General features: G+C 44.5%; 3 protein-coding genes, 1 long non-coding RNA gene, 1 other non-coding gene and 1 pseudogene across 6 annotated transcripts; 5 read left to right on the plus strand and 1 right to left on the minus strand.

The window, feature by feature from the left end:
• The first annotated feature begins 20,171 nt into the window (after positions 1–20,171).
• Positions 20,172–26,742, plus strand: LOC100825164. 2 transcript variants are annotated; one of them, XM_024456782.1, is made up of 2 exons: positions 20,172–22,194; positions 22,773–26,742. In XM_024456782.1, exon 2 carries the CDS (start codon positions 22,907–22,909, stop codon positions 26,426–26,428), a length of 3,522 nt encoding a protein of 1,173 aa, XP_024312550.1. In that variant the 5' UTR covers positions 20,172–22,194; positions 22,773–22,906; the 3' UTR covers positions 26,429–26,742. The 2 variants fall into 2 exon arrangements, with proteins under 2 accessions (XP_024312550.1, XP_003560799.1); XM_003560751.4 differs by having other exon boundaries at positions 22,776–26,742.
• A 253-nt stretch (positions 26,743–26,995) lies between these two features.
• Positions 26,996–34,360, minus strand: LOC112269751. Its single transcript, XR_002961692.1, has 2 exons — positions 32,240–34,360; positions 26,996–28,438 (listed from the first exon to the last, which is right to left on the minus strand). It is a non-coding gene; the product is annotated as an uncharacterized LOC112269751 (long non-coding RNA).
• On the plus strand, positions 34,004–34,232 carry MIR7739 (microRNA MIR7739). The gene has a single exon (NR_127025.1). It is a non-coding gene; the product is annotated as a microRNA MIR7739 (primary transcript).
• A 1,325-nt stretch (positions 34,361–35,685) lies between the features above and the next one.
• On the plus strand, positions 35,686–41,126 carry LOC100825470 (annotated as a pseudogene).
• A 13,349-nt stretch (positions 41,127–54,475) lies between these two features.
• Positions 54,476–55,603, plus strand: LOC112271873. Its single transcript, XM_024462083.1, has one exon. The coding sequence runs from the start codon at positions 54,497–54,499 to the stop codon at positions 55,571–55,573; it is 1,077 nt and encodes a 358-aa protein (XP_024317851.1). The 5' UTR covers positions 54,476–54,496; the 3' UTR covers positions 55,574–55,603.
• Positions 55,604–55,753: 150 nt separating this feature from the next.
• On the plus strand, positions 55,754–56,791 carry LOC100826400. The gene has a single exon (XM_010231566.2). The coding sequence runs from the start codon at positions 55,754–55,756 to the stop codon at positions 56,789–56,791; it is 1,038 nt and encodes a 345-aa protein (XP_010229868.2).
• The last annotated feature ends 15,298 nt before the right edge of the window (positions 56,792–72,089 follow it).

Genomic DNA, 72,089 nt, shown 5'->3' on the forward strand with positions numbered 1-72,089 from the left:
GGTTTCCCAGGAGTGCCCCAACCTGCTCCTCAGCAATATCAGCCCGAGTCATCTGGTCGTACAGCTGAGTCTCCAACTCAACCGTGTTGCTTTCCATTTGCTCAAACTAGAAAGCCACCTCGGTCGGGTTGTCTCCGAGGGCGTCAAAACCCACAGAGGCTCCTCCAATGGCTCTCCTCTCGAAATAACGGAAGAAGGAGCCATTTGGCAGCACTTCACGATAGGCCTCGCACATGTGTGGAAGGGCGCGCTGCATGGAGAACTGCAGGCCTAACGTGATGCTAGGGTAGCGTTCGGTGAAGGCGATGTCCGCCGTCACTAGCTCCACCTCACGGCCTCTGATGACCATCTCAACCTCCCACCTGGGCTGCCAACCGTGGGGGTGTGCCGGCTCGCCTCGGCCCCGAAAACGTGATGGCGCAAGGTCGAGGTAGGCGCACAACGACGCCAAGGCTGAGCTAAAAAGGTGCGCGTCACCAACAGCTGGGTAGTGGATGTGGGTGAAGGGCGGAACGTTGCCAAAAGATGGTGGGTTGTCCATCTACAAAAAAGAGTAGAGATAGAGAATGTTAATGAGATGATCAATGTGTGGATGCATAAATTGCAATTAAACATGGCATTATGGTGGAACGAAATTAATGGCATTGACTATACGTAAAATTTGCAATGCGTGGTGGCAAAATAATATAACCTCGAGTGTTTTATGCAGAATGACTTGCAAGTGTACTAAAAATAAAATAAAATAAATGACTCTGAAAAATGCAAGAATATACTGGTGGTATGGCATGCGATTGCAAAGGAAATAATAACAAGATATGCATGCAGTAATGAATATGAAATGCACATGTCCTAAGGTCTGGTCTTAGTCTTTTTCCATGCTAGGGTCATGTTCCTACAGGCAACACAATGCTCTGATACCATCTGAAGCGACCGCCCCCGTACAGGGTTCGATCTCTGTGCTTATAGTGCTAGTCCCTGGATCGACTCACTGGCACACACAGTTCAAGATGTAATATCGAGAAACAAAGGTCAAGTAATTTATTACATCGTCTTTATCTAGAACTTTAACGTACTTACAACTTTGCATAACCACTCGGGTTAGCATTGAAAAATAACTTAAATTTCAGAAGCGGAAAATGAAGGGAAAACTTGAGCCATTTCAACGCCACAGAGAGCGCATGTTGGAATGCAGGCTCGTGACCCAACACAACGTAACCTTACTCATCGTCAGAATTCTCTGCAACAATTTAAAGGTTGCAACCACTAAGGTCAATACATTAAATGTATTGGCAAGTTCACTGGGGATTATAACAGATCCTATCAAATATATGCAAATATTGGCTATGTGGAGTTTACGCTTTTTGGCGTTGAAGCAATTAACATAACTTTATTCTACTACAATTGAATATTTCAGTAAGATAAATCTATTGGAAATCGGGTAGACACACTGATGCTCCTATTAAAACTAAGGACATTGACTAGACACATCAATGCTCCTAACCCAAATTTAAACCATTCATTTTATTCAGAAATTTGAATGAGTGAGACCTTACTTAGTTTCCATATTTAGCTGCTCATAATTCGTCCATAACCGGGGACACGGCTAAGTACTTAGTTTTTGACACTCTCGAGAGGTTGTACACATTCCCCACAAGAAACCGACGGGTTAATCCCTTGCTATCCTCAGGGTAGAGTAGCAACGGCGTCGATTACGAGATTTTCAGAAGTAATTACCTAGACCACGAGAGAATCACGCTCCACCTACACTGCTACATCATTACAATTCTTCGGGTCTAGGTTCATACAACATACTCTATTCTCGCCAGGGTCCATATAGCATGTGGTTGTACTGGAAGCAATTGAATAGGAACCCAATTCAGCCTCTGGTTACCCCGGGTGGCATTCCACATTTGCGACGCAGGCGCTCCCCGAATCCACGGAACAGACGACCATGGACGCTCCCGAATCCACGGAGAGACGACTCAGCGGGCCCCATAGAAATGGACCTGACGTCGCATACAACCATAACACTCAAAGCCGCCCACCCAAGATGGTTCATTAGTAGTTGATTTTAGCCATACTTCAAAAATAACATTTTACATCAACAATATTTCTAGAATGAATGTGGTTCCCTCCCACGCATATTGACATAGCACGGCTAAGCGTAACTACTAACGATGGCTATTGGTGGGGATATGATGGCGAGGAAAATCTATTCCACTAGGACAACATAGCTAGCATAAAATACGATAATTTAATCCTAATGCATTTCTACAAACAACACTAATGCATAGAGGATTAAAATAAGTGCGATAGCAGGTAATTCATGATCAAGGTGAAACTTGCCTGTTTAGTGTCTTTGTCTCTCTTCTTCTTTTTCGATACTCATCGTTATCACACTCCGTATAATCTATCGTAGAGAATAAATAACCAAATATAAATGCACACTTCACACAATTCGAATAACTCCAAATATAAGTCCAAATGAACACCAAACACAAGACATTCAAGGAAATATGCCATGATGCTATGCACATGATGCACTCCTAATTTGATTTCCGTCTCATGTAACTAGTCCAGTGATTGAAACCATGTGATGAAATTTTTAGAGCGTGTTCACGATGTAAATAAGGAAAAACATAAAACAAAGCCAGATTAGTCCATTTTTAAGCATAGATTGAGCTAACTTTGGTGATACATCTATTTTTATGCAGAAACATTTTCTCGGGTTCCACTGGATAGAGGGTGCATCTAGGAAATTTTAAGAGTGGATAAATCGTCCAAAATAGTTTTAAAACAATTTTTAAGTGATAACGTTCATAGTTATGAATTCTGTCACTTGGTCATGTTTCTGTTGTCCAAAACTGAAAACAAATTGTGCCAAAAGATTATATATGCCATGAGGATTCCAAAAAGGTGCAGTTCGTCAAATTTGGCCAAACGGTTCAAAAGTTATGAGCGTTTGAAGTTCCAAGGGTTCTTCTGCAATTTTACCATTTATTTCGTCCGGGAACAATTTTTACACTTTTATTTACATGACACGTGGCGTCCTGTGATTCGCCCATACCGGTTCGGGTAAAATTGATACACAATCGTTGGATTTCATTTAAGGGGTGATGAACGGACGAGATCGAAGGATACCCCTTCGATTTAAAGGTTCTAATCTCGGCCGTCGGCCGAGATGCAACGGCCGGGAGGCGTCGGGCTCACCTCCTGTGGCCTCTAGGTCTCCGGCGAGAAGCTCCGGCGGCGGCGGCCTCACGGCTGAGCGGTGCGCGGGCGTTTCAGTGTCCTCCGGGCGTGGGGAAGACGTCGTCGAGGGGCGGCGCGGCGGGACGAAGACGGTGACGGGGACGGCGTTCCTCAGGAGCGACGGAGACGGCGCCTAGCTCCTCGGGAACGTGGCGACGGCGCCGGCGACCTCGGGTGGACAGTGATGGGGAGCTACAGTGCACCAAAAGAAGAACTGTTCGCGTCAAAATTTGTGCAAGGACGAGAGAGAGAGGAAAAAGTCGGGTTCCGGGTCTATTGCTCACCGGTGTGACGACGGCGACCTCAAGACCGGCGGGGGCAGGGGCAAGTCCGGCGAGAAATTCCGTCGGCGTGAGCGCGAGGTGGAGTGAGAGTGAGCAGGGAAAATGGAGAGAGGGCTAGCGGCTTTATTGTGGCGTGCGGGGGAGTTAAGATGGGGCTTCATGGCACCCTAAATCGCGTCTTGAAAGCTCGGGCATTAAGGCTAGATTCTGCTCTTATCTCTTTGGGGAAGAAGAGCTTACAGGTGGGCCCCGCCTGTCAGTTGCTCAGCTCGGGTGCGCGGGGCGCTAGCGGGCTGGCTGGCTAGCTGGGGCGGTTCGCGAGGCTAGGCCGACATGCGCGCGCGCGTGCGGGGGAGTTAAGATGGGGCTTCATGGCACCCTAAATCGCGTCTTGAAAGCTCGGGCATTAAGGCTAGATTCTGCTCTTATCTCTTTGGGGAAGAAGAGCTTACAGGTGGGCCCCACCTGTCAGTTGCTCAGCTCGGGTGCGTGGGGCGCTAGCGGGCGGGCTGGCGAGCTGGGGCGGTTCGCGAGGCTGGGCCGACATGCGCGCGCGCGTGCGGCGGGCTGGGCCATTTCGGCCCATTCGGCCGGGCCGGTCCGTTTCCCTTTTTTTTGTTCTTTTCTTTTCTCCTTTTCTTTTTCTGTTTTTCCTTTATAACTTTTGAGTTTGAACTCCAAATGAACTCAAATAAATTCCAGAAAATTTGCAAAATCATATCCTCACATGCTATAGCATCTGGGACTTGATTTCCTCCAAAAGTAAATTATTCAAAATAGTTTGGCTTAGATAATTGCCTCTAGTGCAATATCATTTATAATATAAAATAGTTTCTCAAGTCCAAATTAAATACCAAGAATTATGAGGTAGCTTATCTTATTGCAATAAACCTCTTTCTATTGTCAAAAACCCCATGGGTTGGAAAATTCAGAAAAGATGCAAAGTAAGATTAAAAGGTAAAAGGATTAATAAAAGGTTTTAAAGTTTAAATCTTTGGTTTAAAGGTGTTGAAGCGACCGCCCCCGTACAGGGTTTGATCTCTGTGCTTACCGTGCTAGTCCCTAGATCGACTCACTAGCACACACAGTTTCAAGATGAAATATCGACATACAAAGGTCAAAGTACTTGCTTACAATGCATTCATCCAGAATTTAATAGTACTTACAACCTTGCATAACCCCTTGGGTCAGCATAACAAATAGAGTTTCAAGATAACAAAATATTGTTTCACAAACGGCAGCGGAAAGGTACAACATAAGGGCCACAACTACTCCAAGGTGAGAGCATGTTGGAAATGTAAGCACATGACCCACACAACAACGACGAACCTCACTCATTGTCTGATCTACCTGCATTGTTAATTGCAGCCACTACGTGGTCAATACATTGAATGTATTGGCAAGTTCACCAAAGGTTATAAAAGGACCTACCAAGTACATGCATAATTTGGTTAGGTGGGGTTTGGCTATTTGCATAAAAGCATCAATGTTTCATCCTATCATTTTTAAACAAATAATTTTATCTCTATTGGACACGGGGTAGACACACCCATGCTCCTATTAACCTAGAGCACATTGAGTAGACACATCAATGCTCCTACCCAGTTCAAACCATTCATTTTATTAGGAAATTGGACACGGCTAAGTACTTAGTTTGACACTCTCGAGAGGTTGTACACATTCCCCACAAGAAATCGACGTGTTAATCCCTTGCTGTCCTCTGGGTAGAGTAGCAACGACATCGACTACAGGAATTTTCAGAACATAATCCCCCAGACCACCTGAGGGACGCGCCCCCACCTACACTGCTACATACCGATGTCACCTCGGATCCGGGTTCATATTTCTTACATCCGTCCTGGCAGAGCCCATATTACCATGTGGTTGTACTGGAAGCTACTAAATAGGAAACTAGTCCAATCTCTGGTTACCCCGGGTGGCATTCCACATTTGCGACGCAGGCGCTCCCATAGACATGGCAAGACGACTCATAGAAATGGACCCACAGAAATGGACCCATAGAAATGGACCTGACGTCGCACACATCTCAAATACTCAAAGTAGCCCACCCAGGACGGTTCATTGAATTACTTGTTTTGCCATACACTAGGAAAATCATACTTTGCTTCATAATGACAAGAATATCACATTGTAATAATACCACCCTCGTATACTATAATAGCATAGCATTTGACTACTACGTTGGCAATTGGTGGTAAGGACATGGCAAGGGTATCCTATACTACTAGGACAATCATAACTAGCATAAGTACAATAATAATCCTAACAATGCAACTAATAAATTCTAGTACATAGTAAAATAATAGGATGATGGTCAAACTGAACTTGCCTTGATAGCAGTTGGTATTCAAGCACTCTTCGCAATCACACAGTTCGCTCTCGGAGTAAACTAAACGAACAAACAATGCATACATAAACATACAATACAAGCAAAAGAGTATATGCCATGATGCAATCCAGAACATGTGGCATAATTTGGTTGATTTTATTTGGATAAATAACCATGTTATATTTCTGGACCAAAGTATTAGCAATTAAGATTTATTATACTAGGTTAATTGCAAGATACAAAAACAAACGATTAAAACCCTAAAACAAGGTTTTATTGGCATCAGCCAATTAATTTAAATCAAAAAGTTTATTTCTTGGTCCCAATTAATAGAGAACAATAAAACAAATTTTTGGGCACTAGTTTCACATGAAAAGGATTTTTAAAACAAAAGATATGAATTATAAGGCATTAAAAGCCTTTCTTTAAATTGACTGTGTTAAAGTTATTCAAATTTAAATTTAAACTACGCCAAAAGATTCTACAGGTCGAGAGCTTTCTAGAAAGGTAAAATTTATCAAATTTGGCCAAATGGTTTAAAAGATATGAGCATTTGAAGTTCTAGGGGCTTTCTTGCAAAATTGCCATTTAATCTAACCGGGAATTAAGTTTTTACTTAAAAACCGTGACACGTGGCGCGTTCCTATTGGCTGATACCGGTTCGGGATTAAGAATGATCCGCGACCGTCGGATCTAATTAAAAACACAAGGACGGCCCAGATCGAAGGATACCCCTTCGATCGGGTTGATCTAATCTCGGCCGTTGGCCGAGATCCAACGGTCAAGGGTGCTTCGGGCTCACCTCCGGCCGGTTAGGTTTCCGGCGATCAGCGGTGACGATTCGGGGGTGGAGGGGTTGGCGTTCCGGGGGCGTTCGGGTGTCGGGGAAGGGCACGGGAGATGCGGCTCTTCTCGGCGAAGAGAATGGCGGCGTCGGCGCAGCTCGGGGGCGATGATGGCGTTGCCTAGGACGACGGAAGCGCGGCGGCGGCGGCGGAGGTTCGGGTCATCGGCGTCGGGGTGGTTGCGGTGCACAAAATAGGCGAATGAAACGCGTCAGGAGGTGCGCGAGGGTGAGGGGAAGCGAATAGGAGAGGAGGGGAGGACGATGCCGTACCGGTTCGTCGGCGGTGACCAAAAACGGGCGGCGGCGGCGAGCTCTCTCTGGCTAGCGATTCCGGCAGCGTGGGCGCGAGAAGTGCGAAATTGGGAGAAGGGAACGGTAGACGGAGGTGCTGGCTTTATAGCGACGCGCGGGGAAGGTCGCGGGGAGCACAAAGGAGACGGCGGGCGGTGATGGCAGCGGCGACGGCGCGCGGGGGTCACGCCGTGACGCGCGAGCGCTTTCCCTGCGGGGAAGACAACCCCGACAGGTGGGGCCCACCTGTCGGTGGCTCCTCGCGGGCGTGCGCCGGCGTTGGGCCAACTCGGGAGCGGGTGCGCGCGGGACAGGGCCGGTTCGGCCCAAGTGGCCGGGCCGGTCCGGTTTTCTTTTTTTTCCTTTTCTTTTTCTGATTTCTTTGATATCTTTTGATTTTGAACTCCAAATTGATTCAAATAAATTCCAGAAAATTTGTAAAATCATATTATAATATGATTCAACTTTTGGGACTAATTTCCCCTCAAAATAAAATATATAAAAATACATTTGCCCTATAAATGCCTTTGGAGCTTTATAACTATTTAAATAAAATAGTTTTTCAACTCCAAATTAAATACTAAAAATTATGGGGTAGCTCATTTATGCAATAAACCCTCTTTTTATAGATAAACCCTATTGGTTTAAAATGCAAAGCTCAAATGGTGAAGGTCTAAGGTTTAAAAGGAAATAAAACCCTTTTCAAGCCTTTTTGGAATTCAAATCTTGATTCAAAAATGCAAATGTGGCATGATGCTCATGAATGCAATGCATATGAAAGAGTCTGAAATTTTGGGATGTTACAGCTGTCCAATATGCATAAATGGCATGATGATCATGAGTGCAAATGCATTATGCAAAGTTTGGATAATTGGGATGTTACAGACCCTTGTTGCTAATGCTAAGGCCCTGCTTGGAAGACTGGTTTTGGGTCCAAAACCGTGTAAATTCCGGAGCCCAAAAATTATACCTCCGAAATTTAAAATTCTGATTAGTTCGTCGTTCTCGTTTCGTTTTCCGCCTGGTTTGGTACAATATGACGGTGTTGCACCAGTGGCACCCGGGGTAACACCGCTGCGCGACACGTGGGCCCCATTCTCGAGTTCCCGGGAAGATTTCATCCCGGGCAACTTCTATGCGCAGCCCAACAAACTACCAGCCTGGAAGGGGCTAGCGGGGCTTCGGGGAACATTCTCGCTTGGGCACCTCCCGGGAAGCTGCTTCCCGGGGGAGCTTGCCAGGTGCGTTCGGCCCGAGTGCCTCCCGGGGTCGACTTGCCGGGACAGGGGGTTCCCGGGCACCAGCCCCCGCCTCAGGCGCGGGGCCCAGTGGCCAGATCAACAGCGCCACGCGAGGCCGCGTGGCGGGCGTGGGATGCACGGTCCCACCAGAGCAAGGAGTAAGGCGCACGGCTCAGTAAACGAGCGACCAACGGGTCGTTACCCGTCCGATCAAAGGAACAGTGGCTGTCCAATCCTACCCTAGGGTTTTAGACCCCTAGAAGCGGAGGTGGCATCCATGCACGCCAGCAGCTCACCGGGGGGAGTTGTATGCCTCCCCGCTGGACACTTGTAGCTCATGCACCATGGAACCTGTGGCATCCCCTTGAGTATAAAAGGAGGACCCATGCCAGCGTTCGGTTCGGTTCGGTTCAGTTCGGTTCTGCGTGAGTTGAGTTCGAAGGTTCAGAAGGTTAGTGTTTGGGTTCCGTGCGAGTTGAGTTAGCTTGGAGCACTAGCAAAGAATAGTAAGGAAAGCCCGGGAACCTGCCCGGCAACTTGTAAACGCTTGATCCTCAATCAATATCAGCCCAGACAAGCAGGACGTAGGGTTTTACACCTCCGGGTGGCCCGAACCTGGGTAAAAAATGTGCGTGTGTTTGTTCTTGGATTAGCGCGCACTTTCTAGTACCTCGCTCCGCCGGTCCCGCCGGGCCTCATCGACCGTGCCGGCGATCGCCGGGGCTCTGCCCCGATACCCCTACCGAACCTAAAAGGGGGCCGTGACCGCACACCCCCGGTGTCGGAGCACCGTGCGACGACAGACGGAAATTGTTACGGACGTGCGGAGGCCTGGAAATTTTACTCCGAGAGATCGGGGCAGAACGGAGGGAGAGGGTCGACCGCGGGTTGGAGGAGAAACCCGCCGCCAGCGCGAGGCGAGCCAGTGAGGGGCAACTGGAGGGGGATCCAGTGAGGCAGCGGCTCGAGGCATCGGCGAGGCGGCTGCTCGGCGGCGGCGTGAGTCTTTGGCAAGGCAGATTCCGCCCCCGGCTCTGCCAGCTTCTCCCTCAGCCGCTGTTTCAGCGATGACGGGAACCGGCTCCGGGACCGCGCCGCCACTCGAACTTGCTACCGTCTCCGCTGCCTGTACTCAACACCGCCGAATCTACGAACCGGCCTCATACAGATCTCTCCCCTCCCATCACCCCTCTTGCTTGATGTTGCTACCGCCTGCCGTTGCTACTTTGCTGAGTAGGACGATCCAACAACACCTCGATGATTCTACAGGTAGCTCTGTAGGTGTTCGATGATTCTGTTCTGACTTCTGCTAGAGTTCCATGCATCTCGATTGGTAAATAACATGTTCATAGAAGACAGTCATCATCGATCCTAATTATAGTAAGATCCGCCATCATGGATGTATTCTTAGTTAATTTCCATTTCGATTCTGATGCTGCTTTGCTACTCCTTCCCCGCCCTCTCACTTGCTCAGTTGCCTGGTGATCTCTCTTCTCTTCTCACTTCTCTTCTAGCTGTGTTCTGCACCTAGAATCTGCACGTACAGGCTACAGAGAAATACCAGGCTACCCAAACAGCGATTTACAACCTGAAAGAAATGCCCCTATATTGCAGGGTATTTTGGGGGCCTAGTAAAATACCCTCATAATGAGTTACAAGCGAGTGTATTTCCCGTGCTCCCAAGAAGGGCCTAAAGGACCCATTCAAAGATGGGTACCAAAAACCAAAGCTTTAAATTGTAGGGGGTTGCTTCTGGTGGATCTTCATGGATTTCCAGCACTAATCATATGACCGGGAGCAAAGAATTGCTTGTGGACACCAAAATGAGTACATCAAGGTCCAAGCAAGTTAAATTTGGAGATTCTTCACAATCAACGGTATTGGGACTAGGCAAGGTTGTCATTTCTCCAGATACATCCATTGAGAATGTCATGCTTGTTGAGTCTCTTTCATACAATTTACTTTCGGTACTTCAACTTGCACATATGGGTTTTTATTCCTTCTTTGGCACAACTAGTGTGACACTTTTGTGGAGCAAGACTCTTAAAGTAGCCTTTGTTGGATATGTGGAAAATGGTCTCTATGTGGTACATTTTGGTAAGAAACCCACTAGAGAAGAAACATGTCTAATGGCTAAAGTTGATGTGGGTTGGCTATGGTATCGCCATCTAGACCATGTCAATATGAGATCTTTGCAAAGTCTCCTCAAAGGTGAGCATGTGCTAGGACTAACCAATGTTTCATTTAATAAAGACCGTGTGTGTAGTGCTTGTATTGAAGGAAAGTTACATGAGAAGGCACATCACCACAAGACAATTATCACTTCAACGAGGCCTTTGGAGCTCCTTCATTTGAATCTCTTCGGTCCTCCTACATATGATATTCTTGCTGGTAAGAAATATTGTTTGGTTATTGTTGATGACTATTGTAGGTACACTTAGGTATATTTCTTCAAGCACAAAAGTGAGACCCAACAAACCGTCATCGACTTTGCCAATGAAGCCCAACGCCAATACAATGCAAATATTATGGCTATCAGGAGTGATGATGGCTCCGAGTTCAAGAATTACACCTTGATTGAGTTTTTGAGTGATGAGGGGATCAAAAGATAATATTCCGCTGCGTATACCCCTCAACAAAATGGTGTAGCGGAGAGGAAGAATAGAACTCTCATGGATGCGGCAAGGACAATGTTGGCGGAGTATAAGTCTTCGTACAACTTTTGGGCCGAAGCAATCAACACTGCATGCCATGCTACTAATCGCCTCTATCTCCGCAAGATATTGAACAAGACACCTTATGAGATTCTCACGGGACGCAAGCCGAACCTCAAGTACTTTCAGTTATTCGGTTGTAAGTGTTTCATGCTTAAGAAAGGTGTCCGTTTATCTAAATTTGAGTCTAAAACTTATAAGGGCATATTTGTTGGCTATGCATCTAACTCCCACGCTTATAAAGTCTACAATAAATCCACCGGATGTGTTGAAAAATCTTGTAATGTGGAGTTTGATGAGAATAATGCCTCCCATGTGGGGCAAGTTGATGTTGTGAATGTAGATGATGAAATTTCTCCCCAAGCCATACGAAGAATGGGCATACGTCAAATTATGCCCGTTGAGGATCCCCGTATGGAAGAAGGAGAAGGACAATGCTCTACTGAAGTGGAGCCCTCATCTTCACAAGATGCACAGGCTAGCCAAGAACAAGAACTAGTCCCTCATGTGGATGAACAAGTTGATCAAGGATAAGATCAAGCAAATGTTGATGTTGGTGATCCTTCACCAAATGATGTCCAAGATCAAGATCTTCAGATGTTCAAGCTTACATTGAGCCTCAAGATTCATCTCAAGAAGCTATGGAACGTCATGCCATGAAGATTGCCTCACAACGTCAACGTCAACGTCAAGAACATACCTTGGACAATGTCCTAGGAAGTGTGAGGAAAGGGGTAACAACTCGTAGACAATTAGCTAACTTTTGTGAACATCATACTTTTGTTTCTTGTGTTGATCCCCAAAAGGTACAAGAAGCATTCAAGAATGCGGATTGGCTTAATGCCATGCATGAAGAATTGAATAACTTCGAGCGCAATAGAGTATGGTCATTGCTGGAAAGACCAAACGATTGCAAGAATGTCATTGGGACCAAATGGATCTTCAAGAACAAGCAAGATGCCCTTGGAAAAGTGACAAGGAACAAGGCAAGATTGGTGGCTCAAGATTTCTCCCAAGTCGAGGGTTTTGACTACGGTGAAACTTTCGCTCCTGTTGCTCGCCTTGAATTTATTCGTATCTTGCTTGCATATGCATCGCATCATAACATTACTTTGCAACAAATGGATGTGAAAAGTGCATTTCTAAATGGTCCACTAAATGAGTTGGTATATGTCAAACAACCACCGGGGTTTGAGAACTCTCAATTTCCTAGCCACGTGTACAAACTTGATAAAGCCCTTTATGGTCTCAAACAAGCACCTCGAGCTTGGTATGAGCACCTAAAGGAGCTACTAGTGGATCATGGCTTTGAAATTGGGGTAATTGACCCCACTTTTTTTTACTAAGATGTTTGGTGGTGATTTGTTTATATGCCAACTATATGTTGATGACATCATTTTTGGGTCTACTAATGGTGTGTTCAATGATCAATTTGCTAAGCTAATGACCGAAAAGTTTGAGATGTCTATGATGGGTAAATTGGAGTTCTTCCTTGGATTTGAAATCAAGCAATTGAGAGGAGGAATCTTTATTAATCAAGCCAAATACACCCAAGACATGCTAAAGAGATTCAAGATGGATGATGCGAAGAGTGCCAAGACCCCAATGACTACATCAAGTTCTCTTGATCTCGATCCCAATGTTAAAGATGTGGATCAAAAGGTATATCGTTCTATATTTGGTTCTTTGCTTTACCTCTGTGCATCTAGACCGGATATTATGTTCAGTGTGGGTATTTGTGAAAGATATCAATCCAGACCAAAAGAATGCCACTTAGTGGCGGTCAAAAGAATCTTTAGATATTTGGTTCATACCCCAAACTTTGGTTTATGGTATCCTAAAGGATCAAGTTTCAAGCTCATGGGATATTCGGATTCGGATTGGGCGGGAGACAAAGTGGATAGGAAGTCAACTTCCGGGACTTGCCAATTTCTTGGTAGGTCTTTGGTGAGTTGGTCTTCTAAGAAAAAAAATTATGTGTCTCTGTCCACGACGGAAGCCGAGTATATAGCCGCCGCAAGTTGTTGTGCACAATTGTTATGGATGAGGCAAACATTATTGGACTATGGAATCACTTGTGAAAGTGTGCCTCTTTTATGTGACAACGAGAGTGCAATCAAGATAGCCCACAACCCCGTGCAACATAGCAAGACGAAGCATATTGAGATTCGTCATCATTTCATTTGAGAGCATGTGGCCCGTGGTGATATTGATCTCTCTTATGTTGCCACCGGTAAGCAACTAGCGGATATCTTCATGAAGCCACTTGATGAAGCAAGATTTCAGTAGTTAAGGCATGAGCTAAATATCCTATATTCTAGTGTTGTGATTTGATAAAGTTGCACCCGTACCCACTGTTAACATTTGTCTAGTTTGGATGTGCCCATGGATGTAGGGGGAGCATAGCTCAATTCATGGGCAAATGCTACTCTTACTATGCTAACATTAATTTTATACATTGAGCTTCAATGTGAGTTTTGAGTCTTGAGCACAAGAATCTATATTCGCGGTGTCAACGTCATACATACTCAAATATGGTGGTCTAAGCCACCGCCCTCACTCTTGTGAGGTTGGTTTCTTCTAATTCCTTGCAAATCCTTTTATATGGTCAATTATAACATTATATGCTTATTATTGGAAAGCACTCAGCTCTTGTTATTTCAATGTGGATCTTGCAAGAGTGAGTGTATATATCCATATGTATCACCCTTTGTGTGTTGATCCATCCCAGGCAAATCTTATCTATACCAATTTCATTCTCTTATGCTCAAAATTCCTATCCTTTGACACATTGGAATTATTCAGGGAATGGCGGAACTTCCGGCCTACCTCCGTAGCACCTCCATGATGCTACTGGTATCATGGTGCGTTTTGCAAAGGTTGGGCTGGAAGGGTGGCGGATGTTCCGGGTGCCCAGAAGTTCCGGCCTTCGGCGGAACTTCTAGCCCTGGAGCGAACCGTTCAGTTAGGGAGGCCGACCTGAGTTGGGGATCTTCTTCCCCACTCGGCCCCGACCCTCTCTTTCTTGCTCTCCACTGTTCCCGGTGAGTTCTCCACCAAGCTCTGCTTGGATCCATCAGAACCTCCGGGCTCCTCCAATTCTTCTCCGAGGATCGTGTTCCCCTCGCTTTCCTCCATGGGCAGATCAGGTACTAGTCTTCCCTTCTCTCTCTAGGGTTTTTTCAAGCCCTTAAGTGATTTGGTGAGATTTAGTCCAAAATTTGTCGAGGATTCACTTGTCTAGGTGGAATGTTAGGCATATGTTGCATAGATTCGACGTTGTTTGGGTTGATTGGTTGAGATTCGGAAGTTAGGGTTTCTTGCCCGTGCGGAGTAACCATCAGAACTTCCGCCCGAGGCCGGAACTTCCGGCCTGGCCGAACTTCTGCTGTTTACAGGAATTTCGGGACCTGGGTTAATCTATCTGAACAACTTTGCATCTATGTGATTGATTTCTAAGTTTCCACTTTCCTGAGCACTTATCTCTTGTCCATCGTATCTATATTCTTGTCACAGGATAAGCTAGTTCTAGCAAGAAGGGAAAAGGCAAGCTTAAGGTTCCTTCACCGCCTCCAAGGCTTTCCAATAAGCACAAGGCGGAGATCATCCATGCTGAGTGGGAGCGCCCAATGCCCAAAGTGCCGAGGTCAAAGGCAGCCGCCCGTCAAGGAAAGCAAGGAAAGCCTATGCCTATCAAGAAATGGCCTCAACGAGTGTTTACGGATCAGAGGCGTAGGAATCCTTACACCATTCCTCAAGAAGAAAACATTCAAGATGACAACTTCCACAACACATTTCAGATTCGTCTCTTTGAGGAAGTTTACATGAATCCAGTCAACAAGTTTGTGCCTCAATGCACCATCAATGTGAAGGCTATGGAAGAGGACATGAATTATTTTGGAGATGCACTTGCCATTTGCAACACTCTGAAGCTTCTTCCCATCATGCAAGTGAATCAACAGTTCAATGAGTATCTCGTGACTCAATTCTATGCCACGGTGCACCTAGAGGAGAATGATGAAGACAATGTGAGAAGGATGACATGGATGACTCTTAATCGCCAAGTTAGTGCCACATGGGCTGAGTTTGCTGCTATCCTTGGTTCTCCCGATGCTGGACATGGCACACCGTCAGGCTTTCGCATTCATGATGTTCCCAAACCGTCTGACAAGAAGGTTTTTAAGCCTCTCTATCTTGAGGGAAGGGCCATTCCAAGGGCAACCAAGTATTTGAAGTCTACCTATAATATCTTGCAACGGATTTACCGAGAGACCATTGCTTGCAAGACAGGGAATTCCGATGAGATTCATGGATATGGGGTGGATCTCATGCTCCAAACCCATTTGAGAAGGCATGGTGAAGAACCATTGGATGTGATGGATTACATTTGGCATGAGTTGAACTTTGCCATTGTCTCTAGGAGAGTGCCTCCATATGCCCCATTCATCATGAAGCTAATCCTAGCCAAGGCTCACAAGCTCGCCGATATGACTTATGAGCCTCACCACATCAAGAAGTTGAAGAAGAAGAAGCACCTTGTACCGCGGTTTGGCGACACGGTTGACACCAATGATGAGGAGGAAGACCCCATGGATTTTGATTATGCTTCCTCCTCTAGCACCTCTCGCCCACGCAAGAAGGAAGGATGGATCGCTAAGATTCGCAAAGTCTTTTGTATGTATAAATCCATGGAGCAGAAGGTGTACAAGAACTACAAGGACAACCACCGCATTCTTCGCAAGAAAAATGCCATCTTGAAGACCCTTGGAGCTGAGGATGTCTCCTCCGTGTCGGAGGATGAGGACGTTGTGGCATGGAACTCATCCCATGGAAATTGGGAACGAGATGATGGCCACATTCCTTCTCTAGTCGAAGATGAGTTACCCGCTGCTAGCGGTGATGAGGATGATGAAGCATCCGAAGAAGAAGAAGAAGCAATAGAAAAAGAAGAAGAAAAAGAAGAAGAAGAAGAAGAAGAAGAAGAAGAAGAAGAAGAAGAAGAAGAAGAAGAAGAAGAAGAAGAAGAAGAAGAAGAAGAAGAAGACTCCGAGTGATTTGTTTGCTTTTCTCTCTTGGGACGTTACTCCCTTTTTGGTGTCTTGATGCCAAAGGGGGAGAGTCTTAGGAGAGTTGGATTTGCATGGGAAGTGTTTGAAGTCACAAGCTTGTTTCGTTATTGTCGTCTTTGGTCTTATGCGCTTGTGAACTTAATTAGTTTATGTGGTTGGAACTATGTGCTACTTTATCGTGGTTTGAGTAAGCCTTGATAAATATTTGGAGTGATGTGATGTAATAGCTATTCTTATGGATTTGTGCTTCATGCCTATTTGCACCTTGACTTGGTATGGTAGTTTGCTTATTTGATATACATCTTGTCTTACTAATCATGTGTGGAGAAGTTTGTGTTTGTGCCTTTATAGCATATGCTCCATCACGTGATCTCATTGCAAAAGGTATAATTTCAATTGTTTTGACTTATCTAACCCATTATGCTTCTTGGAAGCATTGCTGGATATCTTGTTGGATAAGTCGTTGTAGGTTTCATTCAATGTTGATATGTCTTGTGAGGTATTGCTCTAATCTTTGAATGAATGAATCTTCTTACTCTTGAGAGAGCTTATAGTTGTATCTTTAATCCTTTGCAATAGGGTATATGCACTTTGTATATCAAGCAAAATTATTTGGTGCATACACCTAGGTGAAGCCCGTCTATATTTTGTATTCCTTTTGCATCTAGTTTAATTGCTTATCTTGATGCAAATCTTTGTGTTGTCATCAATCACCAAAAAGGGGGAGATTGGAAGGGCATTTCTCTCCTAAGTGTTTTGGTGGTGATGACAACGCGTTGTGTGGACTAATCGTGCGTTAAGTTTTTCAGATTTGATATCAAATGGCACAAAACGATTCGATGCCCTCAAGATTGGAAAAGAAGCGTAATGGAGTTTAGAGGCTTTTTCATTTATTGAGTCGTAGGAACTCCGTACTATTAAGAGGGAGTCCACATGGGAAGGTAATGGGTGAATCACTTTTCACGTACACAAACATACATCTTGCACCCACATAAAGCTTACCAAAAGTGAGAGAATAATTTTCTTAATCTAACGATGGTGCCTGTGTTTGCCCAAGTCCGGAAGTTCCGGTGGAGTTCCAGGCGACCGGAACTTCCACCCTACCTCCGGACCAGCTCCGTGATGCTACTGGAATCCTATATGGATTTCCGGAGGTTGAGCCAGAACTTCCGGTGTCGAGCGTAAGTTCCGCCCCTGGAACTCGCAGTGCATAACGGTTAGATTTTGGGAAGTCCATATAAATAACCCTTCGTCCCCAACGGGTATTCTGCCCGAGCACGTAGCCAAGAACAGCCCACTCTCACCCAAGAACACCAAAAGCTTCAATCTACTAGATCTCCCTCCATAGAGCTTCCCCCTTATTGATTCTTTGAGGATTGGAGGAGAAGAGCTACATCTAGGGTTTCACCAAGTCACAAAGTTGATTCCTCTTGTTTCTCTTGTGGATTTCGTTTCTCTTGGGTTTTTGGGAGCCCTAGACGGAAGCGGTTGCCTTGAGCTCTCCCTTGGTGTGAAAAGCTCGGGGATTGGATTGGGAGCTTCCAATTGGTTTGTGGAGCTAGTCCCGGTCAAGTTTGTAAAGGTTTGGACTTCGCCCCCAAGGAAGCCACTAGTGGAACTCACCTCACCTTTGTGGTGTTGTGAGAGCTCATCCCACCTTTGTGGTGTGGTGAGTTGGAGAATAGAGTGAGCCTTTGTGGCGTCTCTACCTTTGTCGTAGAGCACTCCTCTAATCGGAGACGTACACCGACCCCAATAGGTGGAACTCCGGTGAAATCTTCTTCTCCGCGTGTGGTATCATTTTGCCCTTTACATTCTTGCTATCTATTGTTGCTTCGACTATTGCTTCGGCTATTGCATTTCATACTAGGATTGCATTCACTTTAGAGAATCTAGTAAACCCTAGGATTAAGTGCTTTGTATCTTTCAAGAAAAGAAAAACAAAAAGTAAAATTTGTTAGTCGCCTATTCACCCCCCCCCCCATCTAGTTGACGATACCGATTTTTCAAAACTGACTCTAAATGATTTGTTAGCATTAAATGCAATGTTGTGTAACGGTTAAAATGTCGACTCTTAGTTGACTCTTTCTGATTCTTGCCCTAGAAGTATGACTCTTCACGAAGAGTCAGTTCTTTTCTCTCTCTTGTTTCTCTTTTCTCCACACAATCAAATTTTAAAGAAGAGTCGGTTAAGAGTCAGCCTTTGGGGATGCCCTTATGGTTCTTCTTCTCTTGCTCAAAGGTTTCCTCATTTGTTTGATCCTTGTATGATGCAAGACCGTCCTGTCCACGAGTGCCATAAATAAAAATTCAAGCTACCTTTTCATAAGAGAATTTCTCTAGAGAGTTGAGGGATCGACGGGATGGGATTTGTGAGGAGTGAGCCTAGCTTAGCTCAGGCGGTTTGGTTTCTTGTGGTGGAACCAGCCCACACAGGTTCAAGTCTTAGACTTGACATGGGTACTCACATTTCCTTGACTTATTCCAGGATTTAACCGGCACTAATATGTTGCCGGGTTTGTGGATAAAGATACTTTGTATGTCCATCGGCACAATCTACTTGTTGGATAATGAAGAGCGATGGGCTGCCTTTTGTCTTTCCTGTTTGAGGGGAAAACGTTATACCTGGCGGTTCGTGTATGAGAATAAACCACACATCCCATGTACCTATGTATCCATATAATGATTGAATCTTGTGTATATGAATTCATGTATGTGAGTAATGACTTTTGCGATGCTGTGATGAATTCATGTATATGACGATATGGACATTTTTCTTCTATGATGACAAGGGTGTGTTTCGGATAGCTTTGGATTCACGGATTTGATGGAGCAGGTCATTTGTAGTTTCACTTTTTTGGAGCGGAAGCTGTGATTAATTCAGAAATACAACATTATAAGACTACTAAACAACTCAGAAATAGCCTCACCACCGGCTCTACGAAAAAAGTGAAACTACGAGTTGTCGGCTCTACGAAAGATACAACATTATAAGCTGGAGCTGTTCTAAACATCCTAAATATGAGATCTGTTTTAGCAGGAAGTATGGTTTGTTTATAGTTATGTGATCAAATAACTTACATGGCTATTTTTATCCGCGGGTAACCATCTACCCTCATGGGTCAAGGTATGAGGAAAATTTGTACCCGATACCAAGTCTACTCATGGACAACGGGACCGGGGAAGGCTATGGGGCCGACAATCCATGTAAAAATCCGGCGGGTGCAACTTGAAGGTGGCGTTGGTCATTCCTTGCTGAGACAAACTTCGATTACCTTTTAGGGGCCCTTTGATTCACCGGATTCGGAAAAACGCAGGCATAAGAAAAATATAAGAATTAGATAGGAATGCATTTGTAAAACATAGGATTCAAAAACACAGGAATTTTGTAAACATGGGTGTTTGATTCACTAGAATAAGAAAACTGCAGGAATTCTACTAAACACATTCAAATAAAAGTCAAACCAAATATATTAGTATTACTAGAATGTTATTATACCAATGAACGCTCTTGTCTTGTTTTGTGTGTGTAGGAATTCAAAAAAAGAGGTATGAGTTGATTGTAAAATTCCTACGTTTTTCCTTTGAAACAAAGATCAGAGGAATTTTTCCTCCACTTTACCTTCACCCAATTCCTTTGAATCAAATGAGTGAATAGTGCCACCAAAAGAAAATTTCCTATCCCTACACTTTTCCTCCACATTTCCTATGAATCAAAGATGGCCTTATTTTTGTTTTTCAAAATAATTAAGATTTAGTGTTACCTTCAAACATTCCAGCTTTTTCTCCAAACGGTTTTCAGCAACTTTTCACTCTTTATTCAACAATCTCATACTCCCTCGTTTGTTTTGTTGGACGAAGAAAGTATCCAAATTTAGTCAAAACTGAGAGATGTTTTGTTGGACGGAGAAAGTACGATGTTTTTTTTTAAAAAAAAAATCTCATATGATGAATCGGTATTCCAACTTCCACGGTAGCAATTAGAGCATCTTCAGGGCCCCTAAACAGGACCCGTACTCATTTTTTAGGGACCGGAACTAAAAAAAATCTTCAGCAGGTCCCTACTCAATCCCCTAACGTAGGAAGGCCCCTGCATTTCTTCTCTTGGCCCTCATTCTTGGGAGGCCCCTCCTGCCTCTCCTCGACGATCCCCTAGCCGACCTCTGTTGCCGCCGGCCAGCCCGTCGCCTCCTCTTCCAGCCGCTGCATCTCGCCTCCCCTAGCTGACCTCCGTCGCCGCCGGCCAGCCCGCCGCCCCCAACTCCAGCGCCCGGCCGCCCACATCTCTAGCGCTCAGCCGCCCCCCAACTCCAGCACCGTCGGCCGCGCCGCGTCCCTTGCCTTGCCGCGCTCCAGCTTGCCCCGCGCCGCTCCTCCTTTCCTCGATCCGCCGTGCTCCGTGCCGCTCCGCCGCGCCGCGCCTCGCTTTGCCCGCCACTACTCCACGCCTCCACCTGGCCTCGCAGCCCGTCTCCCGCCTCGTTCCTTCTGCCGCCGTCGCCACTCCGTCTTGCCCCGCGCCGCCCTCCGTGGCCACGGCCGTGGCCCGCCACCGGCCTCGGTCGCGCTACCTCTACCGCCCAAGGCCGGGACGGGGGAGAGTCTGCTTGATGTGGCCATGGCGCTGCCACAGTGGGGAAGAAGGTGATGCCACTGGATGAGGAAGAAAATGAGATTTAGGGGCATGACCCACTGGCAAGTGGGTCCCATCTGTCAGTGTAAGAGCAAAATAAAAATATGGGCTGAGATTTAAGGGCTCCTGTTGAAGCTCGAGATAAAATAGAGACAAAAAATTAGAAAGAAATCCCTAAACAACAAGCAAGAGCCATGTTTTAGGTGCCACTGCCGAAGATGCTTTTGACGAAACTGCAGTGTCACAGCTTCGCACCCAAAAATCCGCCTGTAATCAGACTCTTTTTCTTGAATCCGATTTTGAGGCCCGAGAGCTCGTAAAAAATACACAAAATCGGCTTGCTGCTGGTCTTAAATTCACCGGTCCCGGAGATGTCGGGTGAGGGTGGAGGAGAACAGCCCTGTGGCCGTGTCCATGTCCACACACCCCAGCGCCCACACCGCGTCTAGCTTTGATCAATCGCCGCAGGCAGGCTGCAGTGGATGGACGGGGCCTGGCCCCGACTTCGACGGGGGAGGACAGGCAGGGGCGGGGCAATGCCAGTACGCTCTGGACAAAATGCCAAAGCCGGCCAGCTCTGCTCTGCTTCCGAAGCCATGCTTGTCAGGTGTTCAAACAAATGCCTGCAAGCAAGCGCCAGGCGCGGAGTTGGTCCCGCGCTAGCAAGCGCAGCAGCAGTGCTACGGGCTAGCGAGGCCAGTGCTCAGGGGGTGGGTGGGACCCTATGCCGATTGGCATACCGTCGAGGAGGAGGAGCGGCGGCGAGCGGCATAGTCCACTGAACGGTGCTTGGTTTCTACGGTGTGAACCCATGGTGTTGAATTGAAGGTCGTTTCTCAGTATAACCTAACACTTCGCTTGTCACAGTCTACAGATTCCAATTCGCTCGTCTAGTTACCCTGCTCTGCCCCAGTACCACTTACCAGGTATTCTTCTACAGACTTACTTCGGCTAACCAATTATTAGCAGCTATGAAACCAAGAATAAAGGAATGGTGGGTCAGCTCGATATGATATTAAACAATTGGGAACCGTGTGTAAGTTGTACCTTGCGATTCCGTATATACGTTCCATTATTTTCGGTATGCTATGTTCTAGTAACTCCAAAGTGGTCCTATGATCATATCCATATTTAAGCAAAATCTGGAAGCCGACTGTACAGTGTGTGTCTGGACTTGGTCCAACAGTCAACTCAATGAGCTATCAGATGATTAGCCTGATATATTGGATGTTTATTGCTGTGGGGTCTTGCTGTGGTTTCTGTCATGTGGGAAATTGACTCGATGAAGTCTCCTCCCTTCCCCACCCCCCTTGCTCCAGTGTTCACACCATTGTTGAAGACCTGAGCTATCTATGAATCCTACTAGGGTTCTCGCTGCTCTCCGCAGAGAATATTTGTGCATCTCTCTGCATACAAGCTAAAAAATGAAGCTCGGCTAGGGATGCTAATGGGGGCAGCGAGCCGTCTTACCGTTTGACTATGTCAGAAATAATGCAATGCTCTCCCATCCCAGGTATGCTTCTTACTTTCTCTTCTTGTGTTCTGCTCTTAGACCTGAATGCACGAAACGTACCATTGTATGCGTGTTTTGTGGTTATAGCAATTGATTGGGTCTAGGTATTCAGAGAAAAGAAAGGAGAATAGGTTAGCGCTGAAATTCAACCATGTATATATTATACTTCCTCCAATCCTAAATTCTTGTCTCAAATTTGCCCAAATATGGATGTATCTATTCTTAAAAAGTGTGTAGATACATGTAATATTTCGACAACAATTTAGGATCGGAGGGAGTAGCTTTTATTGTTGTATGACAAGCACAACTTATTTCCATTCATAATGAAAAGGACTCAATTCTGTATTTTTAATAACTAGCCATGAAAACTGCACATGATATATACCTAAAAAACATTGCACATGATATTTACCTCAAAAAACCTGCACATGATATTTTTCTAGTTATCGCTTAAAATACGATCCATATTGTCGTTATCATTCTGGGTCAAGCAGGCAAATTAGCCTTTAATGCGCCTTCTGTTTGTTTTGGTTTGGGAGTTGGGACATAAAGCTTCACCAAGTCTCTCTTCTTCTTAGCAGGCTTCTTTGCTCTTATTGTTCAGAACCATCCTTCACATATCTCTTAGCCACTGCTTCGGATGCAAGGATATATAGGGGGCAACTGAGAGCTTGAGACTTGCCTTCTTGGTCAGAGAGCAAGAACAACCCACATGTCAAATGGCATGCATTCTGTGGTCGTCATCGATCCGATCAACACCACACCTACCCAAGAACTGGGGAATGATTGCAGTGGAGACATCAAGGATGAGTTTAGCATGGGCACTGGGAGCAACAGGCGAGATTCCATTGCTGGATCGTCCAGCAGGTCAGGCACCAGTATCACTGCTGAATTTGATCTCTTGTGGAGACTGCGGAAGTACTTAGTACTGCTTGGAGTCTTAGCAGTTAGTGTGACATACAATGCTGGATTAACACCACCAGGGGGGTTTTGGGCACTAAACAAGGATGGCCATGATGCTGGTGACCCGGTCCTCCATGTTTTCTATGCTGCTCGATTTGAGGTATTCTTTTACTGCAACGCGACAGCCTTCGCTGCTTCTCTTGTCTTAGTCATCTTGCTTCTAAGCAAGAGTGTGACAAGGCACAGGATATGGCTCCGTTCAATGCAATTGACCATGATACTAGACCTATTCAGCTTGCTGGGTGCCTACGCTGCCGGAAGCTGCAGGGCACCCAAGTCATCCATTTACATCTGGATTTTGGTCTTTGCTGTTTTTGTGTATGTTGGGATTCACATCCTGATATCCATAAGGGTTATTCCAGAAACGTTTTCAGAGAAGGTGGAGACAGTGGTGAAGGGAATTCTGTCCAAATGTGGTGTTCGTGACATGCAAGTGAGGCGAAGCCATCTAGAGAAAGATGTTTTCCCGAAAGCTCTAGAGAAAGATGTTGAGGATGCTCGTAAATTCATTTTGATGCTTGCAACTTTTGCTGCTATTATCACATACCAAGCAGGATTGAATCCACCGGGCGGCTTTTGGGCTGAAAATGAGCATGGTTCTAACAAGTTGCAGTTGGCCCTTCCTCCTTACAAGCATACTCCAGCTACTTCTGTTCTTCGCAGTAAATACCTTCATCGGTATAATATATTTGTCAGCTTCAATTCAACTTCCTTCGTGGCATCTTTGGTCATAATCATATTGCTTCTGAGCCCAGAATTGAGTTGGCAAGGAATAAGGTCGAAAGCAGTGAATGTGTGTGTAATAGCTGACCTATTGGGCCTCATTGTAGCCTATGCTGCAGGGTGTTGTAGAAGTTTACACACATCTTTCTATGTTATGCTTATTACTGTCATAGTATGGATCTGCTTTGCACTTTTAGCTGGGGCATTCGTCTGCAAACCTGGGGCAGACTGGCTAAAAAGGATTAAAGATCTGAATTGCGTGGATACATTTGGTCGGATCTTTTCACTGGACCTTGGTAGAAACAAACCAGGAAATGTAGCGCAAGATAACTCTTGCTCAATTGGTCAGCACACATCAGACCTTGAAACAAATACTCCAGAAGAAGACAATGCTTCTGAACCAGAACACGGAGTTCCAAAGATCAAAGAGGATGAGTCCCGTGAGGAGCATCACCGTGCAGACAGACAGCAAACCGAAAATATCGAGGAAGATGTGCCCAGCTCAGAGCATCATTTTGTGAAGGGCCAGCATTCTGGAAAACTAGAGGATCAGTTTACAGACCACCAATCAGTTGCAAAAGATGCAATGCCCAACACAGGACATTCATCAATCCAATGCCAACAAGCTACAAATACTGAGGATCTAGAGGATCAGTTTACAGATCACCAATCAGTTGCAAAAGATGCAATGGCCAACACAGGACATTCATCATGCCAGCAAGCTACCAATACTGAGGGTGGTGTGTCTAGCTCTGAGAATCAATCTGCAGACAAGCAGCAAGTTGCAAATAAGATGGAACAATCTTCACCGACTAATGAACCAGCAAGTTGTACTGAAGTCACCAACAACCTCGCAGTACAGAAATTACCTTCTGACGAGATCAGATCCAGTGAGATTGAGTTGGTTGAAACCAAAACCACTATTATGCCTTCTGAGAATGGTAATATTGGCAGTAATGAAGGGGATCCCAGTCAAGATATAAACAAAGAAAATGCTGATGGAGATCCAACTCCGGAGCATCTGAAGAAGACCCGCACATATATACTTCTTCTTGCCATCCTTGCAGTATCTCTAACATATCAATCAGGTTTGAATCCGCCAGGTGGCTTCTGGTCAAGAACAGAGACTAATCATACAGCTGGTGATCCCATCCTCGAGGACACACACCATCGGCGCTATATTGCATTCTTCTATCTAAATGCAGTCGCTTTTGTTGCATCCCTTGTCATGCTCATTATGCTCCTGAACAAGAGGATGAGCAACAAGGTTACAAAACGATTTGCTCTGCAGACAGCAATGATAGTGGACCTTCTTGCCCTGACGGGGGCTTATGTTATGGGGAGCAGTAGGAAGACAAGTAATTCCATTTACATCTCACTCTTGGTGTGCCTTGTACTTGCTTATGTTGCTATCCATGTTTTGATAGCAACACATGTAATCCCTAATGAGTGGAAAGAGCTGGTGGCTCAAAATATAAAGCACTTCTGGTGGCCCAAATCGCATCAGCTTGGCCAGAACCAGACTGGGGATGACGGGAAGGACTGGGAGCGGAGGCGTAATCTACTATTGACGCTTTCTGTTGTAGCTGCAACTGTCACATATCAAGCTGGTATGAACCCTCCAGGAAGTGTATGGTCTGATGACAAGGAGGTCAGTGGCACACCAGGTGATCCAATCCTTCAGCACAACCATTCAAAACGGTATGATGTGTTCTACTACTCAAATTCAGTCACGTTCGTGTCATCTGTAGTTATCACAATACTACTTGTGAACAAGGAATCCTGCGAGCATGGTATCAAGTCGTATGCACTGCGAGTATGTCTGGTGGTGGGCTTGGTTGGCCTCTTGATTGCCTATGCTGCAGGAAGCTGCAGGAAAGCAAAAGAATCTATTTATCTTATCATCATTGCTGTTGCAGTTCTGATGTCCCTTGTGATCCAAGTCCTTCTACTCTCTTCCACACATGATACAGTAGGAGGGCCATTGAGCAAAGTCGTGAAAAGCCTGCTGAAGTGGCTTTTTGGACTGAAGGAGGTCAGTCAGGAAACTGTTTCTGAGAGGCAAGGAAGTTCAGACCACCACGAGAAAAAGAAGAAGAAGAAGAGGCACAAATATCTGATGCTGCTTGCAATTTTAGCAGCCTCCATCACGTACCAAGCTGGTCTGAACCCACCTGGTGGCTTCTGGCCTGATGGTTCCAACCATGTTGCAGGCAATCCGGTCCTACATGATATTCATCCCTGGCGCTACAGAACATTCTTCTGCTTCAATAATATTTCCTTCATGGCATCTATTGTTGTGATCATGTTCCTGTTGAAAAAATCTGTCAGGAAGAAGGATGTCCTACTTGAGGTATTGCACTTAATCATGATACTAGATCTGTTGGCTCTCATGACAGCTTTTGCAGCGGGAAGCTGCCGGAAATTCAGGACTTCAGTGTATGTTTATGGGCTAGTAGTTGCTGTTCTAGTATACCTTGTGTTTGCAATTGGTGTGTCAAGCAGCATTGCAAAATGGACCAAAAGGAAGAAACAAACATTCCTTTGAAGACATCCTGAACGTGCTTGAAGGACAAGCTTACTAGTACCTGGACAGCAAACTTGAAGGCTCAGTATTTTCGGGAGTGATGTTAGGTTAAGAATCTTTTTTCCTGTATCCAAACTATTGTTTGTGTTTGGACTTCTTGGAGTTCGTATTAATTTTACAGCTGGTGCTGTTGTATGTTCTTGGTCATTACTTTAGCATAACTGTATCAAGCTTGAGTCCGTGTGCATCGGTCAATTGTAGAGGCCTGGAGGCAATAAATTTTTCTTTTATCTTACTTCCTCCTATCCATAATACAAGTAAGCGTCTTTGATTAAGTATAACTTTAGTACAAGCTGATCTGAACCTCTTACATGTGTTCAAATTTCGACTCAAGCCTGAAACTGCTTGCAGTTGGTGTGCCATAGACTGTTAGGTGTTAATGTATTTGTTATTTTTTTACATTTATGAGATTATCCAGTCTAAAATATGACTGCTAGGATTATCTGGTGCCGGAAGTATTTCTTTTTTTTTTAGAGTATCAGGAGGCCAACAGGCCACCCAGTTCCATTACGAAGAATGAAACCATAGTACAGTTCAAAGGTAAACCCATTACGAAGAATGAAACCATAGTACAGTTCAAAGGTAAACAGCGACAAAAGGAAGCTGCAACAGTACAGCATGAAAGTAAACAGTAGTTCTAAACAGGCAAAACACAGGGAGATCAGGAAGTTTCATCAGACGCCGTCAGAAGCGATGTTCTTTGAAGGGGAGTACTGGGACAGCATCGCACGGAGCTTCAGCTTAATGAGTGCACTTGGGAGTGAAGCTTGAGGGTGAGGTGACCACGACCCGGGCGAGCTGTCACCTGGGAGGGAGGAGATTCTTAGCGAGGAGCAGCCTCCTGAGATGGCGTCTGCCAGCAGGGAGCCCAGATTAGGAGTCGCTGGGGCGAAAGATGAAGTAGCTGCAAGCGCCAGGGCCTTGTTCATTTCCACAATAGCCCTACTGGCTCCTGGAGGAGACCAGAAACATGTTTGTGGAAGCGGTTCATCTCTTCCTGCAGGCGATCCTTGAGCAGCAATGACCATTTGCGAAGAGATTTCAGAACTAACCACCAGATCTGTTTAATGTCAGTCCAGGGGCGAAAATTAAAGATCATATCATTGCGAAATTTCCATATATTCCACGTGATAGCAGCATTAATAGCATTCATAGTTGATAGCCAGAGGTGGAAGAAGACACACGCACACACACTTGAGAAGAAACACAGAAAAACACACAGCTTTTTCTCTCGGCAAACACAATGAACTCACAGAGAGTTTTGGCACCGCACAACTTGTGCCTTCTTTCTCTTGTTCACTTAAACAAACTGGTTACAACTCCTTATAAAGGGAACACACACGGTCAAGCCACACACCGGCTGATCCGTATTTCACTCTGCACTAGCTGCACGCAAACATTTAGCACTAGCACAACTAACCACATGCACATGCAGCTATACACGCACACACACTTTGAGAAGAAACACAGAAACACACACAGCTCTTTCTCTCGGCAAACACAATGAACTCACAGAGAGTTTTGGCACCGCACAACTTGTGCCTTCTTTCCCTTGTTCACTTAAACAAACTGGTTACAACTCCTTATAAAAGGAACACACACGGTCAAGCCACACACCGGCTGATCCGTATTTCACTCTGCACTAGCTGCACGCACACATTTAGCACTAGCACAACTAACCACATGCACATGCAGCTATTCTCATGGATCAACTCACTTCACGTATATGCCTCAACTAACTCAGCTCACATAGAGCTAGTCTCTCGGCTCTCCAACGTGTAGATCCTCTCCAATTCTCAGCTGCATGGACGGATGACAACGGACTCAAACTAAGTCTAGGACTGGTACATGCATGTCACACAACTACTGGCTTCACTTGACTGCCGATCCACTCGCTACCACTGCCGATCGACCCGTCCTCTTTACCATGATGCCATGCATGGATTGTACTAGACGCAGACTCACCAAGGACTAAACCAAATAAAACTTGATGAAGTACCAACCAACAAGGTTAACTCCAACAATAGTTGAGTGGTTCTTGTTAGCAATGCAGAAGCTAGCAATAGATTCATAAGACTGACCAAGTGGTTTATCAAAGTATTGAGCTACAGTATTCCAAAGAGCCTGGCTAACCACACATTCAAAGAACAAGTGATGAATTGATTCTTTTTCAGAACAGTAAGCACATCCTTCAGGTTTTTTGATATGCCTCTTCTTTAAATTGTCCCTGGTCATGATCCTATTTTGGGAAACTAGCCAAAGAAAAATGTGCAGTCTGGGGGAACATTTAGAGACCAGACAGCAGGAATAAAGGTGGGAACAATCCCCCTAAAATTGATAATGTTGTATAAAGAGCTGGAGGAGTAGACCCCAGAGGTGTTGTATTTCCAGATGAGAGCATCTTGCTCAGTAGATAGGGTAGTCCCAAGTAAAATCTGTTCAAGTTCATACCACTGCTCTATGAGGGCAGGAGTAAAGGTTCTTCTAAAAGACAGCCTAATGGTATGCCCATCCCAAATGGAACTGAGGCTGGCAAGTTGTTCATTGCAAATCTCATAAAGGTTCCAATACTGAACAGAAAGGGGTGAGGAACCAAACCAAGTGTCCTCCCAAAAGTGAATCTTACAACCATTTCCTACCACCCATCTACAACCAATCTTGACTACCTGAGCTGCCCACATGACTCCTTTCCAGAATCTAGAACTACTAGCAGATTTACAATGGAAAATGTTGGGGGAGGAGGTGTCATATTTGTGATCAATAATAGTTCTCCAAATTTTCCCCTCACCTTGTACATACCTCTTAACCCAGGAGCCAAGTAGGCATAAATTAAGGTCTTGGAGGTAGGGAATCCCCATACCTCCAAATTCTTTCTTCATGCAGAGCAAATGCCAATTGGCCAAGTGAAGTTTTTTATGTCCTTCAGCATCACTCCATAAGCAGCGAGCCATTTGGCTATTAATAAGTTCAATGGCCCACTTAGGAAATTTAAAAAAGGACAATAAATAAACAGGGATGCTAGCAAGGCATGATTTTATTAAAACCAGCCTTCCAGCATAAGACAATAATTTGCCTCTCCAACCAGCCATTCTTTTCAGGATATTGTCCACAAGAGGCTGGATGTCCTCTTTCTTAAGTTTGTCATAATGGAGGGGAATACCTAGATATTTAATGGGGAAGCAGCCTACCCGACATCCTAAAATTTGTTTAAAAGGATTCACCTCATCATGAAGCATGTTAATGGGAATCAATTCACTTTTGCTATAGTTAATTCTCATACCAGAGACTTGTTCAAAGCAAGTTAGAATCCCCTTAAGGTTGGTGGCAGTAGATTCATTTTTATCAACAAAAAGAACGGTATCATCTGCATATTGCAGGCAGATGATACCCCCCGGTTGAACTTCAGGGCAGAGCCCTTTAATTAAATTGTGGAAAGAAGCCTTAATCAACATCTTGGTAAGGACATCAACTACAAGATTAAACAGTAGAGGGGAGAGGGGATCTCCCTGTCTAAGCCCTTTGCCAGTGACAAAAAAGTTCCCCTCTCTGTTATTTAACTTCACACCAACAGACCCATTGTGTGTAATTTCGTGGATCCACATCATCCACCTGTCCCCAAACCCTCTTCTACTAAGTAGTTCATAGAGGAATTCTAAATGCACTTTATCAAATGCTTTTTCATAGTCTAGCTTCAAAACTAAACCTTGCTGTTTGGAGGAATAAACTGAGTGGAGCACCTCATGTGCAGTGACTACACTCTCTAAAATATATCAGCCCTTAATGAAGGCAGATTGATTACAGGCTACTAAAAGGTTCATGATACCAGCCAGCCTGTTGGTAAGTACTTTTGTAAATAATTTGAAAATACAATTGAGCAGACTGATGGGTCTGAATTTCTTCATCACAATGGCATTTGGTTCTTTAGGAATGAGAGTTAGGACAGCAAAATTAAGCCTGAAGATATCTAGGTTCCCTTCATAGAAATCAGAAAACATAGATATAATATCAAACTTAATTAGAGACCAAAATTTCTGAAGAAATAGGAAAGGAAAACCATCAGGGCCAGGTGCCCCATCAGGGTAGGAGGAGAATAGAGCTGCTCTGATCTCCTCTTCATTAAAAGGAGTCTGCAGGTGTGCATTTTGTTCATCTGTGATTAGTTCTTTAGAAGAAAAGAAATTGGGGCTTAAAGAGAAGCCCAGCCTTGGTTCATAGCTAAAAAGATTTTTATAAAAGTTGGTAGCAACATGCAACATGTCAGTAGTGTCGGTTATTGTGCCATCAGGTCCTTCCAGGGAGTGGATCAGGCACTTCCTTCTACGTTGATTAGCAACAGCATGGAAGTAGGCAGTATTCCTATCTCCTTCTAAAATATCCCTGCCTCTGACCTTTGCCTAGCTTTAACCTCTTCTTTCAACCAGATAGATCTGATTTCCTGGAGAATTTGTTTGAATCTTATTTTCTCATCATCTGACAACTCAGTAGTTTCAGATTTGATGTCAAGTAGGTCATATTCATGCATTAGATCTTTTTTTAGGTTCCTTAAAGCAGCTTCTATATTTTTACTCCACCCTTTACACACCCTTCTTAATCTCCTGATCTTGTTCTTCCATCTTTCAATAGCAGTGTGCCCATAGACAGGAGCATTCCAAGATCTCTCCACAATCCCTTTAAAATCCTCTCTAAGAAGCCACCATTTTTCGAACTTAAAACTACCAGAGATTGGGAGATGATTAATGTCAGAATCCCAGCAGATTGGAGCATGATCACTCCCAAGTCTAGGGAGGGCTTGGAGGGAAGCCATGGGGATAAAGGAATCTAAATCAGTAGTGCAGAAAACTCTGTCAATAGTAGACATGATCAGATTTGTTTGGTTATTAGCCCAAGTAAATTTTCTTCCAGAAAGTTTTAATTCCATCAGCCCCCAAATCTCAATCCATTCATTGAATTTGGTGCTCCACCTGAGATCAATATTACCATTACTCTTGTCCTCTTTGTACCTAACTAAATTAAAATCACCTCCAATGAGGGTGGGCAGATGATTAACAAGGAAGAGGGAGTGGAGTTCAGAGATGACCTCCTCTTTTCCTTCTTCATAAGGAGAGCCATAAACAGTTATTACTCTCCATTCTTTGTTGTCAGTTTTATTTTAACATGACAAGCAACATAAAAGGAACCATGCTCCCAGTTGAGCACATCTAGATGATCAGGGTCAATGCCCATTAGAATGCCACCAGCCGAGCCTATTGCTGGCAAAAGGTGCCAGTCAAGTAGTCTATTATTGACTATGGATTTGAGAAAGGAAGAGGATAGAGATTCCTTTTTAATTTCTTGAAATCCCAGCACAGTTGCATGGGTTTTGAGAATTAGTTCGGAGAGACAGGTTTTTCTTCCAGGGGTGGTGATTCCTCTGACATTCCAAAATAAGGCATTCATGAGTTATTCCTTTTCCTGGGGTGCTTGCCCCGTTTGTGTTTTCCTACTTTGGTCCATAGGTGGTCACTATCATAGCCATCAGTTTGAGGGATAGTATGAGGTGTATTTATTAGGGGGGGGGAGACTGGTACTCATTAGTATGAGGCACAGCTTGAGAGGAAAAAATAATAGCAGGGGCCACCTTAGTAGGTGAGCAAACTTTTACTAGGGGAATGTCAGGAGGTAAATCCTCAAAGTCACTACCTATATCATCTACTACATCTATGCCAACTTGATCTGCCATAACAAGCAAACTATCTTTATGTAAAACATGGAAAGGGTTTTGAGATATTATACCTTTCAGCTTGGAGGAGGTTGCAGGAATTTCCAGGTTCTGTTTTTTCTTGTTACGTTGAGCTAATTCCATCATAGATTTGCCCTTTCCTTGGAATCGAGTACTGTGTCTAGTAGCAATGACTGGGCCTTAGTGTTTCTGCTTCTTAGTTGCATTCTGAACCAGGATCTCATCATCACTTTGTCTTTTGTCAGGGGCTTCAGGAATATCAAGGGGAGCAAGGTGTGTAGCAGTATTCTTGGGCATCTCATTAGTAACAGGTGCACCAGGAATACCAACCTGATTGACTACAACTTTAGCAGGTAATGATTCAGAGGCAGTCACATCGGAGAGGACATCATTAGCAGGAGGAGTATCAGAGTCAAGGAGTTCCATATCTTCTAGGATAGAGTCTTGATTAGGTGAGTCATCAAAGATCCAGTTTTCAATCTCCTGCCAAGTTTCCTTGGCACATGCAAGTTGGGAATCCAGACCAGACAGGGAGGCTTGGGAGGAAGGGACTGTGCCAGAGGAGCTTCCACCATGGGACAGTGAAGAGTTGCTGGCAATGTTCTGCAGATGGCTGTTGTTATTACCCGGGCCACCATGTTGAGAAGGGGGAAGAGGGTCAGGTAGTTGCCCCTCATCAGAAGTGTGATCTTGATTGGTAGTAGCTAGATCAGCTCCAGCAGCAGAGGGAGGTTCAACTTGAACAGAAATCTGGAACAGTTTGCCTTGAAATTCAAAAAGCTTTTCCCTGGGAATCAGAGTGTGATCCATACATCGGATTTTGACTCTGACCATACTATAGAAGTTTTTAAACATGCCAGCCCAATCAACTTCAGTGAGCAAACCAAAGACTGAAGCCACCTGGTCTAGGATGTACCATTCACACCACTTAGGCTGCAAACCTCTTAGCTGGATCCAAACAGATTGGAGCTCCTGGTATTGATCAAGTTCCCCATCCCATTCTGCCACATTAATAGTTACACCCTCTCTAAGATTATAGAGGGATAACCAGATAAGTGTGAGAGGGGGATGTGTGGTGGAAACTTAACCAAAAAGGTGTAGGGGTCCAGTTCCCTAATCTGCCAGGGCCAGGAGGTCTTGTAAATGGCAGAGAATTCCTTAGCAAGTTCCTCTTTAGTGAGTTCTCCAAGCTCCAGAAAAACTAAACCAACATTCTTAGTTGCATCCGGCTTCTGGCTGCTGAGGTTAGGGCATTCAATGTGGTAAAAGACCATCAGCAGGACTACCAATGTATCTAGCAGTCTGGTGACTTTTCTTTTTGACTGGGCAAGCAGAAGCTTTGTGAGAGGTGGATCGTCAGACATCACAGATCTTTGGTTATGCACAATTCTCAGTATGATGTCCAGGGTCACCACAGTTGCCATAGGTAACATTCAAAAATTCAGGCGTAGAGGTAGACTGTAACATGGATGAAGTGGCCGAGCCATTTGCAGACGGTGGTTGCAGATTGTTAATAGACCTCGTTGCAGAGCTAGAGCTCGTCACAGAGGGGGGAACTGGAACGGCAGTTTGCTGTGGGTTGATGGAAGTAGGTGCCGGTTACAAAATCCCTGAGAAGGTGGGGCGGGGGAATTGCTGGAATTGCAAAGGCTGTTGCATGTATGAACCTTGCTGTTGCGGGTAGATCTGCACTGGTTGAGACTGCTGCAGAGCGGGAGGTTGTTGTGGAGGAAATTGCATCTGCTGACCTTGCTGGGATTGTTGCAGAGGTTGCGGGGGAAGGGACGGAAATTGTTGTACCTGTTACGCCGGCGGCGCTGAGGTTGGGACAGATGCGTCGAAGCGGACTGGATCTAAGACTGCAGCTGGGGTTGTTGCGGAGCAAATTGAATGGGCTGTTGCTGGGGTTGAGACGCCCAGGTGCCTTGCGGATTGATCCACTGATTATGCGGAATCTGGCCTGGGTAGTAGCTCCACGGAGCGCCTTGGTAGTTGTAGCCATACCCCTGGAATTGAGTCTGAGAAGTATTTCTGTAGTGTCAGGCAGGGTTGTGAGCTCCACTACTTTTTTTTAGTGCAGATAACCGAGTCCTAGGCTGCTTAGAGTTTTTATTCCATCTTTAGTGATTAGTTCCAGTGCTGAACCAACATCTGCATTTTTCACAAATATGGCAAAAAAGAATTATGTCTGCATTTTTTAAATGCTCTTTGCTGGGTAACTTTTCAGAGTTCTAAAACTTTGGCATTCTCCATAATTATGGCAGGTTTTTGTTCACTAGGTTTTTAGTGGTGCCAACTTCAGTGTAACCGTCTTCACAAAAAAGAAAAAAGAAAGAAAGAACAGTGAAACCAGGCCTGGAGTCACTGCAATGACTGAGATATGGAAGAACTTCGGTTGACGGTTGTGCCATTTTCTTTCTTTCTTTTTTTCTTTCCCTCCAAGACAGTAAGACACTCACATTTTCATTAGCAGAAGAAAAGCATCAAGATGACTCGAGTCTTACAGGCCCAAAAACAGAACAAAAGAGAAGAAACAGAAAAACAAAGAAGAGGACAAGCATCCAAAGCTGGGCTTCTGAAAAGGACGGCGTCAGCCAAGGCCGAGACGTCCGGAGGTCCAGCGACACGGCGACACCTGCTTTGGAAAGGGCGCGTGCTCGAGAACTCCATGCTCTAAACTGTACAGTAGTACATCGGAAATGCCGAACAATGCAGTGATAGTTTAGTGACCGCTCAATGCCTCAGTGGGTTCCCGGTCTTTGTTTACGAGCGCGCTCCGAAAGGAGGAAGAGTCCACGACCACGATGCACCCCGCGTCCGACTCCATCAACTGCACGCTGCACGTGGACGGGGCCCGGCGTCGACGGGGCAAGACAAGGCGCCGAAGCGGGCGGGGCATGCCCCACTGCCGGTGTCCGGACGAAATGATCAAAGCCAGCAGCGGCTCTTCTCCCCAAGCCGTGCCCGTCAGGTGTTCGAACCAATGCCTGAACGTGAGGCACGTTACGTGCGCCAGCAGTTGGACCCGGGCGGCAGAGGGCTACTGCTATGGGCTAACGACTAACAAGGCCCGTGCTCTGGGGCCATTTGCCGCCGTGCGTCGAGGAGGAGAGGAGACGACCGGCATGGCCCGCTGGAGCTTCCGGCAACGGTGCTTGAACACGGAGTGCAAGATGGGGGCGTTCCAGGCAGGGAGAGAACCTGTTGGAGCCAGCAAGTGCATGACGAACGAAGGTACGCTTCGGCTCCTGCTTCTGCATCGTACACAGTGGTTTGTGAATCGTGTGAACCCATGGTGCCATTCCTGGCCCCGCGTGCCTGGCCAATCGTTGTCAACAGTGTACATATCCATTTTCATGTACGTTAACCTGCGCTCCTAGCTGCAGTGCCTCCCAACACCAGGTGCATGCAGTGAATAGTGGCAGAGATAGTACTCTACTGACCTGACTTCTGCTAGCCTATGCCATTCCATTACAAGTATTGAGATGTTTCCATTTTTGTTGTTGATCTGTTATGCTTTATAACAGAAGTGGTCCTGTGATCATATCCGTATTTCTTTAAGTAATCTAAATGCTCAATACTGTGTCTACAGTGTAATGGATCGAACTCAGTAAGCTAGGCTGCAGGTTATTGCGGTTTGGTCTTGCTGTGTTTCTCTCCTTGGGATATTGACTTAACCAGTCTCCTCCCTCCCCTTTCCCCTCCCCCACTTCTGCTCCATTATTCACACCATTGTTGACGAGCGAACAACTGAGCTATCTGTGAATCCTGCAAGTGTGCTCGCTGGTCCGAGAAGAGAAGATTTTTCCATCGCTCTGGATATATACAAGCCCCAAAACTTGCAACCTCAGCTAGGGACGGCCAACGGGGGCAGCCTTTCCGTGCGACTGTGTGAGCATTGCAATGCTTTCCCTTGCCAGGTATGATCCTTGCTTTCTCTTCCCGTGTCTTTCTTTCTTAGACCTGGAATCCTGGAGGCATGTGTGTTTTGTGGTAATAGCAGTCGGATCTAGGTATTTGGAGAAAAAGAAAGGAAATATCTAGAGTTCTAGAACGTTTATTTTGGTGGACTTAGATTACAGAAGGTGGCGAAGTTCAGTATCAAGTAAACACAACTTATTTCTAACCATAAGCATAAAAATTGTACTCCCTCTGTCCCATATTAAATGACTCAAATTTGTCCAAAAATGGGCGTATCTATATACTTAAATACCTTTAGATACATGTAATATTTCGGCAGTTAATATGGAATGGAGGAAGTATAATGACTTGGACTCTGTCCTCAGATTTTAACAAGTATAAGCTCGCTCAGGCAATTGTTCGAACAATGGGGTTTTGTGTGTATCAACATACACAACTAAGCAAACTGCGTATGGTATTTGTCAGCTTGTGTGTATATAACAATGAGTGTTATCTCTTAAACCCAGTGTGGGTTCTCATACTTGACAGGAGCGAACTTGGTACAGCACTACCACTCACGCTTTTTTCTACAAAGTCCATATACATATGATAGTTATTGTTTTTTTAAAAAAAATCCCAGTGTCGTTATTATTCTGGAGTTAATCAGGCAAAGTAGCCTTTAATGCATCTTCCAAGTCTCTCTTCTTCTTAGCAACCTTCTTAATATGCCTCTTACTCTCTCTATTTCAAATTATAAGATGTTCTAGTTTCTTCTTATGTCATTTTTTTTAAAGTTTGACCAAGTTTATAGAAAAATCTACTAAACAGCTACAACTCTAAATTAGTTTTATTAAATCTGTCATGAAATATATCTTCATAATATACTTATTTCATACTGTAAATAGATATTAGTACTCCCTCCGACCCATATTTCGACAAGTAATTCCGGCCGGAGGGAGTATATATTTTTTATAACCTTGGTCAAATTTTAAAAGTTTGACTTTTAGGAAAAAACTAAAACTTTTTGTAATTTGAAATGGAGGGAGTACTATTGTTTGGAACCAACATTTAATGATCTACAATTCTTTCAGATATGTCCTCATCCAAGGAACTCTTCCCACTGCTTCAGATGCAAGGATAGGGAGCAACTGAGAGACTGGAATTTAAAATCTTGTTCAGGGAGCATCCATATGGCAAATGACGTGCAGCCGGAACCCCCCAGCCTGACCAACGTCTTGGCAGGCCAAGGGCCAGGAAATAAATGCCATGAAGGCATCAAGGATGAGTTTGAGCTCTTATGGGGACTACGGAAGTATTTAGTACTTCCTGGAATCTTAGCAGTTAGTGTGACATACAACGCTGGATTAACACCACCAGGGGGGTTTTGGACACTGAAATACGGATGGCCATTATGCTGGTGACCCTGTCATGCACGTTGTCTACTCTTCACGATATGAGGTGTTCTTTTACTGCAATGCAACAGCCTTTGCTGCATCTCTCGTCTTAATCATATTGCTTCTCAGTAAGAGTGTGACAAGGCAGAAGATATGGCTCCATTCAATGCAATTAACGATGATAATGGACCTATTCAGCCTGTTGGGGGCCTATGCTGCTGGAAGCTGCAGGGCACCCAAGTCATCCATTTACATTTGGGTTCTTGTCTTTGCCGTTTTCGTATATGTTGGGATCCATATCCTAGTATCCATAAGGGTTATTCCAGAAATATTGACAAAGAAGCTGCAGAGAATGCTGGATGGGGTTCTAACCAAATGGGGTGCCTGTGTCAGGAAAGAGAGTGGCCATCTAGAGAAAGATATTGAGGAGGCTCGCAAGTTCATTTTGATGCTTGTAACTTTTTCTGCTACTATCACATACCAGGCAGGATTGAATCCACCGGGAGGCTTTTGGGCTGAAAATGAGCATGGTGCTAATAAGCTGCATTTGGCCCTTCCTACTCACGAGCATCAACCGGCAACATCTGTTCTCCGCAGTAACTACCCTCGTCGCTATAAGACATTCGTCAGTTTCAATTCGACTTCCTTTGTGGCATCTTTGGTCATAATTATATTGCTTCTCAGCCCACGATTCAGTGGGCATGGAATAAGGACCAAAGCAGTGATTGTATGTGTGGTAGCTGACTTATTGTGCCTAGTTGGTGCATATGCTGCAGGATGTTGTAGAGATGTAGTAACATCATTCTATGTAATATTTATTATCATTGTGGTTTTGGTCTCCTTGCACTTTTAGCTGGAATCTTTGTTTACAGACCTGTAGCGAATTGGCTAGATAAGGTCAAATCAAGCAGCTTGCAGTGCATGCATAAACTGGGCCGGGCACTCTCATTGAACTTTGGAAGCAACAAACCAAGCAATCCAGAGTGGGAGAATTCTCATGCAAGCAGTCATCAATCTTCTGTCTGTTTAACAGTTGCACCAGCAGAAGATAATACCCTGACCTCTGAACCAAAAGACCTGCCTGCAGACAGTCAGCAAGTTTTGAATGTCAAAGAGGGTGAGTTCCATGAGGAACCTGCAGACAATCAGCAAGTTTTGAATATCGAAGATGGTGAGTCCCATGAGGACAAACAGCATCCACCAGGGTACAAACAGCAATCAGCAAATCCCAAGAATGTTATGTCCAACCAGGAGTATCAGTCTACAGATTACCAGCTTGTTACAATTATGAAGGAGGATGTGTCCAGCTCACAGCATCCATCAGGGAACAGTCAGCAATCAGAAGATATTCTGTCTAACCAGGATTATGGGTGTAAAGATAGCCAGCTTGTTGCAAATACGGAAGCGGCTAAGTGTGATATGTCTATAGAAAATAACCACCAAACTCCAAATACCAAGTGTGGTATGTCTATAGAAAATAACCATCAAGTTGCAAGTATGAGGGAGGAATCTTTGACTGATGAACACAAGATGACTATTCTTCCAGTAGAGGAAAATATATTAGTCAGTCCCAGTAATGGAGACACTAGTAATGACATAGTGGATAAGGGGCTTTCTGCTCCTATGGAAGCCAGCGGTGATGATATGTACAGTACTGAAGAACTCATTTTGGTTGAAGATGATAAATGTCAAACTGAGGTTGGTGGCACGGAAATCTATCAAGAAGTACCCAATTCAAATGCTGGCAACACTGAAACTGAGAAGCATCTGAAGAAGACCCGCACATGTCTGTTGCTTCTTGCCATTCTTGCAGTATCTCTAGCATACCAATCGGGTTTGAATCCACCAGGTGGTTTCTGGTGAAGAAGTAAAGGTCATCATTCAGCTGCTGATCGCATCCTTGAGGACAATTACCATCCCCGCTTCATTGCATTCTTCTATCTCAATGCATTTGCCTTTGTAGCATCCATTGTCATGATCATTATGCTCCTGAACAAGATGATGAGCAAGAAGGCCACAAAACGACGTGCATTGCCAACAACAATGATAGTGGTCCTACTTTCCCTGACCGGGGCATTTGCTATCGGAAAATGCAGGGAGACAAAGAAGACCATTTTCATATCACTGCTCGTATGCATAGTACCTTCTTATGTTCTTATTCATGTCCTCACAGCAATACATATAATTCCTAAAGAATGGAGAAGTCAGGTGGCAGAGAAGCTAAAGCAGTTACCACTTAGTCATATATGGTCAACAGGACAAGATACAACTGGGGATGTTACTAGCGTGAAGGAGTTAGAGAGAAGGCATAATCTGCTATTGATCCTTGGTATATTAGCTGTGACTGTCACCTACCAAGCTGGCATGAACCCTCCAGGAGGTGTATGGTCCGACAACGAGCATATAACGGGCATGCCAGGCAATCCAATCCTTCAAGATACCCGTCCAAAACGCTATGATGTGTTCTACTACTCAAATTCAGTTTCATTTGTGGCATCTGTGGTTGTCACAATATTACTTGTGAATAAGGAATCATGTGAGCACGGAATCAAGTCCTATGCACTGCGAGTGTGTTTGGTGGTGGGCTTGCTTGGCCTCCTTATTGCCTATGTTGCAGGAAGTTACAGAAATTTTAAACAGTCCATCTATCTGACCATCATCGTTGTGGCAGTTCTAGTCTCCCTTGTCATTCAAGTGCTACTCTCTTCGATGCATGATACACTGGGAAGACCCTTGGCTTGGCTTGTAGGAATTTTACAAAGTCTGTTACCTCGTACAGAAAAAGTTGAACAACTACTCAAGAGAGGCCAAAAGCTTCAGATTGCAATGAAAAAATAGTGAGAAAGAGGCACAAGTATCTGATGCTTCTTGCAATTTTAGCAGCATCAATCACATACCAAGCTGGTCTAAACCCACCTGGTGGATTCTGGTCTGATGATAAAGGACATGCTGCAGGCAATCCAGTCCTTGGTGATATTAATCACCAACGGTACAAGATATTCTTCTGCTTCAATTCTTTCGCATTCATGGCATCCATTGTCGTGATCATGCTACTGCTGAGTAAATCTGTCAGGAAGAAGGATGTGCCACTTGAGGTATTGCACTTGATCATGATACTTGATCTGCTGGCTATCATGACATCTTTTGCTGCAGGAAGCTGCGGTAAATTCAGGACATCGATGTATGTCTATGCATTAGTAGCATGTGTTGTAATATACCTTATGATTGTGGTTGTTTTGTCAAGTGGAATTGCAAAATATCTGAAGCCAAGAGAGACAGGTGGGCTTTCCTCCCCAAGACGTCCTGAACGCGCTTCAAGAACAAGTCCGCCTGTAGCGGAAGAGCAAGTTTGAAGCCCGCCTTCTACCAGGAACTCTATTCAGTTAGGAATATCTATATTTCTATTAGGAATCTGCAAATAATTGATGTGGTCTGCTGCCAGCAATTTGGTTCATGTTTGGATTGACCTGAACACTCACTGTTGATATGTCGCAGATATGTTGCATGCTAGTAGTATATGTTATTGGAAATTATTTTAGCATACTAAAATTTGGGCCCAAACCTAAAACTGCATATCTGGTGGTGGTCGTCCGATTGTCATTGTAATGGGGCTGCAAGTAGGCAATGAGGATTATCTTCAATTACAGCTCGCTTGGCAACCAAGAATTCATTTCATTTGATCAAAATGAAATGAAATCCAATTTTTGATAGGATTTCATTTGGTTGAATTTGAATTCCGGGTTGAAAAATCATGTTTGTCTACCGCATGGAATTGAAGAGTGAGAGACAATTCTAAAGAAATGATGGCTTTTAGAGAAGAATCGAGGCTAGTCATAGTGTGGTTCCATGAAATTTGAGATTGAATTCCTGTGGCTAATTTTGTGCCAACCAAACAAATTGTTTTTTGGAATTCAAAATGAATTCTACAATTACCAAACAAATTGTTTTTTGGAATTCAAAATGAATTCTACAATTCTATGCCCAAATAATGGATGCCAAACGAGCCGTTATTTCTGTGTTCCATTTCCATACGCATGTCACTCTTTTTTATACAATCACTATATGCCGAGAAACTGTTCTAGTAGGACTCTTTTTTTATAGCTTTATTCTGCTATGGAAGTTGGTACTACTATGGCGGTAGCTATCGTTCTGGCTTGTTCTTACATTTGTTCTTCATTTGTGTGACCATCCCATCCAAGACAAGTTTGACTACCTGGTTTATCTTATTTACACCTGTTATGTCAACCGGTGTTTTGGGCTTTTCTGTACTTTGATTTGAAGGATTTCGTGGCGTGGAACCATGCAAAATCAGGTACTCGTACCTTCTGGGTTCGATCCGCATATCACTTGGAATGGGATCATCTATGCGGCAGCAAAATCCAGGGTATGCACGGCATGACAGACAGTTGTGCGAGTTTGGAGAAAGAAACTAGAGGAGGCGGCGGGATGTGAAGTTACTAAAAGAAGGACACGGTGCACTCCCAGGGGCTGATTCCTCGGTTTCCTCTCTACCACCGCGGAGTGAAAACTGCCACGAAACAAAGACCAGGACTCCCAGGAGGCGATCGACGACGACGACAACTCCGGGTCCCCCACCAAGCCTGACCCGATCGAGCATGATGGGGAGGGGCTTACTCGTACTAGCCTGCGATTTCAGCAATTCAGCACCCCGCCCCTGCCTGCATTGCGTTGCGTGCACCCACGGTGTTCGGAAAAATGTCCAGGCGAGCCTCATGCTCCGTAGTCATCAGTCCACGCTCCACCTCCACAGATAAGATGATCGACACGATGCCTGAGTCCGACGTCAGAACTGCGACCGTTGCTCCACGGTGGCCTCGGCCACTTCCACGCGGTCAGGACGGCCGGAGACGGGAGACCCGGCCCCGGCCGGGCACGAGCGCGTGGAAGATGAGGCGATCAGGGAGGACCACCTGCGAAGGTTCAGTGACTTCAGCGATAGTGACGCGGACTGTGACACATGGGTCACGGCTATGGAGTTTTCCAGGTTGAGCCATGTTTGGGAGCTTCGCAACCTCTTCCCGTATCCAGGTATGGTATCCCTTTGGCGGTTATAGTATTTAGGCGCTACAATGGCACCATTAGTATTTAGGTGCTATGTCTGATAATGAGCTGGCTGCTTTTTAAAAAAAAAAGAACTCAGACACATTTCTAAATCTTTACATCAGCATATTCAACCCATTAGTATGCAATGTTACAGGCTATAAAGACATCTTTTGTTGGACGGAGGAAGTACTAATTTTACTAAAGTTGCACATCTTCAGTTAGAAATTTTATGCTTAGTAGTAGCGTGCAGTTTTGAGCTGACGAAGAGTTTTCAAAGCAACTGGGCAATTAACAAAAGCATAATTTAAGCTCCAGCCTGATGTTAACAGGGGGGTTCTATGTTGCAGCTGTACCATGTGTTTCTGCCACAGTTTTTTTTTTTTCAGTTACTTCTGAGGACGCACTTACTTTTCATACTTCTTGCTTTGGCATTAGCACCGCTCTTTATTTCCAAAGTGGTCCCGCCATGTTTCTGTAAACTTGGCCATTTCAGTCTGGGTTGCCGTCAATCAACAATCATCCACGTTATTGCTGTGGGGTCGTCAATCAAGCTGAGCACTATCCAGTCTCCACGTTCCTTTCCTGTAGTTCCTTTTTTCTTTCTTCAAGTTTTCTTTCTGTATTTCCTTTTTTTCTTAAAACTTTTCTTTCTGTGCTTCTTTGTTTTTCTTAGATATTGACCTCAGCTGGTCTTCGCATGTGTACCATTCTATCTCCACTGTTCTTCTTGTTCACACTTCACACCAACCTTGTCTTTTTTTTGACCGAACACAAATACAAGCAGTTTACAGGGGGAGATACACATAGAGGGGGGGAAAAGAGAGGCACCTAGTTCATGGGACCGAGGCAAGAGAAACAAGCCAGACCCTCAAGACATCGAAGGAGCCAGAATTGAATCTACAGCTCTGAACATTCGGAGAAACGCGGAGTCTAGCTAACCAAGACGACACAGAAGGAGTGATATCGTTGAAGATCTTATCATTTCTGCATTTCCACAGTTCCCAGGCCACAGAGAGGAAAACTTCTCTATGAATTCTAGCAGGGACGCAGGCTTTGACGAGGTGAAGACGATCCGGAAGAGAAGGCGCCGAAGGCAGGGACGACCAGTCCACCCCAATCCTGAGCCAGCACTCAACGCTGAACTGGCAAGTGAAGAAGAGGTGACCGCTTGTTTCCCTTGAACTGCTGGTGCAGAGAGCGCAACTGAGCACCCCATCACGGTTACAATGTCTGCGATCCATCATGTCTCTGGTATTGAGGCGATCGCGATAGAGGAGCCAGGCAAAACCCTTGATCTTTGGCAAACAATTCTTCTTCCAAATCCACGTGGACCTGAGACGTCCTTGGAGAGCAGGGAAGTGGTGCTGATAGAAGAATTTGGTGGAGAAGGCTCCAGATCCCCAGCGACAAATCCAAAGGTCTTGGTCCATCTGATCCAAGGCAGCGCTATGGAGAATCTCGAAAATCTGTTGCAATTCCTCAAAGGCCAGAGTGGAAAGGGGCAGAGCAAAGAGACCATAGTGATCTTCAGAAGAGTGAAACTCGATGATAGCCTCGAGGGTGTCCCAATCTTTCGATGAGATACCTAATTATCGATTTGGTAGGAGGTGACGTTGACGATCCGACTATAACCTAGGAGGCAGCACCTTAGCGATCGATACACCAACTCCAGAAGGTTATTGATCCCGCGGGGGCACGATCAACCTGACCACGAAGGTCTTTGTTCCTGGAAGCAATCGAAGAACAAGCAAGAACAAGATGAAAAGCAATCTGAAATTGTGAATAGGAGATATGAAGGTTCACGAATCTGAATATTCAATATAGTTAGAGTCTTGATGACGGTAAAACAGGTGGTCTAACCGACACACGCGATTACACGAAAGTAGCAAAGGCTAAACTTTATCTAATCAAAACCCAAGGCTCCATAGGGGGACTCATGGGGTATAAATAGGAGGGGAACTAGGTGGTTTTCGGCCAGGCCCTTGAGGGACTCCGAAACGGCCTAGGAATCCTCCTAAAACACAACGAAAACATCTAAAAATTGGCTGGACCCTATTACATGGCCTTGGGCCCAATAAAGCAAGGTTATAACCCTCATCTTTGGTCCATAGATACCCATTGGAGGGGGAATCCTCCACTTGGCCGAAATCCCATTGATGAAGAGGATGCGGCCTTCTTCTCATCTCTCTTTATGGCGGTTTCAATGTTCTGAAATCATCACTTGAGCTAGCTCCCGCCACCTTGCTGCCACCTCCATGGTTTGCTGTCCAACGCTGATCCTTGAGGTCCAAGCTAGGTCCTTCATTCCTAAAACACATAAAAGAACCCATCTTAGGCAGCAGCATATTCTCATTAATATTAAATGAAGTACCGAGGAACGAAAGTACCTGATAATTTAGTTGTCGTGCACGAGCTCTAGCAATTGGTCCATGTATCTCCGGTACTTGAGGTGTAGGTGTTGTAGGGGTTGTGATTGTATCATTAGTTGGGATGTCCTCATCATCCTCCCCTTCTTGATCGAAGTCGTCCTCGACGGTAGTTCATCTTCTTCTCCCAAATAAGGCTTCAAATCTTTTTGACATGTAGTGCAGCCAGCGATAAATATCTCAACATCCCTTCTCGTCCGAGGCCAAAAGAAATGATCAGCGAGCACATCTTCGGTCTTCTTCACGCCGAAGTGACCCATCAACCCTCCTCCATGTGCCTCCTGTAAAAACAAAAGACGAACGGAGCTAACTGGGATGCATAGCTTGTTAGCATGGAACACAAATCCATCATTAATGACAAACTTGTTCCATGTTCTGCCCTCTTTACAATGCTGCAAAACATCCTTAAAATCTGCATCATGTTCATATTGTTCTTTTATAGTCTCCAATCCAAATATCCGAAAATCAAGCTGAGATAACAAGGTATAACGACGTGATAACGCATCAGCAATAACATTATCTTTACCCTTCTTATGTTTAATAACATACGGAAAAGACTCAATAAATTCAACCCATTTAGCATGACGACGGTTCAGCTTTGCTTGACTACGAATATGCTTCAAAGATTCATGATCAGAATGTATAACAAATTCTTTGGGCCATAAATAATGTTGCCATGTTTCTAAAGTCCGAACGAGAGCATATAATTCCTTATCATAAGTAGAATAATTCAGACTAGGCCCACTCAATTTTTCACTAAAGTATGCAACAGGTTTTCCATCTTGTAACAACACACCTCCTAAACCGATTCCACTAGCATCACACTCCAACTCAGAAGTCTTATTAAAATCAGGAAGTTGGAGTAAAGGAGCATGTGTCAACTTATCTTTCAATATGAGAAAAGCTTCTTCTTGTGCAGTGCCCCATACATATGGAACGTCCTTCTTTGTGAGCTCATTAAGCGGTGCAGCAAGGGTGCTGAAATCCTTTACAAAGCGGCGATAAAACCCAGCGAGTCCAAGAAAGCTCCTCACTTGGGTGACCGTTGTTGGAGTTGGCCAGCTTTGAATAGCGTCGATCTTGGCCTTATCAACTTCTATGCCCTGTGGAGTGACAACATAGCCAAGAAACGAAACTCGATCGGTGCAAAAGGTGCACTTCTCAAGGTTACCAAACAAACGTGTATCTCTCAAAGCATCAAAAACAGCACGTAAATGATTTAAGTGGTCTTCTAAAGAGCTGCTGTAAATCAATATATCATCAAAATAAACCACCACAAATCGTCCTATGAAAGCACGTAAAACTTCGTTCATTAACCGCATGAAAGTGCTAGGTGCGTTAGTAAGACCAAAAGGCATGACTAACCACTCATATAGTCCAAACTTAGTTTTAAATGCTGTTTTCCATTCATCGCCTAATTTCATTCGAATTTGGTGGTAACCACTACGTAAATCAACTTTAGAGAACACGGTAGAGCCACTTAATTCATCTAACATATCATCAAGTCTAGGAATTGGGTGACGATAGCGAATAGTAATGTTATTAATAGCTCTACAATCGACACACATACGCCAAGAACCATCTTTCTTTGGTACCAAAATAATAGGAACAGCACAAGGATTAAGCGATTCACGAACATAACCTTTGTCGAGCAATTCTTGAACTTGTCGTTGAATCTCCTTCGTCTCCTCTGGATTGGTACGGTAGGGCGCACGGTTGGGCAGCGAAGCACCAGGAATTAAATCAGTTTGATGTTCAATCCCTCGAATAGGTGGTAATCCTGGTGGTACGTCTTGTGGAAATACGTCGGAATACTCCTGCAAAACGTGAGTAACAACAGGGGGCAAAGAGGGAGGCATATCCTCAAATGAAAACAAAGCCTCTTTGCAAATGAATGCATAGCAAACATAATTATTCGTATCTAACTCAGAAATATCAGATTTACTTGCAAGCAAGCATGCACCTTTCAATTTAATTTCATTAACATGTTTCGGTTCAGATTTGCTGGTAGACGCTTGGTGCTTAAATTCTTTAGCGACATTCTGGTTCTCACTCTTATCCTTCTCTTTGCTCTTTGCTCTACTAGCTCTAGCAAGGTCATCTTTCACAATTTGTTCAGGAGTCATAGGTTTCAAACCAATTTTCTTACCAGCATGCATAAAAGAATAATGATTAGTTCTACCATGATGAACAGAATCTGTATCATATTGCCATGGACGACCGAGTAACATAGAACATGCTTGCATAGGTACCACATCACAATCCACAAAATCAGAATATGTACCAATAGTAAAGTGTGCACGGACTGTTCTAGTTACCTTGAGCTTACCGCTGTGGTTAAACCATTGAATGTAGTAAGGGTGGGGGTGCGGCCTGGTGGTAAGAACAAGTTTTTCCACCATCTCCGTGCTGGCCAAATTATTGCAACTTCCCCCATCTATGATGATACGAACAACGCGCTCCTTGATGACTCCTTTTGTTTGGAACAAGTTATGCCGCTGATTTTGTTCAGCGTGGCTCATTTGGACGCTCAAGGTGCGTTGTGCAATCAAACTCAAGTACTGCTCAGCGGCTTCAGCTCCCATTAACTCCTCGTCATGGTGGGCAGCGGGGTCTTCTTGCTCTTCCTCGGCAATGAGAGCATAGGTAGCTTCGTCAAAATCACTGGCTGGATCATATACTCCATCTGCACGTATGATCATAACGCGTTTGGTTGGACAGTCCTGCTGAAAATGCCCGTATCCTTTGCACCTACGACATTGGTTATCTCCGGTCCGTCCAGTGGAAGCAACGGACGCTGCTGAACTTTGTGCAGAGGCAGCGGGTGTATTTCTTGTTGCTGCTGGTCCAACCTTTGCGGATGTAGGTGTAGAGGTACTTTGCTTGTTGGTGGAAGTAGTCGGAACAGCCGGACGTGTAGGGGGTGCAGCTGGGCGTGTGGAAGGGGCAGTGGGGCTGCGTGCTGCCCATGAGGAAGTACGACCTGCAGAAAAGTTAGTCCGCGTGTTCGCGTGTCGTCCCTGCACTTCCCTTTCAGCTTTGCAAGCAATGTGAAACAATCGACTGATAGAATTATACTCCTTATAATCAACAATGTCAGCAATTTCACGATTTAAACCACCAAAGAATCTAGCCATAGCAGCTTCCTCATTCTCAACTAAACCACAACGTAACATGTTCTTTTGCATTTCTTGATAATAATCTTGGACAGAATTACTACCTTGCCTTAATTGTTGTAGTTTCTTTAACAAGTCACGCGAATAGTATGAAGGAACATATCTAGCGCGCATAATTCTTTTCAAATCATCCCATGTTGGGGGTATAGCGTTAGAATGTGCAATACGATACTCATGCCACCAAACAGAAGCAAAATCAGTAAACTCACTAGTAGCAGCCCTAACCCTCTTATTAGCAGGAAAATCATGGCAAGTAAATTTTTGACTCAATTCTAATTCCCATGTAAGGTAAGCATCAGGGTCATATTTTCCATCAAAAGGAGGAACCTTAAGTTTAATAGAATGCAGCGAGTCATGTTCCTCTCTTTGAGGTCGTGTCAGTCCCATACCTCGGCGGTTGAAACGAGTTCGGCGATGATCACGGTCGTTGTGATGGTTTACGGCCCCGTCGTGTTCCGTATCCGCGGAGTAGTCGTCGTCGTTCTCCTCAACCTCGCTTGCGAAGGTACCGTTATTAGCGGTCCGCTGGTTCTGTGTATTGTTTCCTCCCGGTGTAGCGATGGTCGTTGCAGCAAGTGCTGCCAATTGCGTCGTGATTTCTGCCAGAGAAGTACTAATGGTAGCAACAGAATTCTGCAAAGATGTTAGCTTGGTATTTGTTTCAATGTGCGCACTCTCCAAGGTTCCAAGTCTCTCATTCGCAACCCGAACGTCCTCATCCAATTCCTCGTTACGGAGCCTAAGCTTGCGATCAAAATGTGAAATAATGCCCTTTGTGCGTGGAGAGTGGCCTTGTAAATCATCGTCAGAACCTGCCATCGTTAGGAGAAAACAAGAAACAAATCACAAGGAAAAGTCCCTATGCACTACTAGGATGTGGGGTTCCAAAGATCACTCCACTCAACTTTTAATCAAATTCTTACTCGTTCTTACCCAGCAAACAGGAAGGTGATGGCCAGCGGCGAGAACAAGCCCTCCGAAGATTAATGTATCGATGCCTCGAGGCAAACCAACCTAGGTGTAGAATCCGTGGAGCTTGGAGGCTTATGTGAGTAGCAAGCAAAAGCGAATAATCAAATCAGCAATGCAAAGTTGAAAATATGCTTAAAAATGCTAGTCCTAGCTGCTGGAGTCGATAAGAACGAATTACAGAAATTAACTAAACCTAGATACTGAAAAAGGTAGAAAGGAAAGATCAAATGAAAGGTAAAACAAGTAAATCTTTGGGGAATATTTTTTTTCTCTTTTTTTTTCTTTTTGTGGCCTTCTGTTTGGCTTCTTATTCTTTTCTACTTTTTTTTTCATTTTTTTTATCCCCAGAAACTCACGCAAAAGAAGTTAAGACCGGAAAGCTGCACGTCGGTCTGTAGGAGAATAGCAAAGGCTGTAGTAAGGAAAACTCAGAAAAATATGAGAAAATATGGGTTAGCAGCATATCAAACAAGCTTTATAACAAGTGCAAGATCACTCGAAACGGAGGTGGGACGGTGGAGAAAACTGAGATATACTGCGCTGCCCCGGTGCCGAAAAACGGGTGCAGAAACTTCGGAGCTCGAAAAGTCCACCTTAGAGGCCGAATTTGAGGGTCAAGGAGCCGTTAATTTTAGAGGATGCGCCTTGTCGAGAGCTTTTCGAAAAGTCCTGGAACGTCCAAATCCGACTTCGTATGCAAAAGATACGCCCGTTTTAGTGAACACGGGTCAAACCCACCCGAAACTCGAATTCTACTTGGACTTGGGTCCGAAACTGACTCGAACTCTTTCTCTTTTTTTTTCCTTTTTTTTTCTTTCTTTCCTTTTTTTTTTCTTTCCCTTCTTTTTTTTCCACAACTTTCCGAACAACTTGATCTCTAAACAAAATTCTATCTATTATGAAACACTTTCCAAAAGCACTCTTGATTGGACTCGGACTCGAACTCGCAGCTGAAAACTATAACTTGCCGACTCGATGTAGGACTCGAAGAGGGACTCGGTGTAGGACTCGACGAGGGACTCGGTGTAGGACTCGAAGAGGGACTCGGTGGAAGATATGGTGGCGGCGGAAGATTATGGCGGTGGTGTGGCAGGAAGTTTGGCGGCGGAAGTTTGATGGAAAGCCTGCGTCACACGAAATCAAAAGACAAAAACAAGTTCGGTCTAGTAGAAAAAATCTGAAAAACAATCCAATCTAATCCAGCAAATCGACACGACTAATGCAGCAAAGATTCAACAATGCAAAACTAATGTGAAAATTGCAAGGCTAAAATTGGTTCTAGGACAAGGTAACTAATCTAATTTTTTTTTGGCTTTTTCTTGATGATAGGTAAAAAACAGATCTAAGCTAGGGATAAATTGAAAGATCTCACCGAGCAACCTTATGCTCTGATACCACGTGATAGCCTCGAGGGTGTCCCGATCTTTCGATGAGATACCTAATTATCGATTTGGTAGGAGGTGACGTTGACGATCCGACTACAACCTAGGAGGCAGCGGCTTAGCGATCGATACACCAACTCCAGAAGGTTATTGATCCCGCGGGGGCACGATCAACCTGACCACGAAGGTCTTTGTTCCTGGAAGCAATCGAAAAACAAGCAAGAACAAGATGAAAAGCAATCTCAAATTGTGAATAGGAGATATGAAGGTTCACGAATCTGAATATTCAATATAGTTAGAGTCTTGATGACGGTAAAACAGGTGGTCTAACCGACACACGCGATTACACGAAAGTAGCAAAGGCTAAACTTTATCTAATCAAAACCCAAGGCTCCATAGGGGGACTCATGGGGTATAAATAGGAGGGGAACTAGGTGGTTTTCGGCCAGGCCCTTGAGGGACTCCGAAACGGCCTAGGAATCCTCCTAAAACACAACGAAAACATCTAAAAATTGGCTGGACCCTATTACATGGCCTTGGGCCCAATAAAGCAAGGTTATAACCCTCATCTTTGGTCCATAGATACCCATTGGAGGGGGAATCCTCCACTTGGCCGAAATCCCATTGATGAAGAGGATGCGGCCTTCTTCTCATCTCTCTTTATGGCGGTTTCAATGTTCTGAAATCATCACTTGAGCTAGCTCCCGCCACCTTGCTGCCACCTCCATGGTTTGCTGTCCAACGCTGATCCTTGAGGTCCAAGCTAGGTCCTTCATTCCTAAAACACATAAAAGAACCCATCTTAGGCAGCAGCATATTCTCATTAATATTAAATGAAGTACCGAGGAACGAAAGTACCTGATAATTTAGTTGTCGTGCACGAGCTCTAGTAATTGGTCCATGTATCTCCGGTACTTGAGGTGTAGGTGCTGTAGGGGCTGTGGTTGTATCATTAGTTGGGATGTCCTCATCACTCGAGCAGGGTGATATCTTTGTTGATCGTGAACGAAAAAATGCGCGGGAATCTGGTCATAAAGGGATCGCCGTCCTAGGCATCTTTCCAGAAAGAAATGGTGGATCCCCCACCAGGAAGACATCTAGCAACCTCTTTATACCCTGCAATAAGGCCCACCAAGTCTCTCCATCAGAAAGAGCCAACACCATCATCCAATTTAGGCACCGATCCAGTGTAGTAAGAAGACCAAATAAGCTTAACCCAAGGAGTGCCGACATGGTTGTAGAATTTGTGAAGGAATTTGGTCATCTGAGCTTCATTGAAGACCGATAAGTTGAGAACGCCAAGGCCACCGGAGCTTTTAGGGGAACAAACTTTGTCCCAGGCCGCAAGGGCTTTGCACCTGCCGGTGATCTCAGACTTGTTCCAGAGGGCAATTCTCCTGCGTTTGTCCACCGCCTCCTTGAAACCTTCCTGAACCTTGAACACGCTGAGAGCATAGGCCAGCAGAGCCGAGAAAACAGACTTGACCACTTGAAGACGCCCCCCGAAAGACAGGAAGGAAGCACAGGACGCCCCCCGAAAGACAGGAAGGAAGCACAGGATGCAAGCCTGCGATCGATACGATCAATGATGGGCATGAGATCACGGATCTTGGGCCTGGAAGTTCCCACCGGCAGCCCTACGTAGGTAAAAGGGAAAGTGCCCACCGCACAACCCATCGTAGCAGCCAGGTGTCTAGCTTTTTGATCTAGAATATTGATGGGAATCAAGCAGGATTTGGCGAAATTAACCCAGAGGCCAGTGGCCTGCGCAAAGGACTCAAGAAGCGCCTTGAGGCAAATCTATTGCCAACCCGAGGCCTGCATGATGATCAAAGTGTCATCCGCATACTGGACAATGGGAAAATGGGTATCATTGTTAGGAATCGGGAGTCCCAGCAAGTTGAGGTGAAAAGCTCTATTGATGATGATCTGAAGCAAATCTGCCGCAAGAACAAAGAGCAGAGGGGACAGGGGATCCCCTTGTCGCACACCCCGGAGGCATCTGAACTGCTTGCCAGGAACACCGTTGAGAAGCACTGAAGAGGAGCCGGAGTCCAGCAGATTCTCGATCCATCCCATCCATTTATCATCAAATCCCATGTGACGCATGATATCCAGGATAGCAGAGTGCTCAATAAGATCGAAGGCTTTCTGAAAGTCCAATTTGATAACCACCACTTCTCTTCGGGACTGTTTGCATTGATGAATGTATTCCAGAGACCAAGCCAAACAATCTTGGATGGAGCGGCACTTAAGAAAACCATATTGGTTGTCATGGACCAGCTTGAGGATGTAATGTTGCAGTCGGACGGACAGGATCTTGGTGATCAGCTTGAGACAAGAGTTTAACAGCGAGATGGGCCGAAAGTCATTGACAGACTCAGGGGAGAAAACTTTCGGAATCAAGGTGATGAAGGAGGAATTCAAACACTGGAGACTGATTGTGATTGAAAAAATCATTGCACAATTCATAGAACTCATTCTTGATAATCTGCCAGCAGCACTTGAGAAACAAGCCATTAAAGCCGTCTGGCCCAGGAGCTCTATCAGACGGGAGGTGCTGGACCACAGCGTCATTTTCATCCACCGAGAAAGGAGCAGACAGTTCCCTCAGCCCATCGTGGCGAGTGATGAGGCAGGCCAATGCAGGGTGGAGGCTACGCGGTTCGGCCTGGCCCATGCGGTCGCGGAAGACATTCCACAAGGCGTGGGCTTTAGCTTGATGCGAATCAGCAACGACCCCATCACGCCCACGGATCGAGGGGACCATGTTGCGTCTATGAGCCTTGGTGGCCCAAGCATGAAAGAATTTGGTGCACTCGTCACCCAGTTTGGCCCATCAAATAGAACATCTTTGCTGCCAAATCATCTTCTTCAAACCACGCAGTTTCAAAACATGAATCTTGAGCAGCGCCAGAAAATTACTTTCATGAGTGACCAACTGCCTCAACTCCTCCAGGTGATCCAGCTCATTGATGATCAACTCACTGTTAGAAATCCAGGTGTCGAGCCTAGGGGCACGCTTGCTCCAAATCTTCAAACCCCGACGCACAGCCTTGAGCCTGGCAACCAACCTCCCGGCAGAGGTGTGAGCCCGCACCGGCAAATTCCAAAAAGTGGCCACCACCTCCATGAAACCAGGCAGTTTCGTCCAATAGTTTTCAAATCTAAACACCACGGGCTTCGGAATGGAAGAAGCAATACTCACAACGCAGGGCACATGATCAGACGTGGAGTGTACCAATGGACGCACCGAAGTGTTAGGGTGATTGAGCACCCAAGCATTGGAAGTGAAGAACCAGTCAACTTGCTCCAAGAGGGGATCATCTTGCATGTTGCTCCAAGTGAAAGCTCTTCCTTGCAGAGGCAACTCATTGAGCTCCAGGGCAGCGATCGCGTTGTTGAAGTTGAGAATGTCTTGAATGTTGCCGCCCGGCTGGTTGCGGTTTTCCAGGGATCTGTAGAGGTTGAAGTCCCCCAGAAATAACCAGTCATCGTCCTCCCCAATATCCAGGGCACAAAGCCAGTCGAGGAACAGAGAACGATCCGGTTCAGAGCAGGGACCGTAAATGTTGACGATGTGGAAGCAGTCAGCCGAGAGCTTAGAGCGAAGCTCTACGTGAAGAGCAAAAGGAAGCGCCTCCAACACAGTACCATCGAAGAGAGCCCCATCCCAGATGGTAATCAAGCCACCCGAATTGCCCACAAGACCAGAAGAGGGGACGAAAGCGAAGTGATCCAGGCGACGAGGCATAAACTTCTTAACAAAAGGAAGATCAAACGAGGTCTTTTTGGTCTCCTGGATCAGATCACAGCACAGTCACCATCAAGAGTACGCGCACGAACAGCATCATGCTTAAAGGGCGCATTGATGCCATGGACATTCCAACACAGAATGTTCCAAGCCCGATTACAAGATGTTTGGCGTAATCCAAAACTGTGACAGTGTGGCTAGATAACGCGGTGAAGCCAAGATTTGACAAATTGCTGAGTAGGATGTCATGGCCACGGGAGGGTTGGTTATCTAATGCGAAGCGAGATGATTCTCAGAGAACTCACCAGCAAGATGGTTCTCAGAGAACACACGAGCAAGATACAGAGCATTTAAGTCCAGATACAGAAGTAGAAGGTAACTTGTCCAATTTGCAATCCTGCTCTGCTGACAGCAATGTTGTATCAACTGGAGATGTGAAATCTGCATCAGCCAGTGATTTGAATAGCATGGAGGACGTCATTCCCAATACGATAAATCAGTCTCATGATCGGAGTGTACAAGCTGCAACTGAAGCTGTATGCTCATCGTCAACAGATGCCCTAACAACCAAGGAAGTTCCCATGTACAACATGGAAGTACAATCTGTTGACAGTGAGGTTACAATCCCCATGGGACCATCTTCGGCAAGTAACAGTGGAAAGTCAATGCAATGTATTCTTCCAACGCAGGGCTTGGTGGGCCAAAATGCAGCACGTGGTGACCTGAGAATAGATGTTGATGATCCAACAATGGAGAAATCCTCTGAGATGCGGTGTCTATTACCCAATAGCCATGGGGATAGCGCAGAACAGCCTGGTCAGCCAATGGCGAATCACCAGAATGGTGCAGAGAATGATGGAGAAGTTATATTAGTTGAGACCGACAGCATCAACAATGATCAAGCCACACAGCATCGAGAGAAAAATAGTGATTCCAGCTATAAAATTCCAGATGATGCTCGTCTGAAGAAGTCGCACACTTACATATTGCTTCTTGCAATTCTTGCAGTGTCGTTGACATATCAAGCTGGTATAAATCCACCAGGTTCCTTCTGGACATCAAATGCCACAAATCATTCAGCTGGGGATCCAATCCTTGAGGATAATTACCATAAGCGCTACCTTGCTTTCTTCTATTTCAATGCCACTGCCTTTGCAGCTTCCCTCGTCATGATCATTATGCTCCTGAGCAGAAAGATGAGCAACAAGGTTATAAAACGTCGTGCACTACAAACAGTAATGATAACTGACTTGCTTGCTCTAATAGGGGCTTTTGTTGTTGGGAGCTGCAGAGAGATAACGAAGTCTATTTACATCTGACTGGTGATATTTTCTGTTGCTGCATATGTTTATGTTCATGCTTTAGTATCTAGGCATGTTACATATGTAATCCCTGCATGGTGGAAAGAATGTTTTGCCCAGAGGATAAAGCACACACAGCCAAAATCACCTCGGACAGATAATGAATTGAGGGATGATAATGAGAAGAACTTGGAGCGTATGCGCAATTTTCTCTTTATTATTGCTATTCTGGCAGCAACAGTCACGTACCAAGCTGGTCTGAACCCTCCAGGAGGCATTTGGTCTGATGGGAACAGTAAAGGTGGCAAACCAGGCAATCCAGTCCTTCGAGACAGCCACCCAAAGCGCTATGAGGTTTTCTACTACTCGAATGCTGTCTCATTTGTGTCTTCTGTGGCTGTCATCGTACTTCTTGTTAACAGGGAATCATGTGAGCATGGAATCAAGTCCTATGCACTGCATGTGTGCTTGGTAGCTGATTTGGTTGGCCTCCTGATCACTTATTCTGCAGGAAGCTGCAGGAAAGCAAAGCCGGTAATCTATCTCATTGTCATAGCTTCTGCAGTTCTGCTATGTCTTGCGATCCAAGTCCTTGTACTCTCATCAACACAAGATGCATTAGAAGGGCCAGTGACCTGGTTAAGGAGATGGTTGCTGAAGATTTTTCATCTAGAGACTGACTCTGAGAGATTGCCAGGAAGCTCAGATGGGACAAACAATGAAAGTAATACTCCAGGGTCAGTCCCCCAAATCAACGAGAAGAAGGAAAGGAAGAGACAGAAGTACTTGATGATGCTCGCAGTTCTTTCTGCGTCCATTGCATACCAAGCTGGTCTAAATCCACCTGGTGGCTTCTGGCCTGATGACAGCACCAAGAATGGTTACAAGGCTGGCAACCCAGTACTTAAGGACATACACTCCTGGCGCTACATGGTGTTCTTTGTTTTCAATTCCATCTCTTTCATGGCAGCTATTGCTGTAGTCATGCTTCTGCTGAGTAAATCTGTGAGAAAGAAGAAGGTTCCGCTCCAAGCATTGCACTTCATCATGATACTGGACCTGTTGGCTCTGATGACTGCTTATGCAGCTGGAAGTTGCAGAAAGTTCAGGACTTCAATATTTGTCCTCGTGGTGGTATTTTGTGTGGTGCTATACCTTATGATTGTTATTATTTTGTCAAGTGGTATAGCAGGATGGCTGAGAAAAAAAGGAAATGAAGATGACCTAGCCATGTAATTGCAGCAGACACCGCCACCTGAATGGAATGTTTGTATGCCTTTCTTCTTCTGTCTTTGTACTTCAAATGAAATGTCTCAGTTTATTTTGGGCATATGCCTTTTGAACTGTTATGTTCTTCTAAAAATAAATATTTGTCAATGTTCAACTAGGAGATAAGTCTTCAGGCTGCAGTGATGTATCAGTTAAGTTGTAGCTGAACTCACCAATGATGGGCTAGAAGATCATGTACTACAAAAGGACACACATTTATATGTGGTTGATCATACTTAGAATTATGTCCGGTCTGTGGTGTGTTTCTCTGACGATGAAAGCTAGGATTTTCTTGTTCTAGAAGTCCAAGTAGTGTGTGCATGTGCAAGCGAATCAACTACGGAGTAGATGTTTTTGCGTGACCAAGTTTGCAGAAATGTCTCCTTATTTTTATCAGTCAATTAGGTTGTGTTTGAGATTACGGTGGATTCTTATAATCCCGTTGTTCCAACCGCTTGTGCGTATTTCATTGTTTTCTAACCAACCTATTCCTGATTTCGTGTTTATTTTCCACAGCAGATTATAAAAAAGTTTGAACATCACAGTTCAGCAACCGCAAACTGATCCTTAATCGTCTTGATCTATTTATTGGTTCACATCCTAGTAGTAAGGAAACCGGATCGCTGGGAGGGAGGCCATCTTCCTTCCCTTCTATTCAAGATATCATTAAGCCCTGTTATTTACTAAGAAAATAGGGTAAAAAGGGCAAAAGAACTGAATTTTGTTTGATTAGAGGCTGCCTCCAATGTCCGCTTAACCAGTTTTGGATTTGAATTTTAGCTTGTATCTGCCTTGTAACAAAGTAATCATTGTCCATTGTCTATTTGCACGTGCCTGCTGGACCTACATTTGCCCTGACTTCACTCTGCAGAATGTTCATCAGAATGTGAAGGAACTGAAATCTCAAACTACGTGTTCCATTTCATATGGAGATCACCACTCTGGTTTGCTGGAGCATATGGAGAATCCGGAATGATTGCATTTTCAAATTTACGAGACCTTCACTCTATAGATGCAGACAAATCTTCAAAAATGAACTGAATCTTGTTCTCCACCGGGCCAAAAGGAAGAATTATGCTAGCTTTGGGGAATGGATAGATAGATTCAGATGAACCTTCCCTGTTAACCTTTGGTTATCGGCATTGTAACCTAATTTTTCTTTCTTTGTAACATATTTAATAATAAAATTTGCAGTAGGTCATTTGGCCTACTGTTTCCCTCAAAAAAAAAAGGAATCATTGAGAGGAGCTTGTCTCCGATCTGGTTAACATGGTGTTTCCACTAAAGTCAACCACCACCAAGCTCATGTAAAAAGGCTATGTATATGGATAGAAGGTACAAGTATGACTGTTGATATACTGTCTTGTTATTAGTAACAGAAGATGCAGGTATAATAATGCAGCTTCAAAAGTGAGAGATAAACTGATTCTTTTTCGAAAATTCAATTATGTCTCAGTCAGATCTTTACAGTACGTAAAGGATAACAGCCATGTTGAATTCCAACATTTTTCCAGAATTACTTATTATGAGACCTCTGTTCTATTGTTGTTTGCTGATGGTATGTATTTTCTGCTCCAGGACCTTATGAAGTTCTTTAGCAATCTCATAACAGATAGTTCATCTTTGATGGCTAACACAAGAAAAAGAAAATGGAGAATACTTGAATCATGAGGATGCCAATCTCGAAAAAAAAATCATGAGGGATGCTCTCCACTCTTGTCAGGCAAAACAAGGGTTCAGTCTTCAAGTAATTTCAGTACTACTATATGCCTCCAACAGGATGTGACTGACTTTAAATTCCCACGCACGCATGGTAAATTGCTTTGCTTTCTGGTTTGCTCTTTTCGGCGTCCTCCTTGCTGGGTGCATTGCAAAGTTCTGAAACTTTGGCTTTGTCGAAATTTAAGGCATGACTTGTTCTGAACGATGCACATGCTACCCTCTCGAGTTACAGAGCTTGGTTTTACTGCAGTGCCTGGGATACTGAAGAGCTTTGATGGTGCCATCAAGAACACGGTAAGGAACTCATCCATGTGACATGTGCTATTACTCTGTACTGTAAGCATATTCCTGAGTAGGGTTCACAAGATAGAATTCATTTCAAGCCGTAATTCGTGGTCCAACAATATGGGCATGGCCTCATTGATAGTGGTGGGTCCTTTTAGGAGATTATTAGGATACTCTTATCTCAGAACTATTATCCTTTTAGTATAGGGTGTCACACAAATGACCAAGCTTATTGCAAACCATTGACGTGGCTTGAGCTTCAGAAGACAACTATTGATCCTTTTTATTTATGAAATGGTCACAGAGTGCCATTTATTGCCGAAAGGATCAAGACAAACGACCGAGAATTACAAGTAGTAACACGAAAGAAAAGAAACAAGTAGCAGGGGATGTCTACAGGGGAGAAAAACTACAGAAAACATTTAACTTAACATCGCAACACCGGCTCCTCCTACGAGCCTATTGTTTTTATGTTGTCATGATCTATTTGGCTACCCCGCGGTGCCTTTATATATTAGGCCTAGTTTACACGTGTTCGACTCTAACACTTAACCCTCCGCTAATTCCAAGTCCAATTGTAACCCTACTCGTACACATATTCGACACATATCTCCACAAACTTCACATTGGCAAATATGTCCATCGCCACCTTAAAGCTGTCATGCACGAGCATCCGTGTACCTTGGACTTGAACCGATCACATCGCTATAGCGCGATGCACCATGCTCCGATCTATCCGGCATTCCCCCCGGTTTGATCAGGAGCCGAGGCCGCCGCCCGGTCCGGGATGTCTTCAACAGCCACTGTGTCAGTCCGATCACCATGCCTGGTCGATCCTTGCCAACTGCAACCTATCGAACGGTCCAGGCTTCCTGCTCTAAAATCCGATCGCCGCCATGCTCCACCTTGCGCCAAACTATACATTTCCGGCACCCGTAGAGCATGATCCTCGCACCTTCAACAAGATCTTCCGCATCCCCTCCAACCTCGCTCTAATACCACTTGTTACGAAATCCGGTGGATGCACGATCAAGAATGACACCGGAGGCACGATATTTGTTAACGAGGTTTGGCCAAAGCCTACGTCCCCGAGGCATGACTACGGGCGCTCCTCCCCCTATAATACCGCAACACCGGCCACCCTGGGCGCCGGCACAAGCCGCCGACTCCCCCTCGAACCTATTGCTATTATGTTGTCATTGTCTCTTTAGACTACCCCGCGGTGCCTTTATATATTAGGCACGGGTTACACGTGTTCGACTCCAACACATAACTCTACACTAATTCCAAGTCTAATTGTAGTTCTACTCGTACACATATTTGACACATATCTCAACACACAACTTGAGAGAGCCGAAGGCACTTATGAATTATGATAGGATCAATGATGGTATAGAGATGTGGCATGCAGGCATTATAATGTGCAATGTTTTGATTCAATACATTTCTACATGTAGATTTCATTTCTTCTACCTTATAGATCTAACTAGAGAACTAAAGTACACAGTCTGGGCTATATCCTCCCAGTTCAAATCTCGGCGGTTACGGGCCGATACCAGTTTTCCTAGATGCTACCAATAATAAATATATGTACATTGTTTTGTGGGCAATTTTTCAGGTAGTTGCCATACATTCAATAGAGATATAAGGTGTAGTCAGATTTGAAGGTAACAAATTCGAAGAAGAATTGCTTGAGTAAGCCAGCCGGTTGCTGAAAACCCTGGGGACTCTAGAGAAAAAAGGTAACGTAAGAGCCGTTATTTAACGGAAGGTTTGGTATTTGTTGAATTGTTGGGTAATTATTGGTAGTGGAAAGATGTCAGCGGTTGCTCGATCTCATTTTTGGTAACGATTGTTAAGCATGATGTAATTTGTATTTAAGCTGACATTTATTTTCGAATTAGTATTTTCTGTCTAGTCTCTTTTTTTATTATTATTGTTTGCACTTGTTTTGTATATATGGTTGCCGCTTGTTCTCAGTAGGAGTGATTTCGTTGGTTCATTGTCATATCGTGCATGCGGTGCTGGGTGCGCGTGTGTAAAGTATCCATTACTCTTTAGCCCAGATTGCCTTTATCAATTTTTACTTAGTTGATTTTGTGTTGACGTCTATGAGGCAAATTTTTCGTTCCTTCGTTTGCTAGGCTTCCCTGCCTGATCGATGAGTAGGTGCGTGTTTGTTTACGTGTCAGTTCAATTGATGTCTTACTTGCAACGTGTCAGTTCGGTTTGTGCCTGCCGAGCTATGTTACTATATTCTCGTGAATTATCGATCCTACGGAATTGACAATAGTAGTGATTGGTAGACTCTTCCTTCTGTCTAAACCGATCGCTCGCTGTTTTAGGCTTTCTATGGACCCTGATCCTCGTGGTAATAGCCAGTATATATGTATAATGCATATTTGACCATTAGTCTTAGCAGTAAATTGTACATTTTCCTGTTTTATGTAATAATGAATTTATTTAGCATAATTTTGTTTTCACGCAGCTGCACCTGTGGTGACGGTTTCTCGTAGGCCTATCTTGGCCGAAGCTGCGAGGAGACTTGGTGCTCCCGTTAAACTAGTTGTAACAACTCTTGTATATCTCTCGGGTTGGTATGATATAAACCAACCGAGGTCATCTTTATCTCTTCGATGTAAACTTGTTACCATTATAAATAAACACCAGCGGCCTCTAAGGAGGTTGGAACGCTTCCTACGATCTACACGATCTTATAGCTCCTGCACCGGTGCACCTGACGGATCATGCCGATGGGGAGTACAGTTGTAGCATCCAGTTGGCTCTGCCAATGCGTTGTAATGTGATTGCACTCGGATTGCTCACGCTGTAGGTGGCGTTGCTCCTTCTGCTATCGCGGCAGGAGAAAAAGCGGCTGAGTGCATGATATTTGCACTTCGTAGGAGATTCGGAGTGCAGTTTGATGATGTTAACTGGGCTCGTTTCAACCGGTTCCATCGTAGGTTTAACATGGCGCGTACTTCACTGAGGACCATGATTGAAAGGTACAGCGAGTTGTCTGAAAGGGCTCGGCTCATGGAGAGGGGTTGGGAGAAGTGTTTAGCTGATATTAAGGCCGGTCATGAGGTGTGCATTGACATTTCTTCGAATGGCAGTGATACATTTTGACGTGTCTAAAGAGCCCAATCCTCTTGGTGACACTCTCTTTGGTGTGCATTCGCTTGGCACATGGACACAGGAGCGCTTCGATGAAGGCATGGCTACTACCACTGCAGCCAGGGGCACCTGTAACATCCCAAAAATTTCAAACTTTTTCATATACATTGCACTCATGAGCATCATGTCACAATTACATATTTGAATCAATTTTTGAATTCCAAAAAAAAAGTTTTAAAATGGTTTTTATTTCATTTTAAAACCCTAGGCTTTTCACCCAATTGAGCTTTGGACTTAAAACCCATAGGGTTTATTTATAAAAGGGGTTTATTGCATAAATAAACTATCCCATAAATTTTTGGGCATTTATTTGGAGTTGAAAATTATTTTATTTAAATTATTACAAAGCCCTAAAGGCATTTATAGGGCAAATATATTTTTAAATATTTTATTTGGAAGGGAAATTAGTCCCAAAAGTTGAATCATATTACAATATGATTTTACAATTTTTCTGAAATTTATTTGGTCCAATTTGGAGTTCAAAATCAAAAAATACAAAAGAAATACAGAAAAAAAAGAGAACCGAACCGACCCAACTGGGCCGGCCTAGTCTCGCGCACCCAGCCCATTCGCCCACAGGCCGGCCCACCCGCGCCCGAGCGCCGCGGGACGCTGACAGGCGGGGCCCACCTGTCAGGGGCGTCTTCCCCGTAGGGAAGGCCCGCTCGTCACGGCGTGCCGGCCGTGCGCAATCGGCGTCGCCGTCTCCGCCTCCCCGTCCGCTCGTGCCTCCCGGAGCTGCCTCCCGCACCTCTATAAAGGGCGCAGCTCTCTCTCTCTTTTCCCCCTCCTCTCTCCCTCTCTTGCGCCGCCAGGCTGCGACGATTTCTTGCCGGAGCACCCCACGGGTGCCGCCTCCTTTTGGTCACCGTCGGTGAGCCGCCACGACATCTTCGCCGCAAACACGCGCATCCTCCTCTGAGGGTGACCCGATCTTTCGATGAGATTGATAACTCTCGATTTGGGTAGGAAGTGACGTTGACGATCCGACTACGGCCTAGAAGGCAGCGCCTTAGCAATCGATACATCAACTCCAGAGGGTTATTGATCACGCGGGGACACGATCAACCTGACCACGAAGGTCTTTGTTCCTGCAAGCAATCGAAGAACAAGTAAGAACAAGATAAATAGCGGATGCAATCTAAAATTGCGAGTATACTATATCAAACCAATGTAGAGACGATAAGTTGGAGTCTTGATGACGGTAAAACAGGTGGTCTCACCGACACACGCGATTACACGAAAGTAGCAAAGATGGCTAAACTTTATCTAATCAAAACCCAAAGCTCCTTAGGGGGGCTCATGGGGTATATAAAGGAGGAGGGAGAGATATTTTCATCCACCTTGAGTAAGGAGGCCGAAATCCAACTCTATCTCTAACTTTCCTAACAAACTACAACTCTTTAGGAAACAGAAAAACAGATCCGTCAGCTTGTTTTGTCCACCACGGTCAGCACGAGTCGAATCTCTTGATGGGGCCAGATCCGTTGGAAAGGTCTTGTAATTACTTTTCCAACAAGTACTTGTTTGCTTGATTTGGACTCCGGATGCGGGCTGGGTAATTAAAACAAATTCGGATCTCCTGACAGCTCGGACCCGAATCGGATTCAACTTTAATTCGTGATATCTTTCTCTAGCAAGCTTCGAATCATGTGCCGTTTGATTTGTTGGAAAGTAGACTTGATAGGCTTCACTTTGAATCTCCCTTTGCAGGCTATCACACTTCATCTTTACTTTGGACTTATAAAGTTCAATAAGATGCCTACATAATAAGATTACACAAAATAGTAGCTCCGCCTCTTTGCAAGTAACATATTGAAAACATTTTGTAATTTAATTCACCTGATTATAATTATTAGATACACCAACAATTAGGGTTCTAATAGTCGTATCCATGGTTAGCATGTCCATATCATCCTCCCCTCGGCCTTACGCACATTTGGACGCGATCCGCATTTATTTTGGTGCCCCGTAGCGCCCGAACGAGCGCCGTTGCCCTCACCGGAGCTCGGACCACGCCCGTCGGAGCTCCCCGTCGTCCCAGACGACAGCACGGGCCTCGTCCTGCCACGCCAACCGCGGCATCGTCCCCGCCGCGACGCACCGCCCACGCCCACGTCCTCCTCGACGACAGGCGCCCGCCGGAGCCCCGCCCGCCGCCCCCGCCGTGCCGCGCCGCCGCCGGAGCCCCCGCGTCGGAACCCTAGCCCGCCGGAGACGAGCCCGACACGTCCTGGCCGTCGGATCTCGGCCTACGGCCGAGATTAGATCGCGCGGTAAGTTTTAAGTGAACCGTTATCGGCCAATCACGTGGCGACACGTGGCATTACTTTATTAAAATGAAAATCTAAATTTAATTCCCGAATTATTAAAAGGGCAGTTTTGCAGAAAAACCCCTGGAACTTTGAACCCTTGTAACTTTTAAACCATTGGGCCAAAATTGATGAATTTTACCTTTCTGGAAAGCTCTTGATCTGTAGAATCTTTTGGCACTGTTTAAATTTAAATTTCAATATTTGAATCACAGCCAATTTACATATTAGGGTTTAATGCCATTTAATTCATAACTAATTATTTAGAAATCCTTTTTTATCGAAACCAGTCCCCAAAATTTTGTTTTATTATCCTCTGTCCACTGGAATAGAGAAATAAATATTTTTAATTAAATTATTTGGCTGATGCCAATGCAACTATAATCTAGGGTTTTAATCAATTGTTTTTGCCTTTTGTTTAAAACCCTAATGCTTTTGTTTTAATTAGCAATGCTTAGGACCAGTTGATCACCCAAATAAAATAAACCAAATCATGTCACATGTTAAGCATCGCCTCATAGCATATCTTATTTTGTCGTGATGTGAATTGTGTGTTTATATATGTGTATGTTTGTTTGTCTCGTATAGTTTTTTCGGAGAGCGAACCTTGCGAGTGTGGCGAGTGTTTGAATCAAACTACTGTGACAAAGGCAAGTTCACTTTGATCATATCCTATTACTTGTTGTTTTTAAAATACTTATGCATTAGAGTTGCTTGTAGAATGCATTGATAGGACTATTACTCGTACTTATGCTAACTATAATTGACCTACTAGCTATAGTGTTACATTTGCCATGAATCCTCCACCAATAGCCATCGTGATTAGTATTGCTTAGCCATGCTATGTTAATAAACGTGGGAGGGAATCTCAATCACTGTGAAATGATGATGTGGAGTGATTTTGGAAACTTGGCAAAAACAACCCTAATGAACCGTACTGGGTGGACTGCTTTGAGTATTCGAGATGTTATGCGACGTCAGGTCCATTTCTATGGGTCCCTCTGAGTCGAGTCTCCGTGGATTCGGAGATGGATCGTCCATGGACGTCTCTTCCGTGCATTCAGGGAGCGCTTCCTGTTTAGTAGCTTCCAATACAACCACAAGCTAAATGGGCTCTGGCTGGATGGAGTAAGAAATATGAACCCAGGTCCGAGGGATTGTACTGAGGTAGTTGTGTAGGTGGGAGCGCGGGTCCCTCAGGTGGTCTGGGGGAATATGTTCTGAAAATTCTTGAAGTTAATGCCATTGCTACTCTACTTTGAGGACAGCAAGGGATTAACACGTCGAATTCTGGTGGGAAATGTGTACAACCTCTCGAGAGTGTCAAACTAAGTACTTAGCCGTGTCTTCGGTTACGGACAATCATGAGCAACTAGATATGGGGGCTGTAAGGAAGGTCTCACTCACTCTAATTTCTTAAATAAAATGAATGGTTTGAACAGGGTAGGGGCACTTGATGTATCTACTCAACGTGCTCTAGGTTAATAGGAGCATGGGTGTTTCTACCCCGTGTCCAATAGTGATAAAACTATTTGTTAAAATGATAGGATGATACATTGATGCTTTTATGCAAATAGCCAAACCCCACCTTGCCAAATACTGCATATACTTGACAGGATCTGTTATAACCCTTTTGTGAACTAGCCAATACATTCAATGTATTGACCCCTAGTGGCTGCAACGTTTAAATGTTGCAGGTGAATCTTCTGAAGAGTGAGGTACGAATGGTTAGGGTTGCGAGTTACATTCCAACATGTTTCGACTATGGAGTTGTTATGGGATTCCTGTATCTTCTGCCTTCCGCTGCAAATTTTATTTTTCTCTTGAGCTAACCCATGAGGTTACGCAATATGTAAGGTACTATTTAATTCTGGATCAATACGATGTAATATACTTTTGACCTTTGTGTATCTTGATATTACATCTTCAAACTGTGTGTGCTAGCGAGTCGATACAGGGACTAGCACTGTAAGCACAGAGATCGAACCCTGTAAGGGGGAGGATCGCTTCGGCACCGGTGTGGCACAGTGAATCTGAGTCGCAGTTGGAACTACCATAGGTAGATTGCCAGTTGTGCGATCTTGTTTTATTATCTAGGTGTGTCTTTGTGTGTGTGCTAGGTGCTTGTATCACTACGTATTAGTTCCGTGTTGTTGTTAGCATGTCACTGGTGCGGTGTCCATCAATTTTGTTTTTTCTTCTGATCTCTGGTGGAACATGCTGTTTGTTCTTCCTGGGCAGCGGTGGCGTGGTTATCAGTTGCATGTGTTTGGCCTGCCATAAATTAGCTAAGTGGTTGTGGTCGGTTTATGTAAGAATGTGATCAATAAAGACTGTGTGCGGCTTGCTCTGGTGCTCATTCACCCGTGTAGTTACTTTGATCCTGGCACTATAAGTGCATGCATCCTTTGGTCACATAATGGAGTAAAAGAAATGAAAAGATTGGGTCAAAATCACTAAAGGTGAGAGGGTAAGAGTCCGAGAAGTCATAAAGTAAACAGTGACGTATGTTTCCGGAGAGTCCTTTACACGTTTCAATCTGCTGTACATAGCACTTGCAGAGGTCGACACGTTACCACGATGTCATCTCATTTAAGGGGTACACGTGTTATCCTTTGTAGTATAAATAGACGGATGCTGCGACCGGTTTCTCATCATAATTCTCTTGTTGGGATTTCTGAGTTCCGGCCTTATTCTGGCTTCCAATGACACTATCGCTTTGCACCATGAGTCGCTGTCCATCGGTTGCAATACGCGGGGATGCTCGACGGATTCATACCTCACGTTCGTCGTCCTCGTCTGGCGATTCCTTTCGAGTTGTATCTGATTCTTCGGATGCTTTCTCGGTGTCGTCGTCAGTTGGAAGTTTGTTGCTTCATTCATGTGAGTTTTCATCTTCTGAGCTGCAGATCTCGTTCGGCGATGCCGGGCGACCTCTGAACTTATCCCCTGCGAGACCAAGAGTTCTGCAGTGTGATTGCTGTGAGGCCAATATTTGCGACAGTAATGTTGCGCCCCGTGTCCGCCGGGCCAACGACGTTGCGGAAGAAGATCTTAGGCATGCGTGCTATTTCGGCTGCAAACAAGGAAGAAAGTGATGCGATTCGCCGCGCTCTAGAAGCGGGTGCCGTGGCTAATGAAGTCGAGCAGGCGACAACTGAGGTGATTGATGACGTTGTTACCAGGGTTTCGATGGGGACAACGCACGCAGAAAAGATTATCCGGGAAGCAAAAGTTGCGGAGCAACGTTTGTTTAGCCGCAGCAACACAACTGGCGTATCTGAGGACGGTATTATTCTCTCATCGGATGATGACATGTGATTGTTGTCTACGTTTATGTTCAAATCGCTGTTTGCGCTCATGGTAATCTATAGTTCGATCCTTCAGGTGCTACTATGTTGTAAATCTTCTTCTTTTCTCGAATATCATAAATGTACTTGTGAATTTAGCGTATGTGAATTTCTATCCAATGAGGTTTCATATAATTTATATATATCGCTGATGTGTTCGTATATATATATGGTATAGCGAATTGGCTTTTTGATTTGTTTGCATCTTAGGGAATTTTTCTTTTGAACTGTGAGTAAATACGTGATGTGAAATTCCGAATGTTCCATATTTTGTTGATTATTTTCGTAAATACGTGGTGGCATCTTTTTTAGGTCGACCCATGACGCCGAGGACGATTTCTTCTTACTTTGAGGGGAAAGATATCGTGATGGTTGACATGATGAAGTTGTGCAAGTAAATTCTACGTAGTTTTAGCCAGGTTGTTATTATTGATAGAGTAGTCACCCATTTCTCTTGTAAATCAGGGTGTAGGACATGGTATATGAAGGAAGCTGCACATTGTTTTTTTTACGTACTTATGAAAGTTACGTTGGATCTTTCGTTGATGTTTGTTCAGAAAACTCTCTTCTTATTTTGGACCTTTTTTCGTATCTAAGGGTCAGTTTTGCCACTGAACTGACTGGTTAATATATTTGGCACATACAACCAAAATTACTATTTAAAGCCGAAACATAAGTAAATTGAAAAGAAATCACAGAACTATCTCACTTCCATAAGAAGGGTTACAGAAAAGAAGAACAACGGGCCTTTTATGCAGGCATCGATAAACTGCAATTTTTTTGCAAAATGTGCTATCCAAAAAAACTCGTTCAATCAGCACATACGCTTCCTGACGACAAAAAGAAAACAAAATAAATACAACCTTTTTAGACAACTGACCATTCTGCGATGAAGAATGCTTCCAAACGGTCTAGACTGGAAAAAAAACCTTAATTCCTTTTTACCGAAAATAAGGTAATTGGGTTGGGCCAGCTGTTTTGTTTGGCCCGTTCGAATAATCAGAGTACTGTGGTCGAACAATGAAGATTGGTTGGGCCTAGTTTTACAGCCCATACAATTGTCCTCGGCGCTGTAAAAAAGCGTGTTAGTTTTTTTTTCAATTAAGAAGTAATGCAAATGTGCTGAATAAATTGTTATTAACCTATGCAAAAAAAATATGTATCATACGTCAATCCGTTCAAAATTCATCTTCAGTAGAGCAAACGACACGGAACTGCTTAGTCATACAAACGCTTGGTACACAACATGTTAATACGATCGATTGTACACATGTCGTGGAACCATGAGATACATTTATTTACATTATTATGCCTAGAACGCTTAACTCTCCATGCATATCACACATGTTATTTCAGCTACCGAGTTATTCGCATCTTTATCGTGCTGGGACTGACAGATGAGATCCATCACCTTCTATGTGGCTTCGTCAAAGGCTGCAGTCGCTTTAGTTACTGCTCTCTTGGCCTGTTCTTCTAAATCCACCGTGTTGCTAAGCACTCCACCTACGATGTTCGCAGTCACCGTGGTGTAGACGTCGAATGCCGAACAGCATGTTTTGTAGGCCATTTGTTGAAGTATTTTGAGTTCTTGAAGCATGGCTTTCCATCCTTGAGTAATTCGGCATATTGCTTCTTTCAGCCTTGTGTTTTCTTCTCTGATGGTCTTGCGTTCTTGTGCGCAATTGTACAAGTCGTGTTGACTAGTACTTTTCTATCCAATTCACGTCGTCTATCTCGAGATCAAGACTCTTTTTCAATGAACTAATCATTCTTTGGGCAGCTTCTTCTTCTGCATCACCTGCGGAGCACATTGGTCCGTCGCTGTAAATCCACATATCCACCACCTGTGAGCCTCTTTCAACTTTTGCCCTGACATAAGTGTAGCATCCTTTGCTAGTGCAACTTGTATCATACATGGCATCGGGAGCTTTTAAAATTCGGAGTATCTCTGCGAGCATCATTTTTAAACTAACATGTATGGTTTTAAAACTCCCTGTGGAAAACAGAGGTATTTAATGTTAGGTACTGCAGGTTGGTATGATATAATTTTTTTATCTAATCCAATACGTAAATGTTGACGGCTGCTCAATGCACTGATTTTGGATATGTGTATACGTATGAAAGCAAACTTACCAAGTGGTTTCGAAGGCATCTCCAATATCATCCTTTGATGATAATCTTCCTCTTGTTCCATGTCATGCAAACACAGCTCATATTCATTTAGCCCAAACGGTGGTACCTCAGCTGTCTGGCTTGCCATCGTGTCGGTAGGGCGTTTTGTAGCTGGCACTCACCACAATATGTGCCTGCTCTTGCAAGGAGAACGGGCGTTCTTATATAAGTTGGCACCAGGGAGGATTATTTCTTGTGTGCATCATCAATTCACGTCCGAGAGGGTAGCCACATGCTTGCCGCGTGTATGTTGACACATGTATTCGTGGCGTCGATGGATGTCACTGGAAATTGACCTGTCCACTGCATCTTTCTTTTTGCAAAAGTCTACATGACTTAGATCGTGCTATCCTTTTCCACAAGCGTTCTTCCATTGTGTAGCCAGTCAATACATAGAAAACTCTCGCTATCAACTGTCTTTCTGTATGACTGCACGACGGTAACTTCATTACTGTGTCACCGTGCAGCGTAGAAAGGACAGCACCTTGCATGCACTGCTCCCACGGCATGACGCTCGTGTGCTGACGTCGCATGGCTACGTTCAATCAGTTTGCTGTAGTCTATTGAGTGCCGAGGACAACGTGACTGCGCGGTAGATGCAAATGCTAGTCTAGTAGAGTCACTTAAATGGATGCATCACACTTAATCTAAACATATGAAAAATTCATAGAAATACATAATTGAGTAATAAGGGATAATTTACATATAGTAGATTTATTTCACACGCATATATATAAGTAGTCACACAACTTATACATAACTTATATTACAAAGCACAGTTTAACTGCACGAGACAACCTTGCGTACAGATTAGCACTGTTGCAGCATACACTTCTCATACGTGCCAGAAGATAGTGACAATGCTACACTCGGATGGAATAAAAGCTAAGTCATCATCTTGAACGCACCGACTACATGTGTATCTTACCGACAGCAAAATATACTGTTCATAACAGCTAGCTTACACATGTTGCGTGAGACAGATAGGAGCAAAGACAACCAAAAGCTACGGTCCAACAGTCTAGCTTCTCATACTCATACTTGCAGACGGTCTTGGTTCCTACTGGCGGCTCAGCGCTTGCCCTGTGCCATATAAAAAGAAGAAAATCGAAACAAATCAAGTTAGCAGATATGTTGCAGCAGCAAGTAAACACGTAAACGAAGCTGCACAGTATCGAGTAAATGCAGTTACCTAAAGACCTCACTCAGTATCCTGGTAGCCAAAGTAAAGATGCAGCAGCTGCTCAGCTAGTTGTTCCTTGCGCATAGACGAAGGCGTCTGGCCCGTGCAACGCAGAAGTTCAGGGGGCAAACGAACACCAGCCAACGACGGCGAGTTCTCCGAGAAGGGGATAATATCATCAAAGTCGCAGCAAATCTTGGCAAGACAGGAAGTGAATTGGGTGTTGCACGACGAAAGTAAATTATTTTCTTCCTGCAAGCGCTTTGCTTCAGCCTGCAGATTTCCTGTTCGAAAGTGCATGGAAGCAGGGAAGTATCGCAGGCTCTTTAAAAACTCGTAGTTTACATCGTCAATGACAATATGAGCCCTGCTTGTGAAAACATCAATGATCTTCTCACCGAGGTTCTATTCGGCAAGAAGGCGTGTTAACGCAAGATCACTGACTATTTCTTCTATCCTAACAGGGATGCCAGGACCACTGGAGGGACTTGCTCCTTTATCCAGGACTTCACCATCTCACCCTCCTGGTTAAACCCCCCTCCGACTATGGACAGCTCCAAATATTCTATTAGTTGCTTAGCGATCATGATCCTTGAGACATGAAAGACCTGTATATGTTCAAAGACGTACAATGGGAACACATACATGCATGAAAAATCAAACAAAAGTGATTTAACCAAAATATTAACTAAGTCATTGTTTAAAAACATATAAAGCACATATTCCATTTGCAGAAATTAAATCGTCGCTTAACAAACACAAAAAGCACACCTTGCATGCATAGAATCTAGTGCCCTGAGCGATCTCATGCCCGAGAAGTCATCAGAAAAGCAAATATCATGTTGTTATCAAAAGAAAAATAGATCTGATGGTATATTAAATGAATGAACAAAGATGCAACACACAAATTCCTCTGACAATGAAAAAACGTTTTCGTTGTACTAAGGAAAAGAAGATTTTGTAACAGTGTTTTCAGGACACCTTGCATAGCAAAAAAAAAATCCGATTGCATCGGTACATAAAACCCTAACAGCAAAAGAAACCGCCTCAGTGTTCACAAATCT

The sequence above is a fragment of the Brachypodium distachyon genome, chromosome 1 (genome assembly GCF_000005505.3).
Source record: "Brachypodium distachyon strain Bd21 chromosome 1, Brachypodium_distachyon_v3.0, whole genome shotgun sequence".
NCBI lineage: Eukaryota > Viridiplantae > Streptophyta > Magnoliopsida > Poales > Poaceae > Brachypodium > Brachypodium distachyon.

What these genes read in the sequence shown, in the direction of transcription:
- LOC100825164 (XM_024456782.1), top strand. Translation starts at nt 22,907, where the DNA reads ATGTCAAATGGCATGCATTCTGTGGTCGTCATCGATCCGATCAACACC.
- LOC100826400 (XM_010231566.2), top strand. Translation starts at nt 55,754, where the DNA reads ATGCGCAATTTTCTCTTTATTATTGCTATTCTGGCAGCAACAGTCACG.
- LOC112271873 (XM_024462083.1), top strand. Translation starts at nt 54,497, where the DNA reads ATGTCATGGCCACGGGAGGGTTGGTTATCTAATGCGAAGCGAGATGAT.